The following is a 72,089-nucleotide window of genomic DNA, read 5'->3' as shown; positions in this document are numbered from 1 at the left end:
CTCTAGATGGGTGATCACACTATCGTAGACTAGGATATGGAGTGACAATCAACCATGTGCACTGTGAGCTCCTCTGACGGTGTCCATTTCAGCTGTGAGCCCTGGCATATCCCCTCCAGGGGCAGACATCTGTGAATTCCACTGACTTGTCATTCATTCACCTTTCTCTCCAGTAATATCTGTCTGGTTTTGCTTTGGGGGAAGCTACACCTCCCCCAAGGGCGGGCATGTCAATCAAAGTTCCATCTTCCCTGAGTCACAGGGTTAGCATGAGAACCAGGAGGATCAGCTGTGATCTCCAGAAAATTGAAGGCTTGAGTGGAATGATGCAAGGAGTAGAAATGGTTGGAGCTGATTCATCCAAACTGTGATACCTTGAAGAGTGTCATCATTATTTCCTGCTTTGGGACATAGTCTCTGCTTCTTGTCTTTCCTGAGTCCTATCTTTAGGCTTTGTGAGCTATCCAGTAATCTTCTAAGAAGGTCCTGCCTTGGTTACAGAGTCCAGAGTTGGCATCTGTTCCTTATAGCTGAGGGCTTCCTTGGTGGCTCAGTGGTAAAGAATCTGCCTGCCAATGCAGGAGAGGCAGGTTCAGTCCCTGGGTCAGGAAGATCCCCTGGAGAAGGAAATGACAACCTACTCCAGTATTCTTCCCTGGGAAACCCCAAAGACAGAGGAGCCTGGTGGGCTACAGTCCACGGGGTCACAAAGAGTCAGACATGACTTAATGACTGAGCATGCAGGCATACTTACAACTGAGAAAACCCTAAATGACTCCTCTTATGTAGAGTCAGGGCTCCAAAATAGATACATGGAATTAATCAACATGGATCATGAAGCTCTCCCCTTGCCAGCTTCAGAAAATGGTTGTGTTTGAATTGGGTCAGGACTTGGATGATTTATGTTGACCTGAGGCACCATTCAAAGAGGAGGGAACCTCTGAGCTCATGGGGTTTTATATGTCACAACCCTGTGTCCCCTAGCCTAAGAGGGTCTCACGTTTTACTTGCTTGTCAGATTCATAAATCTGAGATGGGGAAGGTTAAAAAAAAAAAAAAACCCTCAGTACATTCCCTGGAGGCCCAAGCCAAATATTTCCCTGCCATGGATTGTTTATCTTAGATGCTCTTTGGTCTGGATCTTTGTAAAAGTTACCCTCTGCTAATGGCGGCACGCTTATTTCTGGACCATCAAAGTCATCCTAAACAGTGAGGTCACTAGGCAACTTGTTAAAAAATTAAACACTCAAGGATTAGCCTACTACCTTCACCTTTCACCTTTCCTAAGATGGTGAGCATCTCTGGGTCTTCCTGCCTCTTTCTAGCCACCATCATCACCACCATTCCATCTGAAGCCCCACAAGCTTTTGAGAGATTTAAATAAAGTTCAGTTCATGAATGGGCTGTGTTTCAAAAATTTACGGTAACTCAGGGGATGGAAATGAATAGGCATTTTACCATAGAAGAAATATTACATCTGTGCAGAGTGGTACCGTTAGAAAGATCTCATTTCTGTTACCACCCTCCTAACCCCCTTCATATGCATATACACACATACCCACATATATATGTGTATGTGTGTGTGTGTGTGTGTGTGTGTGTGTGCACCTGCATGCTAAGTCACTTCAGTCATGTCTGACTCTTTGTGACTCTATGGATTGTAGCCCGCTAGGCTCCTCTGTCCATGGGATTCTCCAGGCAAGAATACTAGAGTGGATTGCCATGCCCTTCTCCAGGGGATCTTCCCAACCCAGGGATCGAACCTGTGTCAATTATGTCTCTTGCATTTTGCAGGCAGGTTCACTAGTGCCACCTGGGAAGCTCCTCATGTATATATACACACATATATATCCACGTCTGTATAAAAAGTAGAATATACATCAAATTGCTAATGTAGATATCTGTGAATAACAAGATAATGGGCAATTTCTCTTTCCATCTGTTAATTACATTAAAGAGTTTTTTTCCCCTTTCAATGAGCATGATTAGTTTTCTAAGCAGCAAACACACCTGTGAAAAGAGAAGATACATTTCTAAGAGTATTGCATGCTCCAGTTCAGTTTAATCTCTCAGTGTGTCCAACTCTTTGTGACCCCATAGACTGCAGCACGCCAGGCTTTCCTGTCCATCACCAATTCCCAGAGCTTGCTCAAACTCATGTCCATTGAGTCGGTGATGCCTTCCAACCAGCTCATCCTCTGTGATCCCCCTTCCCTCCTGCCTTCAATCTTTCCCAGCATCAGGGTATTTTTAAATGAGTCAGATCTTCCCATCAGGTGGCCAAAGTATTGGAGTTTCAGTTTCAGCATCAGTCCTTCCAATGAATATTCAGGACTGATTTCCTTTAGGATGGACTGGTTGGATCTCCTTGCAGTCCAAGGGACTCTCAAGCGTCTTCTCCAACACCACAGTTCAAAAGCATCGCAATTCTTCGGCGCTCAGCTTTCTTTATTGTCCGACTTTCACATCCATACATGACTACTGGAAAAACCATAGCTTTCACTAGATGGACCTTTGTTGGGAAAGTAATGTCTCTGCTTTTTAGTATGCTGTCTAGGTTGGTCATAGTTTTTCTTTTGAGGAGCAATCACCTTTTAATGCTTTGCATGCTCTAGGTCAGCACTATTCTAATAATTTAATTGCAGTGGTTTTAGAATATTAATATTTACAAATCAGCATGCACTTAAGGCTACTTCTGAAAGTAAGCTTATTTTTAAACTGGTTTCTCAGTATAACACTAGACTGAAGGTATGAATGCATGGACTGTGTATTTGTGTACCATATCCTTAGTTATTTTGCACATAATAAAAGGAAGAAGGCAGGAGGGAAGGGAGGAAGGGACCATCTAGTACATTGGAGAGAGTTTTAAAAGGTGCAGTTAACATTTTAAGCTTTCAGCTTATGCTCTGTCTTGACCTAGGTGTGTGGCTTTGGGCAAGTCATTTCCCCCTTGAGCCTTGGTTTTTCCATCTGTAAAATAAGAAGACAGGACCAAATTGTACTAGATCATGGGCTGGTAAACTCTGGCCCATGGGTCCAACCTGGCCCACTAATTGTTTTTGTCAATAAAGTTTTATTGGAACAACCCACACTCATTTCTTTAAATATCATTTACAGCTGCTTTCATGCCACCCTTAGCAGAGTTGAGTGGTTGCTACAGAGACCTTATGATTTGCAGAGTCTTAAATATTTACTATCTGGGCCTTTACAGAAAATGTTTGCTGACCCCTGGTCTAGAGGACTCTCAATTAAATCTGTATGGGAATCTGTACTGTTTAGGATTTGGTTTTCCACTCTTGTGACCTTGGGGGTAGGGTATGTATGTTCCTCCCTGGTTGCTTCCCATCTCAATGCAGTGATGGGGAGGGAGGGTGGGCAAGGGTGGCCTTTGAATTTCTGTGAGCAACTCTAAGGCAGGGTTCACCCCCTTTGTCTCCTGATCTGCTACTGGAGGGTGAGCAGAATCAACTGACTTAGGAGGAGGGAATCGAGGAGTGGGCATGGAAGTATCTGTCTTGTGCATGATGCTCGTCAAATTAGAAAACTGTCTGAGTAATTGATCATACCATCAGCACCTTTAAACGTTCTGTAAAATAGATACTCAGATCCTTCCTGTCCCAGCTTATGGACATTTCTAAATAAGAATCTTCACTGATTCTTGGAAACATTTTTCCTTCCCGTACAAAACAATCATAGTTATTTCCCCAAAGATGTTTGGGCAACGGAGCCCATCCCACATGTGTGGGTACTTTTCCTTCTGTTGTAGTTCCCCTGCTCTGGTTGGCCTCGTGAATTATAGATTATATTCTTCTCTTTGCCTTTTAATTTGCCCCATGGATGCTGAAGCCATTTCAACTGACCCTGCACTTTCCCCACTTAGGGCTGTGTAAGCAAGACAGCCCTAATTTTCTGGGTAAATGACCGCTGGCTGCACCAACTGTGTCTAATCAAATTCCAGGGCTTCTTCCCCACCAAAGATAACACTGATTCACAGGTATCCCAACCTAATTCCTCGGGGAAGACAGGCCTCTGGTCCTGAAGGCCTGGAGATGCTGAAGCTGTGTAACCCATGCTAGTCATGACTCAGTGTGGATGTTTGGTTTTGGCTGTTCTCAGGGGAATTTGACTCTGATTTCCTTTGATTGTCCCCTTTTGACTCTGATTTCAGGAATAAACTGAACAGAAAACAAAGATCAAACATTTCTGAGTCTCCTTCCTTCCAAGCCCTTTTCAGATCCATGTCTTTCTCCTGAGTTGTGCCTCTGCAGTCCACATGGTCATTTAATATTTCTCCTGGGCTATTAAAAGAAATTACAGTGAGTCAAAGATGAGGGGGAGGATGATGTAGTCATATTTCGCCTGTGGGTCCATATCTTTTAATGTCTTTCTTCCAAGGATGGGATTAAATGATGGGTACACAGTGTTTCATAGAGCAATGAGTCTCAACCTATAATGGTCATGCAGATCTGTTTAAAAAAAGCAGGTTCTGACTCTGTACATCTGAGTGGGACCAGGGATGCTACACTTTTAATAAACTCCCACATAATGCTGGTACTGCTGGTCTGAGGACTTTGAATACCAAGGTTGGGTTAGGGTGGAATAAAGGGCATCCATCTAGGTAAATATTGTCCTCCCCACTTTTGCAAGTATACTAGACCCTAAGAAATGGAAAAGTGAGAGCAAAAGTGTTAGTTGCTCAGTTGTTTCCAATTCTTGGCAAATCCATGGACTGTAGCCTGCCGTGTTCCTCTGTCCATGAGATTTTCCAGACACAAATACTGGAGTGGGTAGTCATTCCCTTCTCCAGGGGGTCTTCCCAACCCAGAGATCAAACCTGAGTCTCCTGCGTTGCAGGCCAATTCTTTACCACTGAGCCACCAGGGAAACTCAAGAAATAGGGTAGGATCTCAAACCCAAGTCTGCTGGACCAGCCTGCTACAGTGCTCTAGGAACTTCTGGTATATCTTCATTGGCTTGGGTGGGGAAAGTGAGGATGGCATAGGTCTAAACAGGTGAGTGGCTCTTCTGTTCAAGCAACAGATAGGTACTGAGCACTGACTTCTTCTTTCAAACCCAGTGATAATTTTAAATTTTGGCTGGAGAGGTTTCACATGTCCTTATTTCTGTCTCAGGGTGTTTGACGTTATACTCACCACCCCTGACCCTTTTTTGTTTTTTAAGTAATGAGACTTTTTTTTTTTTTTTTAATATTTATTTATTTGACTGCACTGGGTCTTAGGTGTGGCACGTGCGATCATTCTTTAGTTGCGGGCTCTGGAGTAGCAGATCGGGATCTCGTTCTCTGACCAGGGATTTGACTTAGGCCCCTGCATCAGGAGCGTGAAGGCTTAGCCACTGGGCCCTCCAGGAAGGCCCTGTGTCCCCTTTTTGAAATGTTCCGTCTTTGGGTCTTCCTGTTGACTGGCCCCTACGATTCTTTCAGGCCGATTGTGAGCCACGCTATTTTGCTTCCTTCAGAGCCGTTATCACTCTTGGACATGGTCTCATTCACTTGTTTATTTTCTATATCTGTCCACTAGACCATCAGCTCCTTCACAGCAGGCTCCGCTATGCTTCATTTACTGCTGCGTCTCCAGGGCCTAGCACACTACTAGATATGCAGTTCTGTGGCATGTTGTGTTGTTTAGTCATTAAGTCATGTCTGACTCTTTGTGACCCCATGGACGGTAGCCCGCCAGACTCCTCTGTCCATGGGATCTCTCAGGCAAGAATACTGGAGTGGTTTGCCATTTCTTACTCCAGGGGATCTTCCCTACCCAGGGATGGAACCCGTGTCTCTTGCATTGCGGGCGCACCTTCTTTACCATTGAGCCACCAGGGAAGCCCTGGGTATGCAGTTGGTGCTCAATAAATGTTTGTTGGATGAATGAATGACCCAGAGGAAAGTAAATAGGGACAATGTTTATGCCGCTTTTAGTAACCCCCTCTGATCATACCTAGCAGGATTATGGGACATCTGCTAATATACTAATGGTGAATTACTCTTTTTATGAGAAATATTTATTTGCTGCATTTGATCTTAGTTGTGTCAAGTGGGGTGAGATCTTTGGCTGAGACTCATGGCCTCTCTAGTTGTGGCATGGGCTTCAGCGGTTGCAGCACAAGGGCTCTGGAGCTCATGGGCTTAGTGGTTCTAGTGGGTGGGCTTTAGTTGCCCATGGCATGTGGGACCTTAGTTCTTGGACCAGGGATTGAACCCAGGTCCCCTGCATTGGTAGGCAGATTCTTAACCAGTGGACCACCAGGGAGGTCCCTGAATTACTCTTAAAGGGCCAATAAAGTCTGCTCCCATGAAGACTTTTTTGGTACATTGGTATTAGTGGAGTCTCAACTAATATGCATAATTGAAAGCCACAAAACCAGAGTCACATGGTGTGTTAGCCTGCTTGGACTGCTGTAACAAGATACTGTGGTCATGGTGGCTTAAAAACAGAAATTTATTTTCAAATAGTTTGGGAGGCTTGAGCCCAAGATCAAAGCCCAGAGCAGCAGTGTGTGTTCCTAGTGAGACTCCTCTCCTTGGTTTGCAGGTGGCATCTGCCTCCTATGTCTTCCCGTGGCCTTTTCTCTGTGTGTGTGCCCAGAGAGAGAGCACTGCAGTCTCTTCCTTTTCTTGTAAAGACACCAGCTCTCCTGGGTGAAGGTCCCACTCTTATGATCTCATTTAGTCTTAATTCCTTCCTTAAAAGCTTGTGGCTCAGACAGTAAAGAATTTGCCTACAATGAAGGAAACTTGGGTTCGATCCCTGGGTTGGGTAGATCTACCACAAAAGGGAATGGATACCCATTCCAGTATTCTTGCCTGGAGAAATTCATGGACAGAGGAGCCTGGTGGGCTATAGTCCATGGGGTCACAAAGAGTTGGACACAACTGAGTGACTAATACTTTCACTTTCCAATTCCCTTAATTGGGGGTTCAGGCTTTGAGTAGGAAATGGGGTCCAAGGAGAAAAAATTCAGTTGATAACACTTGACTTGAAGAGATTCTGACTTAGGCTAATGTATGGTAAAAGGAGTTATTCTGGTAATATAAGGAGAATTCAGGAGGGCTTCTTGGTGGAAGAGGCCCTAGGGTCCTCAGAAGCTAGTCTGTGATTTTATATTCTAGCTTCTACCCTGAAGGTCACTTGGTCGTTTTTATTTTTAAAGCATTAACAATGACTTCATCTTATTTTAATATTTTAGAGATTATTTAACTTGATTTCAATATACAGTCATTAGAAGAAAAGAGAAACAGAAACAGCAGAGAAGAGTGGCAGCACATACATCCCCAAATTGGGCTTAAGCGGCATGTTGGGAAGTTCCAAGTAACAGCTAGCGTGTGCAGTGAGCATCCACTTTTTCCCATCTCACTTCTTTTATTAAAACTACTTTGCGACTTCCCTGGCAGTCCAATGGGTAAGACTCTGCACTTCCACTGAAGGTGGCATGGGTTGGGGAAATAGAATCCCACATGGCAAGGGGCAGAGTATAAAAAAAACAGTAACAAAGAAACCCCACCACTTAATCCAGGTTTGATTGACGTACATGAAGCTGTACATTTTTGTTGTACAACTTGATGAGTCTGGAGATAACTAGGTACCTATGAAGCCATCCCCATAATCAATGCTATAATCATATCCATCATCTTCAGAAGTTTCAAACACTCAACATAGGATCTATCCTCTTAGCAAAATTTGGATTATACAATTCAGTGTCGTTAACTATAATCACTGAAGCTTTGTATCATTTGACGATCACCTCCCTGTTTCCCCTCCCCTCAGCCTTGGTAAGTGTCATTCTGTTTTTCTGAGTCTGACTACTTCAGATTCTACATATAAGTGAGATCAGGCAGTATTCGTCCTTCTGTGTCTGGCTTATTTCACCTACCATCATGTCCTCTGGGTTCATCCACATTGTTGAAAATGGCAGAATGGATTTCTTTCTTTTCAAAGGCTGGATAATATTCTATTGTCTGTATATGCTGGGGTTTCCCTAGTAGCTCAGTGGTAAAGACTCTACCTGCTAATGCAGGAGACGTGGGTTCAATCCCTGAGTTGGGAAGATCCTCTGGAGAGGGAAATGGCAACCCACTCCAGTATTCTTGCCTGGGAAATCCCACAGACAGAAGAGCCTGGCATGCTATGGTCCACGGGGTCACAAGAGTCAGACATAACTTAGTGACTAAACAGCAACACGTATATGCCATATTTTCTGTATCCAGTTATCTGCCGATGGACATTTAAGTTCTTCTGGGTCTTGGCTGTTGTGACTAATGCTGCGACGAACACAGGAATGCAAGTATTTATTTGAGATCCTGACTTCAATTCCTTTGGATATATACCCAGAATTTGGTAGTTCTATTTTTAATTATATTAACAAAATTCTGTACTGTCTTCTGTAGTGGCTACATCAGTTTACATTCCCACCAACTGTGCAAAAGGATTCCTTTTTCTCCACATCCTTACTTGCATTTGTTACCTCTTGTCTTTTTGTTGATAATCACCCTATCAGCCATGAAGTGAGATCTTATTGTGGTCTTTTAAAAAAAAGTTTTAAAGAAATACATCCCCCCCCCCCACCACCCCGCACAGGGTTTCCCAGTTGGTGCTAGTGGTAAAGAATATGCCTGCAATGCAGGAGTCACAGGTGACTTGGGTTCGATCTTTGGTTCAGGAAGATCCCTTGGAGAAGGGAATGGCAACCCACTCCAGTATTCTTGCCTGGAAAATCCCATGGACAGAGGAGTCTGGTGGGTTACAGTTCATGGGGTCGCAAAGAATTGGACACAACTTAGCGAGAAAAAATTAAATTAAAAATTAAAACACATATATGCCTTTTTAGAAAACAATTAAGGTATTTTGGCTGCATCTGGCTGAGTAGTTGTGGCACCCGGGCTTAGATGCCCCGAGGCATGTAGGATCTTCCTGGCCTCAGGATCACCAGGGAGGTCTGAGCAGCGATTTTCACTGGCTTAAAATGACCATGTGATCTAGTGCTACCGTAGAGATTTGAGTTGGATACTCCAGAGCTAAAGGCACTACTTTGATTCTCTCATTTGGGAAACTGACCAATATTCATTGAGTGTACTATGTGCCAGGCACTTGCTAGGCTCTGGGGTTACAGCATTGACAAGAAAGATATGGTTCCTGCTCTCATAAGGTTGCATTCTATTGGAGCATAGACAGATGATACACCGGTAAATGAAACAAATAAATGATACGATAATTTTTGGTAATGACAAGTTTCCTGAAGAAGGTAAAACAGAATCATGTTGAATGAACAGAGTAGGCGTATAGCATCTATTGAATGAATGAGTGCATGAACGCGTGATCGAATGAAACAAACTGTACAGAAGGCTTCTTCATTGCTGCTTTGACTTAAGTAACCAGTCAGAATCCTGCAGAAGCATCAGACATACTCGTCTGGTTCCAACAGTCTTGTGCTACTTTTTAAATGTTTAGCTTTTTATTGAATATAAAAATATCAGAAAAGTGAACATCTTAAGTGTACATCTTGAGAAAAAGTCACAAACTGAACACACCTAGATCAAGAAATGAAACATGGTCAGCACCCCAAAAGCCTCCCTTGTGTTCCCTTTTCACTGGTATGAACATCTTCCTGATTTCTAACTTTCGCTGAAGGGTAAACCACCAGGGCTCCAAATATTATAGAGTAAAATGTATGTCAAACTAGCGTGACTTCCTATGTGCAGAGCATACTTATCACAAGTACTGGTTCCCAAACCCGGACATTTCGCCAGAATAATAGGAGTTGATTCTGTCCCCAGAAGCTTGGTAGTGTGGTCCTGTGCCCTCCCCTCACATCAGTTTCATGAGTTCAGCTCTTTTTGGTCTTGAGTAGATAGTCTTCCAGTGGTAAAGAATTCGCCTGCTGATGCAGGGGACACGGGTTCGATCCCTGGATTGGGAAGATCCCGTGGGGAAGGAAATGACAACCCTGGAGAATCCCACGGACAGAGGAGCCTGGCAGGCTACAGTCCATGGGGTCGCAGAGCGTCAGACACGACTTGAGCACATAACACAGACAGGCTTTGACAGATAAGGAATACCAAAGATAGTCTTGGACGCTAAAAGCCTCGGCTCTCATTGTAAACCTTCCTACACGCAGGGTGTGCAAACACTGGGGCTAATGGGGATTATTTTGCATTTAGTTGATTCCCCTAAACACCTTTTACTCTTGTTGCTTTTATTTTTAAATTGCGACTCAACCTTTTTCTGCCAAGTTTGAGCAGATATGCAGAAAGACATTTAAATCAAATTCCCCACCTGTCCAGAATCTAGGAAAAATCCCAGAGAACGTTGTGTCAAAGGCCACATAACTAGTTCATTTCTGGGAAGGGTTGGAAATACATGGAGAAATGCGTTTCCTAGAATTGACCTTTACTGTCCCAGGAGGGCTTGGGCCTGAAGGTTTTAGCCTGAAGCCCTAGGGTTAATCTTCCTAAATGACAACAGGTGGGAAATCCCTGTGGCAAGACCTCTGGGTCTATAAATCTGCAATGACCAATGCTCTGAATTCTTAATCAAGCCTGTTTCCTTTATTAATCTCTGAGAGCGGCAGTGATTTATAAGATGGGCTTCCATTTGGTCCAGAAAATGAAATTCATTTCACAAACCCATAAGCGTGGTCCAAATCAATTGGCCACGAGACTTTCCTATTTCATGCTCTGCGTCACACTGCTCTTTTAACCTGATTGTTCTGTTACCAAGTATTCACTTAAAAGCCTCTGCTGGGTCTCTGTGTCCGACGCAAGTAAGATCAGCCCCAGCGCAATGATCGTAATTGTGACTAAGAGTGGACTGTCAGATGACTGCAATTGGAAAGGAACAGGGGATGAGCTGAGAAAGAGGGGGAGGTGATGGAGACTTAAATCATGTAGCTCTGAGGTTCCTGAACTGATGGAGAATGGGGTGATCATGAGGAACCCATTCAAATTTGGGTTTCTGGGTCTCATCCATGCCCTGCCAAACTAGAACCTCTGGGAATAGGAAAAAGACATCTTGAGAATTCTACCCCTAATTGTACCTGTCAGTCATTTCAGTCATGTCTGACTCTTTGTGACCCCATGGACTATAGCCTGACAGGCTCTTCTGTCCCTGGGATTCTCCAGGCAAGAACATTGGAGTGGGTTGCCATGCCCTCCTCCAGGGGATTTTCCCAACCCAGGGATCGAATGCATCTCCTTCATTGCGGGCAGCTTCTTTACCCACTGAGCTACTTGGGAAGCCCTGAGAATCCTATATGTGAATCTAAAGATTCCAGGGATACAGGGAATTTCTCCTTCAGTCTAGCAAGACTAGCTTGTTTATTCATTCAACAAATGTTTGTTGAATACCTACTGTGTGTCAGGTACCATGGTAGGTGCCTTGGGTATATCAGCGAACAAATAGATAAGAATCTCTAGCTTCATCGATTATGGAGAATATAATAATAGTGTTTACTAGCACTCCTTGAATACTCAGTGAAAGTGAATGTGAAGTTGCTCAGTTGTGTCCGACTCTTTGCAACCCCATGGACTGTGGCCTACCAAGTTCCTCCGTCCATGGGATTTTCCAGGCAAGAGCACTGGAGTGGGTTGCCGTTGCCTTCTCCAGGAGATCTTCCCAACCCAGGGACTGAACCCAGGTCTCCCACATCGTAGTCAGACACTTTACCGTCTGAGCCTCCAGGGAAGAATACTTAGTAGAATATCTTATTTAATCCTCAGTGTAGGGCTTCCCTGGTGGCTCAGTGGTAAAGAATGTGCCTGCTGGTGCAGGAGACACAGGTTTGACCCCTGTCCTGGGAGGCTCCCACATGCCACGAACAACTAAGTCCATGTGCCTGTGCTCTAGAGCCTTGGAACTGCAACTACTGAAACCCACGCAGCCTAGAGCTTGTGCTCTGCAACCAGAGAAGGTCCCGCAGTGAGAAGCTTGTGCACCACTAGGAAGGGTATTCCCTACTAGCTGCAACTAGGGAAAAGCCCACTCAGCAACAAAGACCCAAGCACAACGAAAAATAAATACATAAAGAAAACTAATAAATTAAAAAAAAATTCTCAGTGTAGCTGTAAGAAGTGCTACCCCTCCCTTTTAGAGATGGGGAAACTGGGACTAGAAAGATCGACTTACCTTATCAGCCATCGAAGTCATAGCTGAGAAGTTGTGGAGTGGAGATCTGGACCCAGGTCTTCCAAACCAGCCTGCTGTTTGTGCTTCAGAAGGTAAGGTGAGGATGGAATTGACTAAACACTGGTTCTCCTGTTCAAGCAACAGGCAGTTACAGAGCATCTGCTGTGAGTAGACTCCTTTTCCAGAGATGGAGACCACGGGTGAATGAGACAGGACATCTGGGAAAGTGTCCTCAAAACACAAGAGGACAGGTGGTAAGAGCCGCAGTGGGATTCTGGACTGGTTACCCAGGCACACGGGGCGGGAGCTCCTGCCAGGCTGAGGAGCTCTGCGGAGGATTCGTGGAGGAGGAGGACGTGTGAGACCAGAATGGCCTGGACAATGGGGAAGCGTATGTACCGAAGATCTTGCATGCTCAGCCTGGTGGGAGACGGAGCTGGAGGGGAAGGCAGAGGCCAAGTCACGGGGAGCCTTGCCAGTATTCTAAGGAGTCCTGAATAATTTGATATGTAGGTATGTGCTCAGTCGCTCAGTCGTGTCTGACTCTTTGCAACCCTTTGGACTGTAGCCCGCCAGGCTCTTCTGTCCACGGGATTTCCTAGGCAAGAATACTGAAGCGGGTTGCCATTTCCTCCTCCAGGGGATCTTCCCGACCCAGGGATCCAACTCATGTCTCCTGCGTCTCCTGCATCGGCAGGCTGATTCTTTACCACTTGCGCCATCTGGGCAGCCGAATAGTTTGATGATTCCATGTTTAAATTTCAAAAAGGGACTTTCTGCCACAACGGATTTGGGAAATGAATTTCTTAAAAATTTTTTTAAAAGATATGCATTCCCCCACCCCCCCAAAAGTGGACCATTTTTAATGTCTTTCTAGAATTTGTGACAATATTGTTTCTGTTTTATCATTTGGTTTATTCGGCTGTGAGGCATGTGGGTTCTTAGCTCCCAGACCAGGAGTCGAACCCACACCCCCTGCCTTAGAAGGTGAACGCTTAACCACTGGACCACCAGGGAAGTCCCCAGGAAGTGGGTGTAGGTGCAGGGAGGAGCACCCTTAGCCAGGTCAGAGGTAAGGAGAGGAGACATTCTCAAAGGATAGCTCAACAACTTCACACGGGTGTGTGTCCATGCACTGGACATGTTGGGAAAACTCCTTTCTGAAGAAGCGGTGTTACGGTACCACTCTGCTGGGGCCCTGGGTGTCTGAGAAGGATTAGTTACACTTTGCAATGGCTTCCAGGAGTCAAGAGTCAGGGTGAGGCAGGCGCTCGGTTAGATGATGTCAATGCTGATAGCCTGGAGCCTTGTCAGTGGTTGTTAATGATATCCAGATAATTTGGACCCACATACCACATATTACCCAGTGATATGACCCACTTGGTTTGGGCAAAAGGCCATGCGTGAGGAACGCACGATATCCATGGGGGCGGGTAGCTGGATTCAGGGAATTTCTGCCGATATCAGGAGGGAATGAAGAACAGAGAGGTGCGAGCAGAACAAGGGTGAGTCCTGCTAATGGGTGCCACCTGGTGACCTCTCCGTGATAATGGTGTCAGGCACATGATAGAGACGTGTGGTGGCAGGAAACACCCTGTGTTGACAGAGCAATTTTCTCAGCATGGGTTCAAAGTGCAAATTGCCTGTGTTAATTTGGAAATCCTCAGAGCAGCTCAGAAAGGTGAGAGTATCTCTGTGTTAAGCCAGGATGCTGTCACTGGACGGCTGGGTGCCACATCACATCACGTCACGGTCGTCACGGCCATCATCACCACCTCGGCACCTTCACCATTAGCATCGGCATCTTTGCCATCAACACCAGCATCTTGATCGCTGTCTTTGTCCCCACCTTTCCACTTCTTGGAATCTTCTATGGGCTAAGCTGTGGTAGTCATTTCATGTGTTTATGTCCTTAGAATGGTCACAGGGTCCTATGGGATCTGACTCCTTGTTCCTTTCCTGTCCAGCTTCTTGCTTGCTCTTCTCCACTGGGTTCCTTGGCGTGTCTGACTATACCAGACACATTCCTCACTCAGGACCTTGGCACTGGCTGCTTTCTCCCATCTGGAACACTGTTCTCCCCACCTCCTCACCCCCTCACCCACCTTCTTCAAGTCTTTGCTCAGGTATCACCTTCTCAGTGAGACTCACCCTGACCATCTTATTTAACGCTGAAACTTTTCAATTTGACTTTTGTCACTTGCCACAAAATGATTTCTGCATAATAAAAAAGGGCTTGGGTTTTAAGTTGGAGAAATAAACAAGGGGGATTGCTTGTGTATCAACACAGTCCTAATAGGAACGTCCGTTGAAAGGGAGAGGGTCGTTTCAGACCCTCCTAATAGAAATGAATGATATTTAAGTCACGTTATAGCTACTTATGTGAGCCTGTGCTCTTATTCCTTTAAATAGAAGTTTGAGCAGAAAGGTTCATGTTTTTCTGAATTTGGGATCCCTCTCAGTCAAAGAGTCAGGGTCTTTTTTTCCTCTTTTTTTAGTACCTCCCTCCCCCCCCCCCCCATTGAAACCTGCTGTGATTCAACTGTGCAGAGAATTAAATGCCTTAATATAAATATTAAATATAGCATCCCTCAGCCCTCCTTTCTAGATTTCCATCTATCTAACATTCCTATCGTCTGGACATATCCTTGTATGTCCTGCTCTTGGAACCTTAAATAACAGTGGGCAGATTAAATCATAGTGTAGTGAAAGTCAATCAGTCATGTCTGACTCTTTGAGACCCCATGGACTATAGAGTCCATGGAATTCTCCAGGTCAGAGTACTGGAGTGGGCAGCCTTTCTCTTCTCTAGGGGATCTTCCCAACCCAGGGATCGAAGCCAGGTCTCCCACATTGCAGGCGGATTCTTTACCAGCTTAACCACAAGGGAAGCCCAGGAATACTGGAGTGGGTAGCCTATTCCTTCTCCAGCTGATCTTCCCAACCCAGGAATTGAACTGGGGTCTCCTGCATTGCAGGTGGATTCTTTACCAACTGAGCCATTAGGGAAACTATTAGGGACTAAATCATACTAAAGTGTAAATGGCTAACAACTCCATATTTTAAGTGGATTATTTGGATGGGGCAATGCTTTAATTCAAAGATGGGAAAGGTAGGAAATGTTAGAGGTGATTGAAGGTGATCCCTTTTGGAAGGAGTGGAGAGATTCCCAGCGTGGTTGTGTACCTATTCCTCCTGTATGTGAGTTTAGTTCCCCCTCTGTTGAAGGATGGTGGGGGCATTTTCTAAACCTTGTGTGCTGTAAAAAGTCAGAGGGGTAAAGGAGCAAGGACAGTCCAGGCTGGGCCTCTGCACCTCTCTCTGCACTCCCATCCTATGGAGCTGGGCGTTGACATGCTGCTGACCAGCAGCCGAGAATAGCCTGGCATTGGTCCCAGAGGCTGTCCTACCCCATCAAGGACTTAGAGGACAGAACAATCCATGCACTGTAGCAGGAGGGTTTCCACCTAGCACCTGATAAGCTGGAGCTGAGTTTAAAGAAAGCCCGTCAGATGGGACATGTTTTCAGGAATAAGACGCCCCTATCGGTCCCAAGTGGGGGCTGATGGAGACATTGGTGGACTTAATGCACTGCTGGCCCAGACCCAGGCGCTGGCGGCCCGTTCCTCTCAAATTCCTCTGTAATCAGCTAAATTAGCCCATTGATAGAACAGCTCATCAAGGGGCAGCTTGGACGAGGGATTGATGGACGGTCACCTTTTCAAGGAGCTCCGGACTGGGGGATAAATGGCCCATTTACTCATGAGGTTGCAATTGAATGTTCTACCTAGGTCAATAATTTTTCCTCTCTTGCCCTCACTCTTCCTGGTCTTGGAAACCAGGTCTTGCCTGGAAGACCAGGTCTTCCTGGTCCTGCCATATCTGGCCTGACTCCTTGTCAAGCTGGGGTGCATGGTTTGTGCTTAACCCACTCACTGCTGACAGAGCGCAGCCTTCCGTTTAGAGGGGAGGTCTTTCCTGTATATAGGGCTTCCCAGGAGGCTCAGCAGTAAAGAATCCGCCTGCCAATGCAGCAGACGAAGGTTCCATCCCTGGGTTGGGAAGATCCCCTGAGGGAGGGTATGGCAACCCATCCCAGTGTTCTTGCCTGGGGAATCCCAGAGGCAAGAGGGGACAGAAGAGCCTGGCGGGAGACAGTCCATGTAGTCGCAAAGGGTCATACACGACTTAGTGACTAAAACAGCAACTTCCCTTTATATCCACTGCACCTGCCCGACTGTAACATGAGAGCTTCTTCCCATATCGATGCCACAGGAGAGAACATGCTGCAGACACTTGGGTCCTTGTGAAGTGCGTCACATGATGGGACACACCTGTAATGATTTTATTTAGACTAGCAAAGTCCTGTTTAATAATGACTTGGACACCAAAGCTGGGTCTTTGGAAGATTCCAACATTGACCTCTCAGAACCAAAGAGATGTAACAGCAATTCCAGGAGCTATGACTCAGGAATGCCAGTGTTTGATGTCCATGTAAACCAGACTTCCAAAGCTGACTTCGCAAACGACTCTGGAAGCAGTGGTGTCGTAGAGGGCACGTCGAGACACCTAGAGGATGAACGAGGGGAAAACACAACTGCCCTGACTGTCACCGTGTTATCTGTGCCAGTCCTTGAGGTCGGAGTAACATTTCCAGGGATGGCACGTTGCACAGCTTTAAAGTGGCTGCGATTCGAAATGACTTGGGCTGAAGTGAATGTGACTTAGCTGGATGCCGTGTGAGATGGTACACAAAGGGGCTTCCCTTTATTTTTTTTTAAGAGAATGGTTACTTTAAAAAAAAAATAGATTTATTTATTTTTCACTGTGCTGGGTCTTTGCTGCTGCACAGGCTTTTCTCTCGTTGCGGCAAGTGGAGATCACTCTCTAGTCGTGGTGCTCAAGATTCTTAGGGCTTTGGCTTCTCTTGTGGCAGAGCACAGGCTCTAGGGCACGCGGGCTTCAGTACTTGTGGCTCCCGGACTCTAGGGCACAGGCTCAGTAGCTGTAGCGCCTGGGCTTCGCTGCTCTGCCGCATGTGGGATCTTTCCGGACCAGGGATCGAACCTGTGTCTCCTGCATTGGCAGGCGGATTCTTTACCACTGGGCCACCAGGGAAGCCCTAAAAGGGACTTTCTTAAGACAAAGATGCAGGCAAAGAGTTTGAATGAAATTGTTTCATGGTATGAGAGAGTGGGAGAAAGGAGATTGTCTACATCAACATTATTTGACATTACGTGTTATTAAAAAATAAATGTCAAACTCAGTAATTACATATACTAAGTATGAATGTTTGACTCCATCTAATCCTTAAAAGTTGTAAAGGCAAGATATATATATATGTTTATGTGTGTGTGTGTGTGTGTGTGTGTGTATATACATATATGTATATGTGTATATATATGTGTGTGTGGGCTTCCCTGGTGGCCCAGTGGTAAAGAATCTGCCTGCCAATGCAGGAGACCGGGGTTCGATCCCTGGGTCGGGAAGATCTCCTGGAGAAGGGCTAGGTAACCTACTCCAGTATTCTTGCCTAGAGAATTCCATGGACAGAGGAGCCTGGTGGGCTACAGTCCGAAGGGTCACACAGAGTTGGGCATGACTGAAGCGACTAAGCAGCATGTGTGTGTGTGTGTGTGTGTGTGTGTGTGTGTGTGTGTGTGTGTATGCATGCTCAATCTCTCAGTTGTGTCCAGCTCTTTGCGACCCCATGGATTGTGCCCTGCCAGGTTCCTCTGTTGATGGGATTTTACAGGCAAGAATACTACTTCTTGAGTTGCCATGTCCTACCTCAGGGGATCTTCCTGACCCAGGGATTGAACCCACATCTCTTACATCTCCTGCATTTGTAGGTGGATTCTTTCCCACTGAGCCACCTGGGAAGCCCATATATACACACACACACACATATACATACATACATATATATATACATACATAGACACACACATATATATACACACATATACATACATGTATATATATAAGCCCATATATATATACACAATTAAGTTAAAGGTATAATTAAATTTTAATTGTTAAAAATTTAATAATTAAATTTTAATATAATTAAAAGTTAGTTTTAGATTTTCCCATTGGGAGAAGCATAGGCTCATCTTATAGGTGGGGTTATGTTACATTTGGAGTTCTCTTATATTCAGATATATGTCTAAGGATCTTGGGTAATTTTGAAGGCACAGGGATGATATATGAGGAGAGACATGGATCATTTCAGTCATGCCTTCTTGGGTAATCAAACGTACTTGGCACGGCAAAGATTTTGACAAGTCTTGCTGTAAGGAAACATGCTCAACAAAACCAACAGAACTTTGTAAAATCACTAGAACTTCCAACTCTTTTCTTACAAAACACTTATTACCATGACACAGAACAAAACAGAATGGTATCCCAGAATCAATGAATTTGAGCCGGTATAAAATTTCAAGACAGTTTGTGAATGTGAAATATTTTATACTCATCTTTGGTATTACTTATATACTAAAGGGTGTCTAGGTCTTAACTGACCATGTAAGAGTCCATCCATTTTCCCTCTGACACAGTACACAGGTTACGGACCATGGAAGGCTTAGATTTTGTGGCCGGGTAGGCATCAGATCAAATTCTGGCTTTGATGCTCTCAGCTGTGTGTCCTTGAGCAAGTGTCTTCACCTCTCTGAGGCCTTACTGTGTCATTTGTAAAACAGGGGATCAATCAGTACTTAGTACTTACCATAAAGGATTCCTATGAGAGATGACATGAGATGGTACAGAAGTATCTAGCATCATGCCTGACACTTTTAAAGATTTGAGAAATTGTTGCTGCTATTTGATTTCTTCTCAAAGCCCCTGCACTTTTGTAGGTTTGCTCACTTGGCCCAGCTTTATCTGTTTAGAGGGCTTGAACTGAACTGAAATAAGGGGACTGTAGCATTCAAGTTAGGGCAGATTTTACTGCCAAGGTATATGTCTTGGGAGTTTGCAAACGACCTTGCTGATTCCCACCTGAGCAATTCAGGAAGACTCATTCTTATTTCCTACCTCACAGAGAAGACTTGTCCCAGGACTGTGGCCATAACATGAGCAGCTCACCAGGAATGAGCCTATTAGAAACTTCAGGAGTCCTGTGATTTCTTTCAGGAGAGCAATCAGCTTTATTCATTAATAAACAAAACTCTGCTTTATTGTATTTTAGTGAGGAAAGTCAAATATATACATGATAGAAATTCAAATATGATAGAATTACAATGTTCTGTGATATAAATTACTGTGATGTAAATAGTAAGAGCCTTGCTCTCATTGATACTGTTTTCCAGAGGTGAACACTATGGAAAATTTGCTAGGCTTCCTTATGGACCTTTTAAATATCTTCACCATAATCTTAGAAGCACTTTTTGAGTTCTCAGTGTGCTAAGCCAATGTAAATCCCTTCCATCCATCTCTCATTTCACCCTCACACCACATCATGGAGTGGGTGGGTAGTACAGTTTCTCTTTATTTTATAGGTAAAGGATCTAGTGCTTAGAGAGGTTAAGAAAACCAAGGGTCACACAGCTAGGAAGTAATAGAACTGGGATGGAAACTCCAGTTGGTTTGACCAGGGTCCATATCCTTAGCGATTATTACACATGCACAACACACCCATCACAATTTCCTATCACCAGATAGCATCATATTATCCCTAGTGGTTTGCAACTTGTCTTTTTTCCTTAGCTGTATATCACAAACACCCTTTCTTGACAGGACCTATAGCCTGAGCTCATTCTTTTTAACAGCTGCATACATTCCATTATGGGGATGAGCATAATTTATTTAACCAGTTTCCTTCTGATGAGCATTTATCCATTTGCGACTATTCCCTGTCCTTCCTTGGGCCCAGAAGAGCTGAGCTTCCTCCAGCTCTCTGGCTTTCAGAGGAGAATCAGCATCACAACTCCATCAGTCTAAGCTGTATGGTCTTTAAAAATACATAACCCCCCAAAATAAGGCTCCATTAAACAAACTTATAAAATATGAATAGCTTGCTTACCCTACCCTCCGTCCAAGAGCATAACGGTCACCGCCCCACCCCGGAACTTATGGAGCTTCTTCGGTCTTCCTCCTGAGGTTTACAAGAGGGGTGTACCCTCTCAGGTATGGGGTCTTGAACCCAACTGAATTGTGCGCCTTAAATGGGAAGGACTTAGGTAATTTGCTGGGCCATGAAGCACAGCTAAATGTGCTTGACTGGTGTGTGTGTGTGTGTGTTCATGTACGCTTGTATCAAATCATGCTGTACTAAACAAAACTGTGTTCAGATAAACTCTCAGGAAAGCCGTGAGTTGGCCAGTGATGGGGAAGCTGGGGTGCTGTGTGATTAAGGTCACAGATATGAAACCAGACCACCTGGTTTGGAGGCTGACTCTGCCATGTGCCAACTTCATCATCTTGGGCAGTCACTTAATCTTTGTGCCTCAGTTTCCTCATCTGGAAAATGGAAATAAAAAAATGTTCCTACCTGGTGGGGGTGATTGTGAGGATTAAATGAATTCAAATAAATAAAACAGCAAGTGCCTGACACACAGTATCACCTCTGGGTTAGCTTTTATAGCTATTGGATATGTGTACACTGGTATAAATGTTTCATCATTGTTGTTTAATCACTAAGTCGTGTCCGACTCTTTTGTGACCCCGTGAACTGTAGCCTGCCATTCTCCTTTCTGTCTGGGAAATGGGATTTCCCAGGCAAGAATCCTGGAGTGGGTTTTCATTTCCTTCTCCTGGGGATCTTCCCGACCCAGGGATTGAATCCACATGTCCTGCATTGCAGGCGGATTCTCTACTGCTGAGCTGCCAGGGAAGCTACAGTTAATACATGGCCACTGAAAAGGCAGCACTGATTAGCAGGAGCAAGGAATCTTTGCTCCCTCAAATCCCCTGTAGCACCACGATCTAGAATCACTGTGAACTCTTTGGTCTGTACCATTCCATTTTCCTCTTGGAGTGTACACTCTCTCTTGCACACACACAGATGTACATTTGATTACATAAAACTGATATTTTATGTCCTCTTTTGTAATGTAATTTTTCACCTAACAAATTATCAGCACATCCACTCTATTAGTTTGTTGAGGCTGCCATGACGAAATACCACCCACTGGGTGGCTTAAACAACAGAAATTAATTTTCTTATGATTCAGTTCAGTTCAGTCACTCAGTCATGTTCAACTCTTTGCAACCCCACAGACTGCAGCACACCAGGCCTCCCTGTCCTTCACCAACTCCTGGAGTTTACTCAAACTCATGTCCATTGAATTGGTGATGCCATCCAACCATCTCATTTCTTATGGTGCTGGAGGCCAAAAATCCAAGATCAAGATGACAACAGGGTTGGTTTCTCATGAGGTCTGTCTCCTTGGTTTGTAGATGGCAGTCTTCTCCCGGTGTGAGGACATAGTCTTCCTTCTGTGTATACCTGTGTCCTAATTTCTTCTTAAGATGATTCAGTCATATGAGATTAGGACTCATCCGGGTGATCTCATTTTACCTTAACCACCTGAGCAAAGATTCTGTCTTCAAATGCTGTTGCGTTCTGGGGTGACCCACTGGGGCTTTAGAAAACCCCATATGAATTTTTGGAGTACACAATCCAGCTCACAGTACCCATTATTGGAACATGAGCTATTTGCTGAACCAGAAATCACAGATACACTTTTTCTTGTGTGATGACTCTCATCAGGTAGTTGTGGTGGCCTGGAAAGTTCAGTGTTGTGAAGGATTCTGAGGTGATTCCCCTTCTGGGCACAGTAGGGAAGGTTGATGATGTCTGTTGTTGGTGAAGGCATGGAGGGTAGTGCTACGCATGTGATGGGTTGTCCTGATGGCGGAATCCAACTTGAGCTGGCCTGCTTTGTGATTTGGCTTTAGTCTATATCCTTACAGAGAGTCAAGTTGTGCAGTGGCCACACCTGGAATGTGGCTTTGCCCATGCTGGTTCCTCCCCTCCTGACTGCGAGGGTGATGATGACAGTGGAGGAGTGGATGGACATGGTTGAGTCCACGTGGCTGACTCCACTGGCCATGTGACTCTCAACTTTGAAGAATCACCTGCAACTGGCATGGCTAGATTTTCTTCCCTCTGGAATGACTAGGTGCTCTAGATTATCTGGCCATGTTGACTGGTGTTTTTTTTTTGCTTTTGCCACTGCTAAGTAACAGAGCAAGTATATAGAGACCATGTGTGCCCTTCCTTGACTCACAATTTCTTTCTGAGGGACCTCATCAATTTATTGGTATGTATGTAAAGAAGGCTGAGTGCCAAAGAATTGATGCTTTTGATCTGTGGTGTTGGAGAAGACCCTTGAGAGTCACTTGGACTGCAAGGAGATCAAATCAGTCAGTCCTAAAGGAAGTCAACTCTGAATATTCATTGGAAGGACTGTTGCTGAAGCTGAAGCTCCAGTACTTTGGCCACCTGATGCGAAGAGCCAGCTCATTGGAAAAGACCCTGATGCTGGGAAAGATTGAAGGCAAAAGGAGAAGGGGTCAGCAGAGGATGAGATGGTTAGATAGCATCACTGACTCAATGGACGTGGTAAAGAACAGGTAAGCCTGGTGTGCTGCAGTCCATGGGGTTGCAAAGAGTTGGACATGACTTAGCAACTGAAAAGCAACAACAAAATATAAATTTTTTTATATTCTTCCAGTGATTTGGAGATCAGTAAGAAAAAAACCTTACAGAAATAGGCTTTCTATATCATTTATTGATTCTATCTTTTGATTCAGCAAATATTTATTGAGAGCTTTAGCATACAAAAGCATTATAGCCCATTTAAGAAATGCAGGAAGTGAAGCAGAGGAAAGGTTAGAAACTCTCTTGTATTTGATGGTTAGTCCATTTTTCTTTTTTCTCTTTGACAACTTTATATTTCTGTTTGCCTGTAAGTTACATTGCCCATAAATTTAAAAGATTTAAACTTTGTAACCAAATCTTTTATAAACATTTGATAGAGGAAATATTTTAAAATTCAAATTTTTTTTAAACTTTTTTCTATAAATTGTATATAGAACTAAAGTTTTATTGATTAAATGTGTTTTATGATTCTGAACAATCATTTACTTTGATAATAAAATAGTTCCCTTATAGATATTATATTAATTTTTAAACAAAATTTACTTAAGTCCATTTTTTACTCTCATTCCATCATTCTTCCTTTTGCCTCTTATGCAGAAATGTGCATCTTAAACACACCAGGAACATCTTGGCGCTGAGAAGAGAATGAAATGATAAGTCAGCATCGAGTGGGGGAGGGAAAGCTTTTAGAGGTCAAATTTAGCTCCTGCATTACTCAGGTGATAAAGTGGAGTTTGGGAGAAATTAAAGAACTGTCAAGGTCATCTAGGTCGCTGGTGGCAGGACAGGATCCTAGAGCCAGGCATTCTTCTTGGCTTGATCTCATTTTTGTGTGCACGTGTGCTAAGTCGCTTCAGTCGTGTCTGACTCTTTTCGACCCCAGGGACTATAGCCCGCCAGGCTCCTCTGTCCATGGGATTCTCCAGACAAGAATATTGGAGTGGGTTGCTATTTCCTTCTCCAGGGGATCTTCCTGACCCAGGCATCGAACTTGCATCTCTTAGGTCTCCTGCATTGGCAGATGAGTTCTTTACTGTTGATCTCATCCTTGGGCACCACAAATTTGACTCTTTTGGTATCTTGGAAACTCCAAATGTGCAGGAATCAGGGCTTGCTTTGTAAGCATTTGTAAAGAAGAGTTATGTTTGAAACCTTTCCGTCTAAAGGAAATTGCCAAACACTCATCTGGAATGTTTCCAAGGAGTCTTTCAGTAATTTACATTACTCTTACCTGGATGGGAGGCCACCTGGCTCAGCTCATCTCTGTTTTCATTGATTGTAGCTGTTTACAGTAAGAACCACCTCAGAAACAAAGCTTTGCTAATTTGATAGTGGGAAAGATGGCATCACAGTCATTTGCATGTTTTCTTTTTTGATTTACAATGTGGTTGGGCATTTTCTGGTATGTTCATTGCCTATATGTAGTCATTCTGTTCTGAGCTGCCTATTCATGCCTTTTGCTTATTTTTCTATCATAAAGTTTTAAAATTCATTTTTAAGTATGCTTTATATAGGAATATTAATAACTATTTTAATAAATAAAACATGAACCTTGCACTTGCTGCAAATATTTCAGCAAATATTTTTGCACATGACTAAGAGGCTTTGCTCAGAGAAGGCAATGGCACCCCACTCCAGTACTCTTGCCTGGAAAATCCCATGGACGGAGGAGCCTGGTAGCCTGCAGTCCATGGGGTCGCTAAGAGTAGGACATGACTGAGCAACTTCACTTTCACTTTTCACTGTCATGCATTGGAGAAGGAAATGGCAACCCACTCCAGTGTTCTTGCCTGGAGAATCCCAGGGACGGCGGAGCCTGGTGGGCTGCCGTCTATGGGGTTGCACAGAATCGGACACGACTGACGTGACTTAGCAGCAACAGCAGCAGCAGCAAGAGGCTTTGCTGTTTTTAATCTTTGCCATTACTGTGGTTATTCCACCAACTCTCTTCCTCCTAATTATATGTATCTTGCTTATTTATTTTTCTTGATTAAGCCCCTCAGAGCTTTGTATCTTTGCTCTGGATTAAAAAAATTCTAAAGTCACATATTTCCCCTTTTCTCTTTGTTAATAATTATTTGTATTTTTTTTACCTATTGTTCTTTGGTCTTTTCTAACTTCCTGAGTTGATGGCCAGCTCATTTATTTGTATCCTTTAAAATACAATAACAGTAGCATTTAATACTATGACTTGCACTTCTGATTACAGCCTTGGGCATTTCCCGTGTGATTTTTAAAATACACAGTATTCTCATTATTGTTATTTCCTTTGCTGTAATTGTCGGGTTTGATTTCCTCTTTGTCTCAAGCTGTTTGGGATGGGATGTGCCTTTAAATTTTTAAGTGTCCAGAGTTTTAAAAAATAAAGTAATATCTAGTTTTATTACTTTGCGGTCAGACAATTCAACTTTGCGCCGCTGCTCACTGCTTGACGTCTGAGTTCAGAAGCTCACGTGTCTGAGACAGGCCTGAGAATGCCCCTGCTCTCTGGGAAGCTTAAGGTTAGATGATGCTCTGATTTGAGATGGAGTTGAAAGTCTCCAGAGAGTTCCTACCTGCAGCCCTGTTGTGGATAATAGTTGGTGTTATTTAGTCACTAAGTTATATATGACTCTTTTGCAATCCCATGGACTGTAGCCTGCCAGGCTCCTCTGTCCATGGCATTTTCCAGGCAAGAATACTGGAGTGGGCTTCCATTTCCTTCTCCAGGGGATCTTCTTGGCCCAGGGACTGAACCCGTGTCTCCTGTATTGGCAAGTGGATTCTTTACCACTGCGTCACCAGGGAAGCTGTGTGGATAATAGTGATGGTGGTTAAAAAGTCAAGGCATCCCTGGTGGCTCAGTGGCAAAGAATCTGCCTGCCAATGCAGGAGACCCAGGTTCGGATCCCTGGTCTGGGAAGATTCCACGTGCTGCGCACATCAAGCCCGTGCACCACAGCTATTGAGCCTGTGCTCCAGAGTCCAGGAGCTGCGACTGTCCAGCTCGCGCACTCTGGGGCCCATGCCTGTGCTCTGCAATAAGAGAAGCCACCACAATGGGAAGCCCACACACCACAGCTAGAGAGTAGCCCCCTGCTTGCCACAACTAGAGAAAAGCCCAAACAGCCGTGAAGACACCCCATAGCCAACAGTGAATAAATACATAAAATAAATAAAATTATTTTAAAAAGTCAAGGGTTTGAGAGGCAGCTTCAGGACCCTGCTTCTTTATCACTGCCCTACCACTGTATGTTTTAAGGTTGAAAGGTGCCTGGAAATATCAGAGGCTAGAATTTCCTCCTTTTCAGTAGATGATGGCATGAATGATATGTGTGTGTGTGTTAGTCGTTCTGTGTTGTCCGACCCTTGCGACCCTGTGGACTCTAGCCCACCAGGCTCCTCTGTCCATGGGATTCTGCAGGCAAGAGTACTGGGGTGGGTTGCCACTCCTTCCCTGGGGGATCTTCCTGACCCAGGGGTTGAACCCAGGTCTCCCACATTGCAGGTGGATTCTTTACTGCCTGAGCCACCAGGGAACTTCAATGAGTGATATAGAACATAATAATGTTTCTTTTCTGTAGGGACCTCGGGTTAGAAGCTGCTCATGCTGCTTCATCCAGAGAGAGTCCCAGGACTGAGTATGTTTCTTAGGAACTTTACCATACTTTGTGCGGGGATCCCCCTAGCCCCTCAGTTTTGTCCTACTCTTTGTGACCCCATGGACTGCAGCACTCCAGGCTTCCCTGTCCTCCACTCTCTCCCAGAGTTCGCTCAAACTCATGTCCATTGGGTCAATGATGCCATCCAACCATCTCATCCTCTGTTGCCCCCTTCTCCTCCCGCCTTCACTCTTTCCCAGCATCAGGGTCTTTTCCAATGAGTTGACTCTTTCACATCAGGTGTCCAAAGTATTGGAACTGTTAGTCTAGTTGATTGCTCACTATCCATAAAACTGAACTCTAAGAGGGGCCTAGCTAGTTGGCTGAAACTACCGTCTTGAGTCACTGGAAAGGCGTGTTGTTGAACCATTGGGTTTTCATTTGAAGAAAAAAAAAGTGTTGCCCATTATAGCATCCACTTAAAAAATAGAGCCAGGGAGAGATTTTTTATTTCCATATGGGTTATGTTAAGGAATGTGTGTGTGTATATGTGTGTGAATGTGTACACATACGCAAGAAAGAGGAATGGCCCTATTATGGGAAGCCTCATTAAAGAGGCCTGGAAAAGGTTAGTCCATTTGCAGACTATACATCTTAATCTCCCACTAACCTGGAAGGAGAGAGACTCTACAGCCAGAGGGACCCTGGCTTCATTCCAAGCCCCGGATCAAATAGACCTTGCCTTTCCCCGCCGGCTCCCCCTCATTAGCACCATATATTAACCTGGAGGAACTGTGCTCCCAAGAGGCTCCAGGAAATGGGAGGACATGGAAGCCGGAGCAGAGTGGGGCAGACCCAGGTCTCCCCTGTGGCTGCTGCCTGTTTGCAGGCAGGTGCATCTGGGGATCAGGCCCCTGGAAATTGGAGAGAGGAAGCCAGCAGTGTGCTACGGCTGAAAACAGCGCTGCTAGGTTGGGCGGCCTTTCACCTGTTGCTGGCTGGTTCCCATCTGTGTTAACAGCTTCCAACTGGCCTCATTATTTGAGAAACTGGAGGCCTTTGGATGAGGGCCCTTAAGCTGGTTCTGCGCACGCCCCCGAATCTTCTCAAGGTCCCTTTCTGGGTTCCATGTCACAACACAGAGGAGTGGGTATAGGCAGGCAGGGGCTGGTGTCTGGGTTTCTGGCTTGAATCTACCCAGAGTGTAACCTGTGACCAGTTACTTATCTTTCCAACCCTCGGTTGCCCTATTTGAATGTGTCTGTGTGTGGGTTGGGTTGGATGGGAGGTGAAAAGTGAAAGTGTCAGTCGCTCAGCCTTGTTTGATTCTTTGCGCCCCTATGGACTGTAGCCCGCCAGGCTCTTCTGTCCGTGGGACTCTCCCGGCAGGAATACTGGAGTGGGTTGCCATTTTTGGAAACAACAACTCACCTTACTTCTAAAGTAGAAGGATTAAAGGGAGAAGGAAGATGGGAAATTTTAATTTAATTTTTGACCACATATCAGGCTTTAGGCTGGTGCTTTCATGCAGATATTGAGAACATCATTCATCTCCTTTCCTACTCTTGTTCTACACAGTGCAGTTTCCCCTCTCCCTATCCCTCTTCTCTGTCTTCCCACAGCATCTAGTCTGTCCATTACCCAGCCCCTTGCTCCCCAAAGTGAGCCAAGACCATTGGCATCCTCTGGAAACCTCTGGAGCCAAGACCACTGGAAACCTATTAGAACTGCAGCATCTCTGGCCCCGCCCCCTATCTCTTGAATGAGGCTCAGCAGTTGAACAAGATCCCCAGGTGAATCCTGTGCATTGTGGGGTCGTCAGTGCTGCCCAACAAGCTCTTCTCCACTGGTGTGCATGTGTAGGTACCATTCAGGAGGCTTTCTCCATGACTAGCTCCTGTTCTGGACATTGGCATGAACAATGGAGGCGCTCAATGTGCCCACCCTAAAGGTTTATTCACAAAGGGGACTGTGTTCTGGATGCACAGTGTTCTCTGTCAGTGCTCTTCTGTCTTCTGATTATATCAACAAGGGAGTCTCTATTTGGGGCTTTGTAAGGCTTAATGCCTGGCGGGCTACAGTCCATAGGTTTGCAAAAAGTCAGACACGACTGAAGCGATTTAGCACACACACAGCATGCCTTATAAAGTGGGATCCCCAGCTTCCAGGATTTACTACCTGATGATCTGAGGGAAAGCTGGTAAAATAATAAGAGAAATAAAGTGCACAATAAATGTAGAGCGCTTGAAACATCCCATACCCCTCCCCACCCAGTATGTGGAAAGATTGTCTTCCATGAAACTGGTCCCTGGTAACAAAAAGGTTGGGGACCACTCTATAAAGGGATCCTGAGTCCATAGGCAAGAGCAGAGATAGCTTCTCAGTCAGGGCTATAGATGTTCCTTGCAACTGAAGACCTGGGAGAAGTGGGCAGGCGTCACTGGGAGTATCTAAGGCTAAGAGTCTATGATGTCCAAATGCTTTCCTAAATGTCCAATCTTACCAGTTAGAAGTAATCTCCTTGATAGGACAAAGCTTGTATTCAAAGATTTATTTTGTATGTTCCTTCTGAGGGATGCACAATGTGTGCTCCAAAGTTTATTGCCTTGACCTGGATTTTAGCATATGCAAGCAGGGAAGTGTCATTGAGATATTTTATGATAAGATACACATTGCAAACATGCTCCTATCCTTCTTGCTCATGCCCAGGACAGACATGACTAATCAACTATCACACTCTTCCACTCTGAGCTCAGATCTGGATACACAGCACTACAGATCATCAACAACTGATCAGAATTCGTTTGGTCTGCATCAGCACAGTTGGCCTCAGTCCAGATCTCCTGAGTGCCAGAGGATCTGTCTGGCAGAAGTGTTTCTGAGCAACCCAGCTGAATGCCTCTACAAGCTAAGTATTGGAAATGGTGATGGATGTAATGGGGATGATCATTAGGATCTTTTGAGAGAGAAAACCTCCTTGAGTGTGGAATTGGAGACAGGAATGAGCCCCCAAAATTGGTTCTTTTAGCACAAATGGAATGCTGTAATCTGTCACTTTTTGTTGTTCCAGCATCCATCATCCTTGTTTTATTTGGGAAAACCCCACTCTTAGTTCTAGTGGTTCAAGTAGGATGGACACCATCTCCCTAGTCTGGGGGGTTAGCAGAGCATTTCATCCCTCTGGCCTCAGTGATTGGTTCAAGAGCAGAAACATGATCAATCAGAGCACTCCATCCCTTTGGCCTCAGTGATTGGCTCAAAAGCAGAAACTAACCGACCAGAGCACTCCATCTCTCTGACCTCAGTAGCTGGTTCAGAAGACAGCAAATGACCCAGGTGTGTTAGACTGGACCACAAAGTTTAGTCCAGGTTTGAAGATGGGCAACAGTAAGTCCTTTGGACTTGGTGGCTTTTACTTTTTATGTTTTACTAATAAAGCAGTTGATAAGCAATATGAAGGATATAAAGGCTAGAGGCCTGTAGGCAGTGAATGTGAGTCATTATTTCATTGAGGCCTCTGTGACCTTTGGTTGTCTCAGTACAGTGGGATGTCTGCTATGTCAAAGGTGGGAAGAATAGAGAGTCATTGTCTTTTTGAAGTATCTTGTTTGAATTGTGTCTTTTATATTCCATCATGTCAGCACCTAGGCTCAATATTGATTATATATGAGGCAGTTTCTCTGACTCAGAAACCACATGGTCAAGCTCTGAGGTTCTATGGGGCAATATCCTCTTACCTGCATCTTTGCTGTAGACCCAGGAGATTTTCATTCGGGACTTGTCAGCAGGCAGGCCTGGTCATAGCTTATCATGCCAGGTTACCCAGATTCCATTCCAGGACTTATTGGACTGTTGGCAAAGAAGTTCTAACTGTCTGCTGAAGTTGGATCTGGGAGGAAGTAAGATTAGAGATCCTATATAAAAGAACGATCTCAAGCTCTAATTATTTCACTTTAGCCTCTGGATCTAACCATGCCTGAATTGAGTCTTCCCCCTTTTTGCTTAAGCTTGTTGAGTTGGGTCTCTGTTAATCCCACAAAAACAATCCTAACTAAGGCAGATGGAAGGTGGGGGTCTGTGAAGTGTCTTGTTTGAATTGTGTTGCTATTTGGTATTCATCACTGGAAAAGGTAATGACATGTGAAGCAGAAAACCTACACCTTTAATCATCTCCCCACAATCACTCACCTTCTTGGGGTAGCAGTTTCCGCTTCTGTGATACAAGAGGGTTTTGCTGGATGGTCGGTAATATGACAGAGACACTCTGAAGGCAGAGGAGAAATTCCTTAAGAGCAGCCAGGAACAACCAGATAAGCTACACAATACTAATGGTTGCTATTGTGCATTCAGTACTAATTCTGTACCAGATGGTACAATCATTAGCTCACTGAATCCTACCAACAGCCCTATGAAGTAGGTACTGCTACACCCCCATTTTACAGATAGTGAGACTGAGGTACTGAGTGGGAGAAAGTAATTTGCCTACGGCGACCCTGCTAACAAATGGAAGAAAGGGAAAGAGAGAGCAAAAGAGAGTGAGTGAAAGAGAGATGGTGGAATGCTTTGTCTTCCAAGCCATTTTCCACGTGCATGGCTTGTTTAGTTGCTCAGTCATATCTGACTCTTTGTGACTCCATGGGCTGTAGCCTGCTGAGCTCCTCTGTCCATGGGATTTCCCAGGCAAGAATACTGGCGTGAGTTGCCATTTCCGTCTCCAGGGGATCTTCCTGACCCAGGGATCGAATCCTTGTCTGCTGCATTGGCAGGCAGATTCTTTACCACTGAGCCACCAGGGAAGCCCCACATGCATGAGACTGGCAGGTTACTGATCCACCTGTGGTTGGTCAGGCTGCAGTGTTCATCATAAAGAAAACATCCTCTAGGGTGTGTACACATGCTCACACCCATTCCTCTGGTATAGATTCTAAGTTAACTTACCAATCTCACTAGCTACTGCTTATTTAATCAGGAATGCTTTGTCTACTTTTAAGTTTTATTTTAAAAGATGCTGCATCTGACAAGACACACAGATGGGTACTAAGACAAGTGGGCCAAAGTTTGAGGAGGATATTTGCCTAATCTCAACGACATTATCTCCTCAAAGATATTATTAATCACAAAGGAATAAATAGTAGCTTTACAGCAGAGAAAGCTGGCAGACACCCATATTAACCAAGTGAACCAGGTTCATAAGTTAGACAGTAAGTTAGACATCACAGCATCTTAAACCACTTGACACAATGTCCTGAGAAGGACGCACTATTGTCTCTGTAGCCTTCTTACCTCTAATGCAGAACCTCCATGCGATCATGGGAGAAATCAACAAATCCAAATCAAGGGACTTTCTACCCAGTAAGTAGCCAGACTGCTTCAAAAGTGTGATGAAAAGTGAAGAAAGACAGTGGAATTAGTACATATTGGATAGGATTGAAAAGATATGACAACTAAATGTAATGTGCAATTCCCAGATTGGATTCTGGAACAGAGAAAAGACATTGGTGAAAAACTGATAAAAATCTAAATAAAGTTTGTGCATTAGTTGATAGTATTGCAACAGTATTATTTCCTGGCTTGGCTCATCATACTTTGGTTATATAAGATGTTAACATTTAAAGTTGGGTGAAGGGCATATGAAAACTCTCTGCCAATTTTACAACTTTTCTGTAAAGGCTGCAGTTATTTAAAGATAAAAAGTTAAAAATAATCCTGATGCTGTATCTTTATTTGTAAGCCAAGGATGTAGAAAACCTGGCATTTTCACATCCTGCTGGTGGTTTGACAAATTGAGAAATAGACTTAGAGGACTGAGAAATGTGAATCAAGAGTGTTAAACACATGAGTCCTTTTGACCAAGAAATCACATTTCCAGGAAATGACTATAAAAGAACAAACAAACAGGAATAGCATGCAAGATGTATGAATGAAGATATCCATTGCTATGTTGTTTGTAATATTGAAAAATTGGAAACTATCTTTTTAATATTCTTAATTTTATTTTTTTGAGACAATAAAATGATTTTTATATTGAGAGAAAAAAATACAGGAAAAAAAGGAAACCTTGTCTGCAGTGTTACCATTATTCGAAATGAACATTCTTCAGTTAATTTTCAGTATTAATTACATTTTTGGACAGATTACCAATTAAAAATGGGAAACAATCTTAATGTTTTACATTTAAGTGAAAAAACATAAATTATAAGATGATATTATGTGGTATAATCTTTTTATCTAAGAAAAAGTCTTTAAAGTCTGGAAGGACACATTAAACTGGTAACTACAGATACCTGTGGGAAGTGAGATCAAAGAAACGTTTTTCTTTTCCCTATATTGGAATTTGAACATCCATCAGATATATTATGGGGGAAAATGAAGATATACCCTTTTTCTTCTTTTGAACAACAGGCATGAGACTGCCAGGAATAGGTGAAGTCAGCCCTCCCCTCTGCTCCCCCTGGCAGTGGGGGTTTCCGTCTGTGTCTCCTCACTTATCAAGTCCCTGATTTGCTTCCATCAGCTGGAGCTGCGAGCCCAGCCCATGCAAAGGACTATGCGTGCAAGAGAAGCTGCAGAATTGCAGGTGCTTTCTGCTGACTGTGAGCTCAGAGCAAAGGTGAAGGCCTGAGTCTCTCTGGGTGATCTCCCAGCAGGAAGTGTTCTGGTCTGCTGGGGTTGGGCTCCTGAATGGAGGGGACCACTGCTCCCTGGGGAGCCCCTGACAGAGCCCCCTACAGGGCCTCAGGACCCAGAATGGGGAAAGAGGTGGGACTTTTAGAGGGTCAGGGAGGAAATGGGAGAATTCATCAGTCTAAATTCCAGAGATGGAGCCACCTTACCTTCACTCATCACTGGGAGATGGTGAATAGGAACTCTGGGGGAAAGATGATCGGACCGAAGGGTAATTAGGTAGCAAGGGTTAGCACCTAGTTACAGCTAGAGCAACAGAGAAAGTACCGAGAAATAGCTGTGGGGTGAGCCCTTCTTTGGGGTATCAGGCAAGTCATATAATTAAACAAATTTTTTTTGTTACTGAAGTGTAGTTGATTTACAATGTTTTATTAGTTTAAGATGTGTGTGTATATATATTCTTTTTCTGATTCTTTTCCATTATAGGTTATTAAAAGATACTGAGTACGGGGCAGGGTGGGGGGAGAATGGATACATGTATATGTATGACTGAGTCCCTTTGCTGCCCACCGGAAACTATTACAATATTGTTAACTGGCTATACTCAAATATAAAATGAAAAGTTTTAGAAAAAGATACTGAGTATAGTTCCCTGTGTTAAACAGTAGGTCATTTTTGGTTATCTATTTTATATATATAGTGGTATGTATCTTCTAATTTTTTCCTCCCCACCTTTCCCCTTTGGTAACCATAAGCTTGTTTCCTATGCCTGAGAGTTTCTTTCTGTTTTGTAAATAAGTTCATTTGTGGCATTTTTTTTTTCATTTGTAGCATTTTTAAGATTCCACGCATATGTATTATCATATGCTATTTGTCTTTCTCAGTCTGACCTACTTCACCTAATTATGACACTCTCCAGGTGCATCTGTGCTGCTGTAAATGATATTGCTTCATTCTTTTCTCTGAGTAATAAAATATGAATCTTCTTCATGCATTCATCTGTTGATGCACATTTAGGTTGCTTCCAGATCTTGGCTGTTGTGAATGGTGCTGCTGTGAACACTGGGGAGCAAACAAATGTCCCCTAACCATCAGTCTCATGTAGTGTGTTTAAGTAGCAAGAAGAAAACCAGGTTTATCTTCTCAGAGAACCTCCTTATTCCCAAGGGCTCCTCCCCATGAATGGGGAGGAGGGAGCTGGCTGGGAACTTCTCACATTTATGTGCATTCTATGTGTTTCCAAAGCATTTTCAAATTTACCACTTCAAAGTCTTCCTGTGAGTCACGAAGGTCAAGCACAGGTATTGTCCTTATTTTACATGGGTTGGACACTTAACCTCTAAGTGTGAATTGGAACGGTTGAAGATGGAGACAATCAATAAACCTTAAGTATTGGCCATACAAGATTAGCAGTATATGTACCCCACTTTAGTAGCAGAGATCAATAATCCATCACCACACTCCTTACCACTGGTCTCAGATGGTATCTCAGAAGCCTTGTCTCAACAGGGCTCAAGGCAATCACTTCCATTTGATCAGAGTTGGCACATGAGAGGAAACTCACCTGTTATTTTGAGTTGACCATGTAGTACTTGTGGAGTTACAAGTTACTCAACACACCTACTTGCAGCTCTTATTTATTGAGTGCACTGAGTTGCTTATTATCTGCCAGGATCCATGCTCATCTATTTTAATTTTGGTCGAAGAGTTCTAGGTAGAGGTCCCAAGTGCTGTGGCTCCCCTGTTCCGCATCTCCTCCAACCAATTCTGATTTCAGCCTCGGCCGTGGTGGACAGTTCCCTGGGAACTCAGACACACCTCAGTTGACAGTCTGAAGGACCTGTTCCCTGGATTTCTGCATTTCTGTCCCAGGACCTTCTTTGGTGCTTTAAGAGCCGGCTAGGTGGCACCCAAGTTCTGTCTAGAAGTGCAGGGACCTAACCATGGATTGTTGAGCAAATACTCTGTGCAAAATCAAGACTCTGTTGCCTATATCACAGACCTTGATAATGCACTTTTAAAAATATCCTTGTTCCTTCCTCATTAGTTCATGCCTACTTTTTGATATCATGTCCTGGATAACTTACCTGCACACAAGTACATGATGTAGGGTCTGCTTTTGGGAGGATGGCAGCTGGAACTAAGACATCAACCAGCACAACGATGGCTCTCCATTTCCCCTATTTGAAAACTAACTCTGTGAATTCAGCTAACCTCCCCAAGGTCACTCCACTTGTCTTTCTGCTTCTAGAGTTCATGCTTTTACCCACAAGGCAGTACTAGCAACAGGGCTTCAGACCGCAGCTGGGCGCCAAGCAACGGTGTTCTGGTACATTCAGTGCTACGTTTTGGTAGGTGAAAGAAGCTGATTGGATTTGACAGAGAGGAAATGAGCCAGTTTTCTCTCCTAAAAATAGCCTTATTTTTAGTCATCCCTTTCAGGAACAACCACGCTTACCCAAGGAAACACCACCAATGTTTCAGAGTTTCTAGGTAATTAAAACACTTCACTAAATCAAATCTCATGAGAAAAGTATGGCAAAGATAAGCATTTCGAAGCCCACAAAATGGAAATAATTAGCAGGCATTTCTCTGTCTTTTATTGTAGCTGTTTCAATCCAGGTTGATGCTGAGGTGCAGACAAGGGTAGCGGATGTGGCAAATTGATGCTCCTTAAGGCATCATGGGAAACTCCTGACTAGTTGAGGCTGTAAAATGTGCCTTTTGTTGGCTATTTAGTTCCCAATGCAGATCTGCTTGGTCAAGGGACAGTGTGGATGGATCTTTCTGATGTCAACAGATGTCTAGTTGCAACTCTTCTGAATAGGAATCTCTAATGCTTGGAGCTTAGTTTAAATTCAGCTTAGAGTCCTTAGTTTAAATACAGTCTCAGGGACTACTAATGCTTACTGATTCCCACCGAGTACCAATGCCTGCCCTAAGAATTTTGCAAATACAGTCTTTTTTTTATCCCTCATCATATCCCAATGAAGCAGGCTCATTTTATTTAAAAATATTTTTACTTACTTATTTGGGTGTATAAGGTCTTAGTTGTGGCGTGAGAGATCTTTGATCTTCCTTGTGGCACACGGGATCTTTATTTGTGGTGTGTGGGATCTAGTTCCCTGACCAGGGATTGAACCCAGGTCCCCTGCATTGGAACATGGAGTCTTAGCCACTGGACCACCAGGGAAGTCCCAGCAAGTTCATTTTAAATCCCATTTTACAAGCGAGAAAAACTGAACCTTAAAGAGTTTAAACCCCCTGCCAAATGCCACTGAGTTCTTAAATGGCAAAGCTAGGATTTGAACCCATGTTCTTTAAACTGAAATTTGGTTCTCTGTGACCTAAAATATGAAGTTTTGGCGGTAGAAAACCTCAGTTGTTTTTAGCTTGATCAAATGTAAAAGCAAATTAAGTTTTCTTCCTTCGTCTATTCAAATATATTTATTGATAACCTACCTGTGGATTCTCCACCTGTGTAAGGTGCTGAGGTCAGGACAGTGAAGCAAACAAACCTGTCCTTTTCTCTCTCTTTAATTTGCTTTTTAATTGGAGGGAAAGTGATTTACAATGCTGTGTTGTTTTCTCCTGTGCATGCTAAGTCGCTTCAGTCATGTCTCACTCTTTGTGACCCCATGGACTGTAGCCCACCAGGCCCCTCTGTTCATGGGACTCTCCAGGCAAGAATACTGGAGTGGGTTGCCATGCCCTCCTCCAGGGGATCTTCCCAACCCAGGGACTGAACCTGTGTCTCTTACTCTCCTGCACTGGCAGGTGGATTCTTTACCACTAGCGCCATCTGGGAAGCAAAACAGCCATAATTATACATATATAGGTCTGTCCTTCTTTTGTGGCATTTAGTGTTTAGTGGGGTGTCAGTGATAGCTTGGTGATAATCCTGGCTCAAGTCATCTGTGGCTAGGATAAGAGCATGGGATAGCCCACTGAATGCCTTCGAACGCATTCTCCATAGGAGGAAGGATTTTCTATTACTAGAGAAGGAAGAGAGAGATGTGAGGCTAACAAAGCAACACTACCATTTAAAGATGCTTAACACTCCTGAATGGGAGGGAAGTTTGGGGGAGAATGGATACATATATATGTATGGCTGTGTCCCTTTGCTGTCCACTTGGAGCTATCACTACATTGTTAATTGGTTATGTGTGCGTGAGTGCTAAGTAGTTTCATTCAGTTGAGTCCGACTCTTTGCGACCCCATGGACTGTAGCCCACCAGGCTCCTGTGTCTATGGGACTCTCCAGGCAAGAATACTGGAGTGAGTTGCTATGACTTTCTCCAGGGGAACTTTCTGACCCAGGAATTGAACCGGCATCTTCTGTGTCTCCTACATTGTAGGCAGAGTCTTTACCGCTGAGCCACCAGGGAAGCCCTAATCAGCTATACTCCAATATAAAATAAAAAGTTTAAAAAAGTTTACAGAAGAAAAGATTCATACCAGAGAACATAATCTCATTTTTGACACTAAGGTCCAGAAATCTGATGACTGATGTTAGTATCTATTCATTTTTTGAATTGTATATGATATAAAATTATTCTGCTGATATAGAAAGTGCAACAAACTTAAGGGAAGATTTTATATGATAAAATTTAATAGTGATAATAATTGATAAAATAATTGATAAAAATAACAGAAAGATAGCTAAGGGCTTTACATTTTGATATATATATGGAGTTGGAGTTTTTAATGAATGCATTCTACCAAGAGTAAAATATAAGTTATACTCTAGCAAAATGTAATAGTTGTAAAAATTTTTAAGTTGTGACAAAGCACTGTAGTTTTCCTTTTTTATTTATGTATAAAACCAATAATGTATGTAAAGCTAAATTTTAAAAAAAGATGCTTAACACTGGTGTGGAAAAGGGGTCAAGAAAACTTCCTGAAGAGGTGATATGTATACTGAGGGATAAGTAAGAGTGAGATGACCAGGGAGTGGGCAAGAGGACACTGGTGGTGTTAGAATAGTGCTCCAAGGGAGAGGGGTAGAAAAGTCTGAAAACCTGGGAGTCAGGGCACACTGGAAATATTTCAGTATAGCCACAGCAGGAATCGGAAGGATTGGGGATGGTGAGCATTGTGAAAGAGATGAAACTGAAGAGGCTGGACAATGAAATACTTTGTAGACCATACTGAGGGATTTGAACTGGATTCTGTGGGCAATGGGGAGCCACTGATGGTTTTAGGCAGGGAGTATGCCACGACTGGATCTATGGCTCAGAAGGAGGGTTTGGGGAAAGTTTCTTGTTCACCCCTGCGTCCTCAGTAACTAGAACAGTAGCTGGCATATAGTAGGTGCTCAATAATTTCTGGCTGAGTAGAGAGTCTAGGTACAGATTGCTATGGGTCATCAGACCCTCTCTTTCTTCCCTAGGATGAAAAGTAACACTGAGTATAGATTTAAAAGTTCTTTTCGCTTGGGGGTTCAAAGCAGTGTAAGTGACAATATTATACGTCACTTTCCTCATCTTGTCTGCTTTCAAAAGCCTCTGTCCGGCTTTATTCCATATCCACTAGACATCCTGATGTTCATATCTTCACCTTTGTATTCACAAGTGGGCTGTCCTAATTGCTTTCCAGGCACTGACTTCTGGAAGTGGAGGGAGCCTACTACTTGCTGCCAGCCACTGCCCTGGGGATATTTCCTCTTAGGATCAAACTACCTGTAAGCTCTTGTGCTGCTGAAAAGAAACATCCTCTTGTATCAGGATGTGCCTGGTTAATTTCAGACCTTCAGGCCCAGGCAACCCTTGACATATCAGAGCAGAAAGAGAAGGGGGATAACTCCATTGAAAGTGCTGGCATCCAAACCAATGTGTCATTGATGGGGGAGACTGTTGGAAGTAGTTTTCTTGTTGTTTTTTTAAAGGGATGGATTTTAAAGTTACATGATCTTGGTTCAAAACTCTAGGCTCTGCCACTTAATTATGTGGTAATTTAATTGTTCTGTGGCTAAGTTTTCTCCTCTGCAGAATGGATATAACTTTTCTATTTTGCAGGTTTTAGTGAGGAATAAATGAGGTAACATAGAAAAAAAAGCTGTTTGGTAGCTGTTTGGTTAAGAGAAGACATGATTTTCTGGGGAAACTGAAGCCCAGATGATATGAATGCATGAGCATGGGTCAGAGATTGAGGCAAGACTGGACGGGAAGGAAATGGCAATTTGGGGTTTCTTTTCTGTCTATATTTCTTCCTTGCCTCTTCTTCTCCTCAATGCCCTTTACCAGGTCTTTTTGCCCAATTCTAGGTAGCAGACATACTGTGTTCGTGTATGTGGTGGGATATGACCACAACTATGCAATGCTGGTCAAAAATTCTCTTAGGATTCTCTTGATTGCAAGTGGCTAAATCACATCTCAGGCCCTCACTGGCTCAGTAACTGGGAAGGACAAGTGTGGAGCTGGTTTCAGCAGCCCATCTATGGGTGAGGGCTCGTTTCTCCTTGACTCTCATTTCAGCTTCTCTATTGGCCACATTCTTCTCTCTGACAGGGGGCTTCCCTTTCATGGCCTCTGTGGGGGCAAGGTCACAGGAAACTTGAAGCTTCTATCACATCAGCATAGCTGCTGCTGCTAAGTCGCATCAGTCGTGTCCGACTCCGTGCGACCCCATGGACGGCAGCCCAGCAGGCTCCGCCGTCCCTGGGATTCTCCAGGCAAGAACACTGGAGTGGGTTGCCATTTCCTTCTCCAAGGCATGACAGTGAAGAGTGAAAGTGAAGTCTCTCAGTCATGTCTGACTCAGCGACCCCATGGACTGCAGCCCACCAGGCTCCTCTGTTCATGGGATTTTCCAGGCAAGAGTACTGGAACGGGCTCCCATTGCCTTCTCCGCATCAGCATAGCGGCTCTAGAGAAAAGAGCAAGCCTTTCCTTCGGAACTTAGGAGCAGGGGAGGGCTGTTATTGGCTGTTTTGGGTCACATGTTCAGTACTTGAACCAATCACCAATCATTGTGACCGGGTGATGGTTAATATTGCACTATAATAGCGCAGGATGGGTCATGTGACCTAGGTCCCACGTGACTGCTGCCATTGGCAGGGTTGTGAGCTTCATGGTTCCATTAGAACTAAAAGGATGACAGAGGTAATAGCCCCTAAAACTCCATAATCTGTGTATATATGAAAGACAATTTTACCCCTCGCCCCAGAAAGAAAGGAAAAAGAGAGGCTGGCAAACAATAATAATGTTACTACCATACTTACATATTCCTTTCCCTGTTTTCCCCCTTGCCTCACAAGCTAACTAGGGAATCTGTGTCTGTGTTAAGTAAACATCTGTCCTGCTGGGGCCTGTTAGATTTGTGGATAAAGGAAGGGGTGGATGGGCTTTGGGTTTAAACGTGTCTGAGATCGGATTCCTGCTTTTCCCTTACTTGGCTGTGTTACTTTGGGCAAGGTACATAACTTCTCTGAATTTCAGTTTCCTCGTGTGTAAGATCATAGATCAACCTTATGTGACAGTTGCAAAGATGAAAAACAAAGTGCTTCAGTAAGTGGTAGCTAGTATAAGAATAATTACTATTATTATAGTAATTATGATTGTTAATATTTTCAGAGCTGAGGTGGATGGATAGGAAGGGATTCCAGGAAGAGAACCTAAGAGAGACTCACAGTGTTAGGGCTGGATTAGAGATGATATAACCCAAGGATTTCTTTTTATAGGCGGGGAAACTGAGGCCCAGCCGACAGCCTGGCCTGGGTTAGGTTACGTGATGGTGAACTAAGGGGATGGCAGAGATTGAGGTCTTTGCAGGAGACTGAGCCTGGAGTCAGTTAGCCTCGCCAAGAGCTTTCAGAAATTACGAGGCCACAAAAATGCTTTTTGGCTGGAAGCATCCAAATGGGCCCCACCCATCTTGATACAGTCAGGCCTCCTTCTCCCTACTGGACCCTGTGTTGCCAGCTTGGTAAGTCTGAATCCATTTTTTTTTTTTTAAACACTTGTTTGTTTAAAACATTGTTTAAATCATTTGTTCTGAAATGTTTAGATTCACTGTCTTTTAGGATGAGAATTAGAGCTTTGAAAAGCTTGGTTATGGCATGACCTTTTCCCAATACTCACATAAGATGTTTCGCTTCCGTCCTGCCTCCTTCCTTCCACCCCCCCATTCCTTCTTGCCTCCTTCCCTCTCCTTCCTTCCTCCTTCCCGCCCTCCTTCCCCCTCCTCCCTCTGTTCCTCTTTCGTCCCTGCTCTTGTCTAATGTTTAAACCTTCAGTGTGTTGTGCGAGGCACTATGCCAAGGGTGGGGTCAAAGGATCACTCATCGTACATTTACAGTATTTCTCAAGTTCATCTCTATGCCTGACATGGTGCCAGGACTCTGGGCACTGGGGACACAGCAGGAAACAAAACACACGTTGTTTCTGCTCCTATGGGGCTTGCAGTGCTGTGCTTCCCATTCTGGAAACTGTTTAATCTGGGTTCAGTGTCCAGTGAGAAAGGCTGGCATGGGGCGAGGTGGAGAGGTGATTGGAGCCAGAACACGGTGAGGGGTTTGGAGTTCATTGTGAGGGCAGGGGGCAGTCACTGAAGGGTTCTTAGCAGGTGAGGGTCACACCAGGACTCATGTTTGGGAGGGAACACTGCCCCCTGCTCACCTCTGTAGCATCATCTAGCTCACGCCTTCAGGCCTTCCCTGGGCTTTGGTCCCTCTGACCGTCTCTCATTTTCAGTGATGAAAATGCTTCCATCCTTCCAGGCTTCTACAGAAGCCATTCCTTCTGCCTAGAAACCCTTTCCCCTCTATGTCTAGTTAACTCCTCATCCTTCAGTGTTCACCTCAAATGTTTCTTCCTCTGGGACACTTTGCTTCCCCTCCTCACCTTTCCCCACCAGGCTAAGTTGAGTCCCTGCTTTCTGCTCTCAGAGCATGCAGTATTACTCTTTGTTGCAGTGACCACAATTAAAAAGAAATAATGAATTATGTGATTGTTACATTTAATTTTTTTTTCTGTGACCAAAAAAGCAACACTTTTTTTCCCACTCACCTCTCCACCTCGACCCATGCCCTTTCTATAATCTCCCTGTAGACAGGGTTGAGTCTGTCTTGTTCACTTTTAGGTCGTCAGCATGTGGGGCAGTTTGGCATATAGGATGCAGAATAAGTAAATATTGGTTAAAGAATGAATGACAGAGGGAATGAGTGAATGAATGACTGGGAAAATGAGTGATTGAAGGAATAAATAAGAAAATGAATGAATAATGAATAAATGAGTGAGTGAATGAATGAATGAATGGATAGATGAATGAATGTGGGGATGAGTGAATGGATGAATGGATGAGTGAATGAATGAATGAAATATCACCCACAGTGTTTGGTATGGGATTATACTGGGAGGCCTAAATCTGGCTGTAACCTCTCCCATGACCTAGTCACTTAATGGTTTTTTCAGCAGCTCAGGACCTTATGAATCATTTACGGGGTCTTGCTCCCATGTCCTAAGTGGAAAATCATTTTCATCTGCGTGTCCACTCTGATCGACTGCTCATGGCTGCCTAGAGTTCTGTGAGAAGCCTTGGGAGGCAGTTTTGGGCTTAGTGGAGGATGCCAGTATCTGTTAGTAATGTCTGCCATGGGTACCTTAAGGGAAATAGCATCACCTATTTCTGTGTATTAGCTTTGGATTCCTGGGGCAGCTGTACCTTGAGGTAGAACTGCTTTAAATCTTACAACTAATTTTACTCTCCTTATTGGGAAGACTCAGTGCTCTTTGGGGATGTGTGTTGACCCAAAATATCAATTCTGTTACTACTTGGCATGAAATATATGTACTTCTTCCCTCTCATGCTCCTGTTTTCTTTCAAATCTGATTCCTTACTGGCTTGATTTCAAGCTCCTTGAGGGGCTCCTACTTAGCCCCATCTGGAAGATTAAATAGACAAATTCAGTAGGTTATTTTGTCTCTTGGGCAGTAACCAGAAAGTAAGTCAACTCTCTGTGGGAGAATTTCTCAGAATGCAGTGTGAGACCAGCTGCAGTAGGATCACTGGGAGCTACTGTTTAAAAAGCAGCTTGCTAGACCTCACCTTCTTCCCCTACCTCTCAGATAAGCATCAGGAGGTGTCATCATCCATAAAAGGCAGTGAACGAGGTCTGGTGAGGACAGAGTGATTTCTCTGGCATTGTAAAATGAGCTCAGGGTGGAGGGGAAGCCAAAACCATGCTGATTCTCAGCCACGACCTGACTTGCTGTTCCCAGCTTCCTTCAGCCAAATCCTGCTGCACTTATTTTTAGCATGAGGCAGTGGGCCAGCTCCAGGGAGATGGATTTCTAGTTTTGGCTAGGCTGCTTATTAGCATATAATTTTTTTTTGGGGGGGGTGTCTTGGGTTCCTCAGCTGTTAACTGAATGACTTAATATCACCATCATTCCCTTCATGATCAGAATCATCACCATCAGCATCACAGCTGTCACCAACATCGTCATTTCCATCACCGTTTTTACCATACTACCATCATCATCACCACCACCATCATCATCACCACTATCATCATCACCATCATCATCACCACCGTCATCATCACCACCATTATCACCACCATCATCATCACCATCATCACCACCACCACCATCATCATCATCACCACCGTCATCATCACCACCATTATCACCACCATCATCATCACCATCATCACCACCACCACCATCATCATCATTACCACCATCATCATCACCACCACCATCATCACCACCACCATCATCATCACCACCACCACCATCATCATCACCACCATCATCATCACCATTGTCACCCACCATCATTATCACTGTCTTCATCATCTCCAACACTGCCATCATCCTTACTGTAGAAAGTGCATACTGAGCATCCCCAATATTCCTAGCACTGTGTCCCTCACTGTATAAAGCATTTTCTTATCTAACCCTCACAACCCTATGGAATATGTATCTATGTCTGTGTAATTAATCCCATTGTTACAGTTTTACATGTGAGGCCACTGAGGCCCACTTTCCTAGTGAGTGGTTGAGTATGAATTAAACCCAGACTACTCTTGTTCTTAATAACTTGATGAAGCCTCTCTAAACAATCTCTTAAGGTCTAGTCCAGATTGAAAATCCCTAGTGTCAAAAGAATAGATCCATGTATATGTATAACTGAATCACTTTGCTGTAAACTTGAATCTAACATTGTAAATCAACTATGTTCCATATAAAAAATTTTTAAAAATAGATAATCAACAAGGACCTGTTGTATAGCATGGGGAACTCTATTTAATACCTTCTAATAACCTACCTGGAAAAGAATCTGAAAACAATACATATATGTTTATGTATGTATAACTGAATTACTTCACTGTACACCGGAAACTAATGCATCATTGTAAATCATCTATATTCCAATATAAAATAAAAATTTTAAAAATGCAACAAGCAAACAAAAATTTCGAGTCTCTTTTCAAGTTTTGCCATCTGTGGGTACAGACAGAACATCTGATAAGTTTTTGAAAACATATTTCTTGATAGAGCCTGGAGTGTGTCATGATAAGGTGATTTTGTGGAGCTGCTGTTACAGGATCTCTCTGACTTTGTCCAGGGAAAACTGAGGTCCGGAGGGACATGCCTTGTTCATGGACAAACATCAAATGAGGGCCAGTTTTTGAAGTCATTTAGTTTTCCCTTAAGCAGGAAGAAAGTTGGCAACAAGATCACTGGTTAATTTTCTCCATGGTCTTAGAAGAGAGGAATAGGAAAGCAGCGTTTGGAATCTGTGACCCTAGGTTCAAAATCTTGCTGTTTCTTTTTACTGTTATATGATCCTGGTTCTTAAATGGCTGACCTCTCTGGGCTTCAGTTTCCTTACCTGTAAATTGGGGGTCATAGTATCATAGCACCTCCCTTGTAGGATTAAATAAGATAACATTTGCAAAGCACTTAGCACATACCTAGGACATAGTGAATACCTTCTGCATTATGATTACAATGACTATATTATTACATGAGATAGTTTATAAATACATATTATAGAGAATATGTTTACTATATCTTGTATTAACTCTCATAGCTTTGTTTTTTTCCTCTGTATATCATCTCTCCCCACTATATTATTTCGTTGAGATCTCTCTCCACTATATTATTTCACTGAGATCTCTCTCCACTATATTAATTCCTTGAGACAAAAAGGCTTAATACAAAGTAAACTAAACCCAGAATTCCTGTTTTAAATCAGCCTACAAGATTTTCAAAACAACAAGCTTTTGCTAGAATTATGTAGCAAGGGGCCTCAAGATTTCCCCTGACTTACATCTGTGTGCAGCTGAGAAATTGACTTCTCCTCCACACCCCCCCCCCCACCCAGTCAAATTATTAATTAGTTACCTTATTGACTAATTTCTAAGCACTCAGTCAAATTGGGTAACCAATCCAATTTGGACAGGAGAACAGCGAAAAGCTTTAGTTCATCCATTTTTCAATTGGGTGCTTGTCATTGTCTGGGCAAAGAGACTTGGAATCAAGGCCTCAAAACCTCACTCGAGGTTGGAAAACCCAGGAATGGTGATTACTGAGCAGTTTTATCTTATCTTCATTTCTTCCTCGGCTTGATTTCCTGTAATAAAAGGTGGAGGGGCCCTTTCTAGTTTCAAAGGGGGACAAAAGAGTTTGAAAGGCTATTACTTCTATTAAAATTAAATAACAGCTATTGAGTGTTTACTCCGTGCTGGGTACTTTTCCTTGTTAGTAGTCGTGATTAGGCACTTTTAATGCTTTCTCTCGTATATTCTTTGCCATCCTGACTGACGGGATGTCAGGAATAGAATGAAAGTCGCTGTCGTGATGTTAAAAAAAACACAACTCAGTATTTTTATACAGCTACTTGCTTTTAAGGACCCCCCCCCCCGCCCCAATCTTTCGTAAACATCTTCTGTGACATCTTCCAGATGGTCGACGGTAGCTCTATCTGTTGTTTTACAAAGGTAGAGATATGAAGTTGCAGAAAGTCTGCACTGTTTTCTGAAGAGCAGCAATCACTTCCACAACCCTTTGCCTTGGCAGAGATCCTAAAACAGCCCATGAGAGGGAAACAAAGACAAAACAGCTACCGGTTTGTCGACCTAAGATGCAGGTACTTTCTCTTTCTTTTCTGGAATACACTGAGGAAGCGTTCAGTTCTGGGAATAAGAGCCAACGCGTTCCCCCATGTTTCCCTATCTAAGTGAGACCCAAGTAGGGTGGCCTGAACTCCCAGCTCTCTCTCTGAAAATCCTTTTGGGGAAACTAAAACAAATAGCATAGAAAACTGGCTTTCCATTTTGCTGGAGTGGGTAGGTCTCGTACCACCCTTCCATCCCAAACAGGCTTTGGATTTCGGTTTTATTGGCTAGTGAAAAGAATCATTTGATAGTGGAGAGCCAGGCAGTGACAAAGGAATTCAGGTAAATTAGTTTCAGTTCTTCCGTAGATTGTCCTTCTCCTTTGGGATTAAAGCTTTAGAAATTAAAGCCTTCTTACCACTTATTCCCCCACCCCCTCCCTGTTCTCTAAGCTTTTTAAAAAGGATTTCTCTTCCCTTGCTAAATCTCTTCGAGAAAGAGTTTCTTTTCTTTCTTACAGAAGGGTTGGGGGAATTAAACCCACCAAAATATCCTAACATCAGTGCGTGCAGAAAATTCAATGAAATCTAAATTAGGTGCATTTAAAAAAAGTTGTTTTTTTGCTGGGACCCTTAAAATATGCAGACATACACCAAGAGAGGGCTTCAAAGCCCATTTTAATAACTAACTACTTACCTGCTCAAAGCATTTACTCACAGGTCCCCCTTTCACCCCAGTCCCAAATACTTAAAATGTAGTTAAAGTTTAAGCTTTTAGCCTCTGAAAGTACCAGCAGGCACTTGTACAGGAGCGGTGTCCATAAAATCGACAAGCCCGGTTTTCCATTACTCCGTTGTAATTAACAATCCAGTAGTAAATTAATGATCTGGAATTCACAAATGGTGTGGAACTTGAGGGTTTAAATATTTAGCAAGGGCTCCTGACAGCGTGTTAGGTTCTATAATTTGATTTTGTAACTGAAACCTACACAAAGGCATGAGTCCCTGACGGTTAACGTTTTTCTAGGCACAGCCCCAAAGAAGGCCATGGACAACATCTGGGGTCCCCCTACGCCCCAATTCGCCAACCTTTTCATTTGATTTATCTTTCCCTTTCTATTTGCTCTATGTCCTTGGTTTCTCTCAGCTTGGAAATCCCGCTTCTCTCATTCTTTTCCTCTCTTCTTAAATACTCTTCTCATTGAAAAAAGATTCCAGTTTCCCCAGAAAGCCTATCAGTCACTGGGATTAAAATGCAATATAATGTATACATTTCAGGTGATGTGAAACAAGGACCAGCAAAGACATAAAATATACATGGAGAAATATAAGAAGCAAAAAAAAAAAAAAGGGATGGGGGAGCAGTTCTTCTAAGACTGGCTGAAGTTTAAATAACAATTTACTGTTTAGACATGAGAGGCTGAAAGTCAGGAAATGTTCCCCTAGACATTCTGGACTCTTAAATCTGTTGTCAGTAAAGGGGCACAATGGTGTGAATTTTTAGCTGAACATCAGTTGGACTTCGAATTTCCTGGGTTTTTGTTGGCTTGTATCACAGTGAAACATTATATTCTGCCTGCCGCCCCCCCCCCCCCCCCCGCCCCGCCAAATATATATCTAATTTCCTTTACAAAGGGCAAAGAAAAAAAAGCTTTTCCCACCAAGTTATAAGAAAACACGTTATCTTTCCCAATAAGGCATTATCTATTATTGGAGTTTTTTTTTTTTTGAGAGCTAAAAAGCATGCGCAAAAATAATGTTCCAAACCCGTTTATTGTGTTTTGTCAGATAAAAAAAAGCTGAGTTTGATTTATTATTTCATGTAGATATTATGTAGACGCTCATGTTTGACATTTCCTGAGAAATATTTCCGTCTCTGAGGTCTTTAAAAAAATGCACATTTTAAAAGAATTTAGGTTTTTTTTTTTTCCCCCTGTGTGTGTATGTGTGGTGGCAGATGGTGGTGGGGGGGAGTGCTTTTAAAAGGTTCTTTATGTTTAATATGTTTATTAACTTAAAAGAATTTACTGGGAAATTATGAACTTTATAAAAGACAGACATTTCTTGAGAGTCAATTGCTTCCAACAATTCCTTTCTTTAAAGCCATTTTTCTATTCTTTCCTCCTATAATTACAGAATGTTTTAAATGTGAGTAATTATACCTTGACGTAGCTCGTGATTTAGAATGGACCTTTGAGAATGACAGCAAAGTGGTTTCTGCGTTTCGTAGTTCAATAAAATCAAAAGCAGTTAAAAAATAAGTACACAACTGGATTTGTTATTCTTTCTAAAAATCAGTCGTACGTATAGACCTTTTTGCAGGGTGGGTGGGTGAAATTTCAGATTGGAATGAAGTTACAACCAACCTCAGGAAAATCGGCCCTTTAATGAAAGAAATGGAAAAGACTTAATCACAAAGACCCCTCCAATGTGACACTTCAGATCACATCAGAACTCTCCCCAGTAATGCCAAAGGAGGGCCTTTCATCTGAAAAATAAAATGCTTAATGATTTCAGTGGGTTCGTACCTCCCCAAATTTGAGATCAGCATAGAGCCTGGATTTCCTTTATATCTGGGAACTATGTATGGAAATGATTCTTCTCTTGGGTTTTCCATCTCCAGCACCCCCCCCACTCCCCCCACCCTTCTTGCAACAGGAAGGTAATTTGTTTTCTCTGGGAGAGTTGGAGGGTGGAGAACAGCCATGTAGTTATAGAAAATACTAAATGGCATTTCCTAGTTATCTGAGAATATTAACGTTCAAGTGGGTCAGGTCTGCCCAGAGGCAGAAGGCAGAACTGAAGATCATTTTTTTCTCTGCTGTGTTTTGGTGATTAAATGTATTTGTCTGAAAAAGGAGAGAGAGAGGGAGAGAGAAGGGAATAAAAAGAAAAACTAAAAAAGACTTAAATGTACCGAGAGTACCTAATGAACTAGTTAACATTCTTACTATCAGGAAAGTCTAACCCATTCATAAATAAACAATTTAAAACCGCCTTTCACCCACACGCACACACACTCTCTTTGAGCTCCTTTTAGCAATTTGGAGTACAGGAGATTAAAGTCTTTTGGAAATTTCCAAGGTCAGACCTCAACTAAAATAGGATTAAGGGGGTAAGGGGGAAGGAAAAAAAAAAATGAAGAGAAGGAAGGGTTTTATTCCCTCCTTCCCCTTTCCCCTAACTATCCGAAATAAATCGGAAGTCATTTCTTGAAATCCTCCTCTCCCCTGGCCAGTGGCAGCTCTTCAGAAGCTTCTGAGATTGTTTCAAAATTTTCCAGTCCTTCCTCCCCCTTCCTCCCCTCCCCATGGTAAGAAAAACAAGTCAAGAGTAGGGAGCTAGAGGGGGGACATTAGGGGTCCCTTCCCGGCCATACTCCAGGGGGCACTGTGACATAAACAACTTTTGCGGAAAGAGCCTGCTGAAAGAAGAAATTCTCCAACTTTGCGACTGTTTTCTCTTCAGATGTTCCAAGCCAGTATTCCAACAAAGGAAATGAACAAGGGAAACTCACTATATTGCCCCCTCTTTTTTTATTTGCTGCATTCCATATGTAAGGTTTAATATCCCCACCAAGGACATAGGGCTTTGAAAAGGGAAGCGCAGGAAGATAAAACAGCTTAGTATCTTTCTTTCTCTCTCACCCCTCCCTCCCTCTATCCATCCTTCCCTCCTTTTTTCCCCCCCTCCCTCCCTCAATTCTTACATCTTTCTGATCCTTTCTCCAGAAATGTTTTCTTTTCTTTTTTCCCCCCAGTATCCCTTCCTCCGCTTGCCCTCTCTTTCCCTAATGCGTCTCTACAAGAGAACAACAGAAAACATCTTTCCGTCTACCTTGGTTGCATTTCTTCCGATGCTTCCATTTCATCCATCCTTAAGTCTTCCCAGACGCTGCTTGCCTGCTCAATCACCAGATTTGAGTAAGCAGCGCTGTCTCTCAGTACATGTTGGTAGATCTTAACAGTAATTATGTAGCAACTTCAAAGCAAAACTATTTGTGTGCTTTTCTCTTTTTTTCTCTATCTTTCTGGGCACACACATGCGCGCGCACACACACTCTCAATCCTAACCCCACTAAACCCAAACAAAAAATCCTTTTCAAACAGGGCAGAAAATTGGGTTGAAGTTAGCAGCTGGTATTTCAAATGTATGATGATTGCAAAAACCTCCCCAAATTTCTGGGGGAATAATGAAAGGACCCTGTAAAGAAACAACACTTCTTTAAAAAGGAGAAGAAAGAAATAGAACTTCTTATTGGACTCGTTTCAGTTAAAACTATTTGATCATGCCTCAAAATTTCAGTATTTTAGACCAGGGACTGTGAATAACAGTGATAAAAAACAAACAAACAAAAACAAACTTAGGCTGAGACAAACATTTAATTAGAATTTGCCAGAAGTGAATCTGGTGCTGACATACCCTAGTTCCTAAAGTGAATGATTTGGTCATAGCAAACCTGTGCTTTTGGAAAGGCAATTTTACAGCAAAGAGTAAACATTTTTAATAAGAGTTTTACTTAAAATATTTAAAAACTCCACCCAGTTCTGCCTTTGTGTCTGCCTTTAAATAATCAGAGCTGGGTTGCCAGGTTTTAAGGTTGGGGGGAAACCCCTTCATTCAATAAAATAATGGACAGCAAAGCCGAATGTTTCATTGACGAAATGTTTTCCAGGGATTCTGACTTTATTATAAATGAGAGTTTTATCTCAGGAACTAAAAATACTAGAAGGGAAGGAAATCAACGAAAGGGCTGAAAATACTAGGAACTATTAACCAAATCCTCCCCTTGCAGTAAGGGCTGTAGCTTGTTGATGCCTCTGGAAGCCTGAGCAGAGAACAAACAAAAGGAATGCTTAGGATCCCAAAGACTTGTTCGGTGTAGAAAACTTACAAGCCCTCAACCAGAGGACAAGCCTTCTTCAGAGTGGGCATTTCCAAGCGTGGCGGACCTGTGTGTGTGTGTGTGTGTGTGCAATTTGCACTATTTTCCATATATTTGTCTACACTTATGTAGATGATCATTTAGGAAAACTTCCAGAGAGAGCAACTGGAAAGAGAATGCCTGACTTTTGTATGTTATTGCCACGCTTCCTGGTGAATATTACAGATAAGAACATGTCAGAAGTTCTTTAAAGGAAAGGCATCCCTTCCTTTCTCTTTGGTCAATTTTGTCAATTCACTGTCTTAAGTTGAAAGCAGAAAGACTGGAAGCAGAGTAAACTCTAAAGAAGCACACTGACACGCATTTTCTGTTTTCTCTCTTGGAACAGGCACCTGATTTAAAAGTGTTTTCTCTGGATTTTTAGGAGACTACACAAATACAGTAGCCTGAAAGGAAGAAATAAACTCATCAGATTTTAAATAAAAATGCTTATCCACACGTGAGACAAATGAGCCTCATCACAAAAATATACGTTCATTAGCTGTAGCCTTGCTCCTTTGGAAACGGGATCATTCATTTCAGCTTTATTTTTCTTCTTGTCCTTTATTTTCTTGCCTTTGTTGTGTTAAAGTCTCATAAACTTGCTGTGGATCATAAATCCCTTTGCAAACCGTGATATGCTGATTTAGAGGGTCCTGATTACGAGTGTGTAAAACTGAGTTTTCTAAGAGTTTATTATTATTATTCCCCAATATAACACTGTAACAACAACAACAATAAAAAAAAGGAATTATAAGCCGAGTCGATCTCTCCCAGATTTCTGATTTTTCCTTTGCATACCTAAAAAAGTAGTGAAAGAGAAGACATTTATTTCTAAATGACTATTCTCAATCATAGGATATTAGTACAGTAAAAATCATTTGTTCCCATACCAGACCTTCAGATTCTTTCAGTAGCTTTGAAACGGTGGAACATTTCCTAGTGTGGGCTGAGAGGCTGTCGTATAAAAATGGCCAGCAGATGGCACTGCACCCCTGGTTACTACTGCTGGACCTGATTTTAGTGCTATTTTTGGTCTTTGGGACAAGAGTGTGGACAGGCACTTTGGGGCTGATTCTGGGTAGTCAACAATGGCATCAAAAGATGAAGAGAAGGAGAAAAGTGACCAAGCCAAGGAGTTCTACTTGCACATTGTGGGGATGTCTTGTTTGGAGAAGCTTGCTGGAGCTGAAAAAGACCCATTTGTCTTGGTGTAGGTGGATTTTGGTCTGGCACTACTGAATAGAGAACAAGACCCTGACTTTGTAGGATTATCCAAATCCCTTTAGGTATTCAGGAAAAAATGGATTCTTTGGTTAGCGGTGTAGTTACAACACCTTCACATACCCTGGGGTAATGAAAGGCATTTTTGTTTTTTTTCAAACCCTTTAACCAAAATTTTCGTTGACCATAAATTACAATGATAGGAATGCCCATGGTAGAGGAAGAGAAGGGAGCTGACTACGCGTGGTGTTTGGGTGTGTGTGTATGTACATTTGTGTTTGTGTGTGTGACATTGTTAAGAATGGGGAAGGCGATTGACAGATGAATATAATGATTAGATGATGGGAAAGGATGGTTGGATGAAGGAAAAAATAAGATATATCATGGATGTGGAATCAAATGATCTGAATTAAAATGGGGAATGCTCAAAACCAACAAAGAATTTTTCTTGACCACTTCTCGGTGTGAGAGGCAAGGCAGGGAATTACAGTTTAGATGCCAAGATGCTGTAATTTCTGGTACAACTGATAGTTGCGGAATCATTGCTACAGAGCATTGGAAGTTGGACCATCCTCCAACTCTGAGGGGTATTTGGCCACCACACTCTGGAGAGAAAGGAGAAGAAAAGGAAGTTTTCATTTTCATGGAGGCTTCAAGGTTTTCATAACATAGCTTCCAAATGCAGTAAAAACCTCAAGAAACTGGAACTCAGCCAATCAGAGCCGAAGAGGCAAGTAACCAGGAAACAAGTGGCTATTAGGAATGTATTAACAGCAGAAATAACAAAACTTCTTCATGATACATCCTGGAGTCAGGGCAGACCAGCTCTTTGTCTCGTGTGGACTTTCCGAGACTCTTGTTGTTTAGTCACTGAGTCGTGTCCGACTCTGACCCGGCGGCCTGGAGCCCGCCAGGCTCCTCTGTCCATGGGATTTCCCAGGCAAGAATACTAGAGTGGGGTGCTATTTCGTCCTCCAGGGGATCTTCCCAGACCAGGGATCTAATGTGTACCTCCAGCATTGACAGGCAGATTCTTTACCACCGAGCCACCAGGGAAGCCCTCCAAGGTTCTACATGTAGTATAGTTTCTTCGATGTACTTTGTTAGGATTACAGAATTGCAGTTGGAAAAAAACAGTGGCCTAAGGCATGTTATCATCCAATAAAGGAGTGCACCCCGATGCAGCAATGATAACTGCTGGTGGTAGGAGCTTTGTGGAAGCCAGGAGCCATGCTTCGTGCTTGCTTGCTTCTGTCACATTACATCTTCACAAACATTTGTGAGAGAGCACTGTTCTCATCCCACTTTACAGGCAAGTCTCAGAAGGGATAGGTCACTTGCCGAAGATCACACAGCCTCAAAGGCGCAAAGATGGGGTGCAAACGCCCGGGAGAGAGAGAGCATCAAGTTAGGATGAAAGTGAAAGTGCAGTCCCTCAGTCTTGTCTGACTCTCTGCGACCACATGGACTGTAGCCCATCAGGCTCCTCCATCCATGGGATCTTCCAGGCAGGAGTACTGGAGTGGGTTGCTGTTTCCTTCTCCAGGCAATCTTCCCAACCCAGGGATTGAACCCAGGTCTCCCACATTGCAGGCAGACACTTTACCGTCTGAGCCACTAGGTGGATGGCCACGTGTTATCCTCAAGCATACATTTTGCAGTAAGAAAAGTTTCTTCTGTTCAAGAGGAAACCCCACTGCACCTGGAGTCCTCTCGTCCTTTCCTTAGAGGAATGACCCGGGGAAGAGAAAGATTGGAGGTGCTGAGAAACAGAAGTGTGAACTGACTGTCCCAGAGAGATTCCGTGTCGGTGGAGGCTGAGAGAGCCCAGTCATTCTTGTTTAGCATTGAGCTCTGCACTGCCATTCTTCTAGAGCAGAAGAATTCTAGAGTCCACTCACCTCCTAAAGTACTGTGAGGGACAGAGCAAGCCAACGGTAAAATGGGGTTTTCCCCGAGACTCCAAAATTTGGAGGCAAAAGACTCTTCCCGGTTTTTCAGATCTTTTTTTTGACATCCATTTCCCACTGTAGTTTTATGTATTTTTTACTTTTTTAAATATTTTTTAAAGACCTTTTTTGAGGTTGACCATGTTTTTAAAAGTCTTTATTGAATTTGTTACGATATTGCTTCTGTTTTATGTTTTGGATTTTTGGCCCTAAAGCACATGGAATCTTAGCTCCCCGATCCAGGATTGAACCCACACCCCGTGCGTTGGAAGGTGAAGGCTTAATCACTGGACCATCAGGGAAGTCACTACTGTAGCTTTATTATTGAGCCCTGGCTTTTTGGCTGTTGCTGGACAGGAAATTATCCAGAACTTCAAAGCCAAGCAGAGACAGCATTCCTGTTCAAGTGTCTCTGTCTTCCCATCCTTACCTTTTCTTCTTAACCAACCTTCTCTGTGACCTTGAAGGCGCATTTCAAGTGGCTTGTCAGATTCTCAATGAACAAGCCAGATTCTCCGGGTCAGGCTGTGGGGCAAAGTTAGCTTGCGCAGAGAACCATAAGCAGACCTGTTTGGCTGGAATTATCTTATAGGTCCAAGTTGGTTTCCTCTTAGAGTCCGTGGTAGGAGAGATTTAGTGTTTGTGCCCCTTGGGGTTGGGGAGAGGATTGGAGTATGACTGCCATCATGATCGTGCACAGCGCTCTGTAACTCCACCATTTTAATGAGGAAAATTCAACATCTTTCTACATGGATGCTATGCATCTTCCCCTGCCCTGCCCCCATTTATGTATTTATACATAGCTGTTCATTGAGGGTTTAATATATGCCAGATTCTGAGACTTGCACTTAAGGAATTCAGGTCTGGTGAGAGTGATAGGGGAATAAATAGGCATTTATAATACAACCATCAGTCCTGGAGGGGGTGAGATGTGATACTGTTGGGGAGCATGCTTGATTCAATTCTTCCAGTGGCAGGTAGAAGGAATAATCAGGGAAGACTTCCTGGAGGAAGTGACATCAAATTTGAGGACTGATGCTGAATAGCATGAATAAAGGGGGGATAGAGATGATGTTTTGGGGAGCAGGAAGAGTGTATGCCAAAGGCTGATGCAGAAGTGGGGAAGCAGGATTCTGGAAACTGCAAATAACTTATCTGGCTGGAGTCCGGGGGATGGTCATGGTTGAGGTTCGAGAGTAGGCAGAACTGAGGTCTGTGTGTGAGTCATGCTGAGGCATCTGCTCACTATCCAGGTGGCAGTGGGGAGTTATGGACAAGTTTAGGGCAAGGGGTTGATTCATTGAACTCCAGCAATAGCTCAGTGGGTTTGGAGAATCATGTTTTCTTAAGGAGCATCATCTTTCCCAAATAGGGTTGCCATCTCCACGCCATGGCCCCTGGCCCCACAGGCTCTAGAATGCAGGGACTCCAGAGCGAAGAAGATATAGTGTTCCTATTCGAGCTGAGTTATAATGGTCAAACCAAGGCTGATACAAGAGCCAGAACGCACATCCAAGTAGCTGCAAAAATTAGGAAGAAATAAATCCAGTGAACATGTTAGTATTGACTCTTTGCAACCCCACAGACTATAGCCTGCCAGACTCCCTGTCCATGGGATTCTCCAGGCAAGAATACTAGAGGGGGTTGCCATTCCCCTTTCTGGGAATCTTCCTGACCCAGGGATCTAACCTAGGTCTCCTGCATTGCAGGCAGATTTTTTTGACCATCTGAGCCACCAGGGAATACAGATTGTTCTTGATACTATTTGGGGGAGGAGAAGGTAATCTCAAAGAGAAATGAATTTGGGCCAGTCACAGTGAGCAGCCTGTGCTGGCCAATGAAACATTTCTAAAGACACAGATTAAACCAAGGCGTAGATTTTTCCCCGCTCCCCCCAAAAAGGACCTTACCCCAGAAACATCTTTTCTACAAAGGCAAAACATCTTGCATGTTCTGGCCGATTTCTCGTCCGCCTGGCTGTCCTTCTCCGATGGAAGTAATTGGGGGAGAAAGGTCTGCGAGCAGAAGCTTTGATGTCTGGGAGAAGGGGGCACCTTTTCAGCAAATGTCCGCCGCAGACACAGTGATTGAAAAAGGCACATCCGTTTTGGAAAATGCCTGCTAATTAAATGAATGTTTTCAACTGGAAAGCATGTCTGAGCTGTTAAGATACATCCCCGATGAAGTTGGGAGGAATGCTTTAGATGTTGGCCTCAAGTGGGTGTTTTATATACCTGGGTCTCCTCAAGTCTCAGAGAGCACATTTCATTCATTCATTCATTCATTCGCTCATTTAACAAACGCTTGATGGGTTCCTCTGTGCCAGGTACTATGGTGGGTGTTGGATCTTCAATAATGAACCAGACTCCTATGGGAGCTTGTATGTTTTTTTTTTTTTTTTAATTTTAAAATTGAAGTATAATTGCTTTACTAAACGTTGTAAGTTTCTGCTCGACAATAAAGTGAATACATGTACACACATATATCCCCTCCCTCTTGCACCTACCCCCTCTTCCCACCACCCCACCCTGAGCTGAGCTCCCAGTGATACACAGGAGCTCCCCACTAGCTATCTGTTCTACACATAGTGGTGTTTGTATATCAGTCCTACTCTCCCAGTTCGTCCTGCCCTCCCCTCCCCTTCTTGCATCCATGGGTGCTTGTATTCTAACGTGTAAGACGGATCTTTATTGAGAACCTTTTGTGTCACATGTTCTTACCTCTAAAAATGAATAAAGAAAGGGTTAAACTGGGTCTTTAGAGGCCGACTGATATGAGCCCTGCTCCAGTCTCCTCTGTTTATTAGCTCTGTGACCTTGAACAACTGCTTATTAGCCTTTGCCAGCCTCAGCCTCCCCATCTGTATAATGGTCATCACAGTAGTACCCACCATATAGGGTGAGAGTGAATATTAGGTGAGCTAATGCATGAAAAGTGCTTCGTTTAGTGTTTGAGCCACAGAAAGAGCTTGACGCGGGTGAGTTTTGCTTACGATCAAGGCCAAGGACATCAAGGAATTAGTAAAAAGTAAATTCATACTCATTGCGAAAGAAAAAAAAAAAAAAAAGAAACAGAAGCCCCTGGAGTTAAAAATGGAGGTGGTCCTCTTACCTTAGTGACCAAGGCCACTTATGCATTCATGAACATTGAAAGTCACGGATGACCCCGCCTGTCTTTAGCATGAATGAAGAATCTATTGGCTTCCTATTGGGCAAGGGCTACCTTAGACCACTGTTAAAACAAACAAACACCACAGCATCAATTCTCCACTTGCATCTTAATTGTCTGGGAAGAGATGCTTGATAAAATGAACATTCCCTCCCTTTGAATGTGGTTACTAGAATATTGAAAATTACAAATGGGTCTTGTGTTATTTTTCTTTTGGGTGGTGCTGACGGGGACCCTCACACGGTCCAGGTCCCTATGACTGGAACAGGACACTTCAGCATAAAACGATGGGAAAAGCCAGCAGCAAATGTCTGTCCCTCCTCTGTTTGGAGAGAAGCCTCAGTGCGCCGTCTGCCACCTTGCTGCACCTTTGCTGGCCAGAGGCTTCTCATCTGCAGCTCACGACTTGCCTGGTGCCGCCCTGATAGCACCTTAAGTGGCAATGGATGCAAAGCGCATTGAAGTCACCCTCATGACATCCAGCAGGCGCCTCGGGCTGTTACTGTCCAGGGCTGGGCGGCCTTTTCTTGGCTTGGCACAGCCCCTCAACCAGGTGATTCTTTACGGCTCTGAGCCCATGAGAACTTCTTTAGGAAGTTCTGAAATAGAGATATTTCAGGTGAGTTTGGAGAGATGAGTGTGTTTACTGGAACAAATATCTTGCTGTTTGTCAGCCTTTGATTATATCTGCCTGCACTTTCCTCTCTGAATGGAGTTGGGGAAAAACAAGTTCATTTAAAGCTTGAAAATACCCATCTTCTCATCCATTTTGCACCAGCCTTGCTTTGCCCTAAACAATAACACTTATGTTTGCCTCCTTCCCCTGGTTGGTTTTCCAGAACAATCTCACTTCCCTTTGGCCTTTGTTCTGCTCTGCTTCGGTAAATCCATTTACCTTGCTAATAATAATAATGATCTATAATGTTGGGGAAGTGCTTTCCTAGAGCCTTAACTCATCTGACATGTATGAAATCTTTATGAGGTGGGCTGGGGAAATGAGCTTCATGTCCGGTCAGCATTGAATGAGTGTTGATGCTACATGCATTGAATACTTCTCTCAGCTTCAGCAAGTAGGCATGGTCCCCACTTTACAGATGAAGAAACTGAGGCTCAGGGCAGTAACATAACTCACCCAAGCCCTTGCAGCTACCTGGCAGTGGAGTACAGATTTGGATCTAGTTCTCTTGACTCCAAAGTCTGTGCTTTTAACAATTCTCTCACCTTCCTTATGTGCTCTTACAAGGAGGACAGATGAGAACGTGAGTCACAAAGAGGTGAAGGGGCTGCAGCTGTTTGTCATCTTTCAGGTGCTCGTGGATCCAGCCAGGACTGGGTTTCACACAACAGGGGATTTAATGTAATTGAAAATTTAGCAATAAGAAAAGCTTCAGGCAAGTCTTGATCCAGGAGCTCAATGTTTCAAAGAACCTGATTTTGCCGTGTTAGTTCTCTCAGCTACTCAGTGAACATGTTAGCATTAATTACTGATCCACAGCCATTAAAAAGAATTCATTTGAATCAGTTCTAATGAGATGGATGAAACTGGAGCCCATTATACAGAGTGAAGTAAACCAGAAAGATAAAGACCAATACAGCATACTAATGCATATTTATGGAATTTTAAAAGATGGTAACAATAACCCTATATGCAAAACAGAAAAAGAGACACAGATGTACAGAACAGACTTTTAGACTCTGTGGGAGAAGGTGAGGGTGGGATGTTCAGAGAGAACAGCATTGAAACAAGTATACTATCAAGGATGAAACAGATCACCAGCCCAGGTTGGATGCATGAGACAAGTGCTCAGGGCTGGTGCACTGGGAAGACCCAGAGGGATGGGATGGAGAGGGAGGTGGGACGGGGGATCGGGATGGGGAATACATGTAAATCCATGGCTGATTCATGTCAATGTATGACAAAAACCACTACAATAAAAAAAAAAAAGCAATAAAAGGAAGAAACTAATACTTAAAAAAAAAATTACTGATCCAGCTATTCTATTTTAATGGATCCTGCTATTTTCTGGATAGGGATCAACTCTGGCCCCAATCATGGAGGTTTCAGCTCCCAGGAGCATTGGGAGAGAGTGATGGTTTAAAGTAGAAAATTCCAATGCATCTTGGTATCTGCTCTCTCTCTCACATGCTTATTTTTAACATAGCATTACAAATACAGTTGAATGGCCCCTCCCTCCTTCTCTACTGTATCAAGAGAGATACGAATAGAGCTGCTCTGGAGTCACTGTGCTTGGGAGCCCGGAGTCTTCTTCACCTGGCCTCTACTCTCTACTCTTTTGCTTTGGGAGCCCCTCTCCCTAATGTGGTGGTCTTTGAGGAATTCCATGTCACTCTCAATGAAACAAAATTTTAAATCTACTCTTTTTCATCAGTAACATTTTTTTTCATTGGTCTATAGTATACATACAGAAGAAATGCATATGTCATAAAAGCTGAGTTCAGTGAATTTTCACAAAGTAAACATGTCCTTGGAAACCATACCCAGATCAAGAACCAGGAGATGTCAGCCTATTTCCCAGTCTCAGTCACCCTGACAAAATGCTGCATCTTGATTTTGACACCATAGATTAGGTTTTTTTTTATAGATTAGTTTTTTCTGTGTCTTCCTGTATACAGAGTCACCTAGAGTCTTTCGCTTATCATTATGTTGGTGAGATTTCCCCACTCATTTTAATGGACACATGATACTCTGTTTGATGAATATTGCATAATTCACTTCACTGATCTTATATTGTTCTAAATGATTAGGTTGCTTGTAACTTATGCTTATTGATTTTCTTTTCAGTTTTGCTTTGTTTATTGGGAATGGGTGCATTTGCCCAGAGCAAGGATAGAGTATTTGTTAGACTTTACTGCTTAGAAGCAATAGAACCAACCCTGGCTTACTCAGGTTGCTGCTGCTGCTGCTGCTAAGTCGCTTCAGTCGTGTCCGACTCTGTGCGACCCCATAGACGGCAGCCCACCAGGCTCCGCTGTCCCTGGGATTCTCCAGGCAAGAACACTGGAGTGGGTTGCCATTTCCTTCTCTAATGCATGAAAATGAAAAGTGAAAGTGAAGTTGCTCAGTCATGTCCGACTCTTCACGACCCCATGGATTGCAGCCCACCAGGCTCCTCTGCCCATGGGATTTTCCAGGCAAGAGTACTGGAATGGGTTGCCATTGCCTTCTCCTTGCTCAGGTTAAGAGAATTCAAAAGAGAGGCTCACAGGATTGGAGGGGGGCCAGAGGGAACAGACTAGGAGAAGCCATGGGCAGAGGAGTATTATCTAGAAATACACAGGGACAGTTCATGGAAGGGAAACCAAGGTGGGTAGAGGCTGGGCAGCAAAATCTGATGTTATTATTATTTTTTTTAATATTTATCTACTTATTTACCTATCTATTTATTTATTTGGCTGTGCTGGGTCTTATTGCAGCACATGGATCTCTGATTTTCATTGTGGCACAGAGAATCTATTAGTTGCCTCATGCAGCATCTTTAGTTGTGAATGCTTAGTTGTGGCATACGGGGTCTAGTTCCCTGACCAGGGATCAAACCTGAGTCCCTGCATTGGGAATGTGGAGTCTTAGCCACTGGACCACCAGGAAAAGGCAGTGTCCTTTTACGTGGACCTATCAGCCCTGTAGGAATTTGGGCTTGAAGGAGATGTTTTGGGGAAAGTAAGTTCTTCTTGGTAACCAGGAAACACCAGTATGGACTGGCCTACCTATTTCTAAGACTGACTCTGGGTTGTCTCTTTGTGGCTTGTTCTAGGACTGAGATACTGAGTAGTGCAGGAATTCTCAAACGTTTCTTTTCAAGGAAGTCCATGCATATCAGAGAAGTGTGGATAAGAATCTCTGGTCCTGGGGATGCAGTTCTATGTGTCTTCAAAACCTTCTTGTTTTAGTCACTAAGTCATGTCTGACTCTTTTGTGACCCCATGGACTGTATCCTCTGGCCTTGGGATTCTCCAGGCAAGAATATTGGAGTGGGTAGCCCTTCCCTTCTCCATGCGATCTTCCTGACCAAGGGATCAAACCCAAGTCTCTTGCACTGGCAGGCAGATTCTTTACTGCTGAGCCACTTGGGAAGCCCTCCAAACCTTGGAATTTATTTCAAAAATTCATGTGAAGTTTGCATTTTATTCCCTATGTATCCATGTTTATTTGGCATAAAAGCAATTATATTTTCTAAACCCTCAAACAAGTAGATACTCTGGGCCCATGTTGCTCAAGTATAGTCTGTGGACTAGCAGATCAACATCACCTGGAGCTAGTTATTAATGCAGAGTTCCAGCATTTTAACATGATTCCCTGACTCTGCAATTTCATACAATTCCCAGTTGACTCATGTGGCTAGTAAAGCCCAAGTAGCACTGCTCTATCTTTCATTCATCCATTCATCAGAAATGCATTGAGCATTTTCTGTTTACCAGGTACTGGCTTTACTGCAGTGAACAAAACAGACGAAGTTCCTAACCTCATGGATGTCCGACCAAATAATGAAGATAGGCATTGAATAAATACTTACAGAGGAAGAAAGGGTGCATAGATCCCTGTGGACATATATGTCTAGGAGGATGGGGGAGGTCAGGGCAAGCTCCCTGGAGCAAATGAAGTTTCACTGGAGACTAGGAGGATGGGTATAATGTAGTTAGGCTGAGGGAGGGCTGCAAGGAGTCAGAAAATGAAAGCTAGTGCCCTGGGCAGAGGGTATATGTGTCAGGAAGGAAAGTGTAGCTTATCAATGCAGAACTGCTTCATTCATTCATTCACTCATTGATTCATTCAGCAGACTTAGATACAATATCCGTTACATTTATAGCCAGCACTTTGCTTAATGCTGGGGAGGTGCTGTTGATGGTAATGGAGATGATGACAATAATGAACACTTAAATAGCCAGATATTATTCCAGGCTCTTTATATATATTAACTCACCAAACCATCATTGTTAACAGCCCTATGAGACAGATTCTAGGATATTCTCCATTTTACAGATCAGGAAACCGAGGCAGGAAAAGGTTAGTTAATTTTACCCACGATGAAAAAAAAATATTTTTTTACCCACGATGATGCAGCAGAGAACAAATTCAAGCTGGGGAAGCCCAGCTTGGAACTTTCCAGTCTTCATCATTACATTCTAAGTAAGACAAGGGTCAGAATCTGCCTGCAATGCATTGCCATTTCCTCCTCCAGGGCATCTTCCCAACACAGGGATTGAACCCACATCTCCTGCATTACAGGCAGATTCTTTATTGCTGAGCCACCGGGGCAGCCCATAGACACACATACACTCACATGTATACAGACAACACACACATACATATATCCTAAGGACATTCACTCACACACATACTATTCACATACTCACCCAAACATGTACAAACACATGTGCTGCTTTCCTTCAGACACTAATTCAAAGCGCTTCTCTGTAGCTCAGATAGTAAAGAATCTGCCTGCAATGCAGGAGGCCTGGGTTTGATCCCTGGGTCGGAAAGATCCCCTAGATAAGGGAATGGCTACCTACTCCAGTAATTTTGCCTGGAGATTCCCATGGAGAGAGGAGCCTGGCAGGCTACAGTCCATGGGGTTGCAAAGAGTCAGACAGGATGGAAGGACTAACACTAGTCAACTAGTTCATACACACATGTACACACACACTCTCCTGCCCTGCGCATGCACACACACACACACCCCCCAGCAGCATATTCTTTATTGCACACACACTTTGAAGCCTTGGTGCCTGCCATCTACCAAAGAGCCTTGCAGTCATGTCAGAGAGGAAAAGTTCAAATGAAAATCAGATCCAGTAATTATAGGATTTGCTACACACACTTTTTTGTTCTGTTTTTTTTCCAGTTTGGAAAACGAAAGAGGCCCAGGAGATGAGAGGCTTTCCTGGGGGTTGGGGAGTCAATAAGCAAAACCACATTTAAGGGAGTGAGAAAAACTCCCTAAAGTATTAAAAACCGCTGGATGGAGGAGAAGAGGATTGGTGACACAACTTGCTTGTCAACCATTAGATCTGACTTTTGTGTCTTGATGCAGTGACATTTTGTGGGTTTTTCAAGGACAAAGCCAAGGCTTTTCCCTTTGAGGCCCCATTTTTAGAATAGGACACTAAATATCATCCAGATTGACTCACTTTGGGAAACATGTATGGAATGTCCAGTGTATGTTGGGCATTGGATAAGCCACTTGGGGGTACACAGATAACTGAAGGGTATCCAGAATGGTAGGGGAAAGAGGTAAGTATTACCTGGGGTAAATTCAGTGCAAAGGACAGAAAAGAAACGGAAACATCTTAAGGGTAGCTGGCTGTAGGCATTGCTGGATCCAGGGGCTCAGACCAACTTTTATCACATAATCACACTAATGGTGTGACGTGGTCAGCTGTGGTCGCTTGGACTGTAAGGTGGAGAAAAGACTGGGGCAAGAGTGGTAGCTGGAAAGTCAGTTTGGGGAAGGGAACATTGCGATAGTCCAGGTCAAAGAGCATGGTGGCTTATGACTGAGCAGATATGAAGCTGGGAAGAAGTGAATGAGAGATGAGGTTTAAGTTGCAAAGGTTTAGTGATGGAGGGTATAGGGCATAAGGAAGAGGGAGGTATTGAAAAGAATTCCTAAACCTAGAAATTGTCATGCTGAGTGAAGTAAGTCAAACAGAGAGGCAGAAGCTTTGTATGGCATCCCTTATATAAAGAATCTTAAAAAGACGTGATACAAATGAACTTATTTATAAAACAGACTTGCAGACTCAGAGAACGAACATGTGGTTGCTGGGGGTGGGGGAAGGATGAGGGGAAGGGATAGTTAGGGAATTTGGGTTGGACATGTATGTACTGCTGTATTTAAAATGGATAACCAACAAGGACCTACTGCACAGCACAGGGAACTCTGCTCAATGTTAGGTGGCAGCCTGGATGGGAGGGGAGTTTGGGGGAGAGTGGATGCATGTATATGTGTGGCTGAGTCCCTTTGCTGTCCCCCTGAAGCTATCACAACACTATTAATCAGCTATATTCCAGTACAAAATAAGAAGTGTAGCTTTAACCAAGAAGAGGGGCTTCCCCAGTGGCTCTGCTGGTAAAGAATCCACCTGCAGTGCGGGAGACCTGGGTTCAATCCCTGGGTTGGGAAGATCCCCTGGAGAAAGAAATAGCTACCCACTCCAGTATTCTGGCCTGGAGAATTCCATGTACTTCTCCAGGGTCCATGGGATTGCAAAGAGTCAGACATGATTAAGTGACTTTCACTTTACTTAACCAAGAAGATGGGTATAAACACTTTGACTTAAGAATGATGGTCTTTCCCCCTGCCTCCAGCATTATTTAGCTGTAATTGACAAAACTGTGAGTGTAAATATATAATGTGATGATATGACATATGTATATATTGTGAAGGGATTCCCACCATTGAATTAATTAACACATCTTTCACCTCATACGTTTGTCTTCTGTGTGTGTGTGTGTGTGTGTGTGTGTGTATGTGTGTGTGTGAGCACTTCAATTCTACTATCTTAGCAAAATCTAGAGCTAGGTGACCTACTTGGGTTCAAGTCTCAGCCCAACATTTTACCAGCTAGTTAGCCTTGGGCAAGTCACTCCACTTCCTATTCCTCATTTCAATGTCTTTAAAGTGGGATAAAGCTGTTGATCTCATAGAGCTGTCCTAAAGGTTTAATGAGACAATATGTGCAGAGTGTTTAAACTCACTCCTGTGTACAGGAAGCAGTCAATAAAGATGAGGTACATCATTATTGGGCTTCCCCGGTGGCTCAGTGATAAGGAATTTGCCTGCAATGCAGGAGACATGGGTTCGATCCCTGAGTTGGGAAGAGCCCTTGGAGAAGGAAATGGCTACTCACTCCAGTACTAACCTTGTTTTGGAGGGTTTGCTCTTTTCTGAAGATTGGGGTTAGGAATGGCCATGACCAAATGATTTACTTTGGCCAAAAATTTAAGTAGAAGTGATATGTTACTTTTGAGTGGATGTTTTAAGAGCGGGTATGCAATTGACCACATCTAGAAGGCAATGGCAACCCACTCCAGTCCTCTTGCTTGGAAAATGCCATGGATGGAGGAGCCTGGTAGGCTGCAGTCCATGGGGTCGCTAAGAGTCGGACATGAGTGAGCGACTTCACTTTCACTTTTCACTTCCATGCATTGGGGAAGGAAATGCAACCCACTCCAGTGTTCTTGCCTGGAGAATCCCAGGGACTGGGGAGCCTGGTGGGCTGCCGTCTACGGGGTTACACAGAGTTGGACACAACTGAAGCGACTTAGCAGCAGTAGCAATAGCAGCATCTTCTCTCTGCCATGGTGACCAGCAAGGTTCTGGATGTTGGATGCTCTGTCAGCCTGGTATCAGAGTGAGGATATAGGGCAGAGCCCCCAGGTGACCTACAAGAGCAATGTAGCATGAATGAGAAATGGATCTTCACTGTTACAAGACCCTGAAAGTGGGGATTGTTGTTACTGCAACAAAAACCATCCTATCCTGACTGATACAGTTTAGTGATAAGGCACTAGAAACTGGACCATAGAAATCTTTGTTCTTTATTATTATTTTTTTTTTATTTTAATTTTATTTTATTAGTTGGAGGCCAATTACTTCACAACATTTCAGTGGGTTTTGTCATACATTGACACGAATCAGCCATTGAGTTACACGTATTCCCCATCCCGATCCCCCCTCCCACCTCCCTCTCCACCCGACTCCTCTGGGTCCTCCCAGTGCACCAGGCCCGAGCACTCGTCTCATGCATCCCACCTGGGCTAGTGATCTGATTCACCATAGATAATATACATGCTGTTCTTTTGAAACATCCCACCCTCACCTTCTCCCACAGAGTTCAAAAGTCTGTTCTGTACTTCTGTGTTTCTTTTTCTGTTTTGCATATAGGGTTATCGTTACCATCTTTCTAAATTCCGTATATATGTGTTAGTATGCTGTAATGTTCTTTATCTTTCTGGCTTACTTCACTCTGTATAATGGGCTCCAGTTTCGTCCATCTCATTAGAACTGATTCAAATGAATTCTTTTTAACAGCTGAGCAATATTCCATGGTGTATATGTACCACAGCTTCCTTATCCATTCATCTGTGGATGGGCATCTAGGCTGCTTCCATGTCCTGGCTATTATAAACAGTGCTGCGATGAACATTGGGGTGCACGTGTCTCTTTCAGATCTGGTTTCTTCGGTGTGTATGCCCAGAAGTGGTATTGCTGGGTCATATGGCAGTTCTATTTCCAGTTTTTTAAGAAATCTCCACACTGTTTTCCATAGTGGCTGTACTAGTTTGCATTCCCACCAACAGTGTAAGAGGGTTCCCTTTTCTCCACACCCTCTCCAGCATTTATTGCTTGTAGACTTTTGGATAGCAGCCATCCTGACTGGCGTGTAATGGTATCTCATTGTGGTTTTGATTTGCATTTCTCTAATAATGAGTGATGTTGAGCATCTTTTCGTGTGTTTGTTAGCCATCTGTATGTCTTCGTAAAAGAATGAAACTAGAACACTTTCTAACACCATACACAAAAATAAACTCAAAATGGATTAAAGATCTAAATGTAAGACCAGAAACTATAAAACTCCTAGAGGAGAACATAGGCAAAACACTCTCTGACATAAATCTCAGCAGGATCCTCTATGACCCACCTCCCAGAATATTGGAAATAAAAGCAAAACTAAACAAATGGAACCTAATGAAACTTAAAAGCTTTTGCACTACAAAGGAAACTATAAGTAAGGTGAAAAGACAGCCCTCAGATTGGGAGAAAATAATAGCAAATGAAGAAACAGACAAAGGATTAATCTCAAAAATATACAAGCAACTCCTGAAGCTCAATTCCAGAAAAATAAATGACCCAATCAAAAAATGGGCCAAAGAACTAAACAGACATTTCTCCAAAGAAGACATCTTTGTTCTTTAAATAAATATTTCAAAGGTTCACACCTCCTTGACGTGTGTGCATGTTCAGTTGCTTCAGTTGTGTCTGACTCTTTTTGACGCTATGGACTGTAACCCTCTAGGCGCCTCTGTCCATAGGATTCTTCAGGCAAGAATACTGGAGTGGATTGCCATGCCCTCTTCCAGGGGATCTTTCTTCCATGGCATTGTGCAGTAATCCCATTGTACAGATCCAAATATAGAGAGGGGAAAAAAACTTCTTTAACTTTCAAAGAGAGAGTCTACTCAACTCTGAAATACCCTGAAATGGATTCTTATTGAAAAAAAAGGTAGGGTTGATGAAAAGTATAAGCTTTTATATGTAATGAAAATGGAAGTGGGTATCACTGCACATGTGAAAAGGAAATCTATGAAAACCACAGAGCATTTTAGCAGGTTAAAGGTAAAAGCAAATGGGCTTATTATGTATCAGTTAAATAAACAAGGGCTTTTGGGACCAGAAATGGGAGGTTTTCTAGTCACTGTTCAACCTTTCAGAGATGTATTTGAAATATGGCATTAGGTGTATGTGGAGTCTTGTTTTTGTTTTTTGTTACCATTCTAAACTGATCACATAAGAGCGAGAACTAGACTTAGAAACCGGGGGTTTTAGACATACCAAAAAACTGAAATAACACCTAGGCTTTCAGGAGGGTTTGTAGATCTTGGGACACTAAGAGTTTAACCTCAGTCATGATCTATGACTTTCTTCTCCCCTGGAGAAGGAAATGGCAACCCACTCCAATACGCTTGCATGGAAAACCCCATGGATGGAAGAGCCTGGTAGGCTCCAGTCCATGGGGTCGCAAAGAGTTGGATATGACTGAGCGACTTCACTTTCACTTTCATGATCTATGAGTTTATTTTTCCCAATTTCAGAAATGCATCTAATGCTTCAGACATATTTACTCTTGGTCCTGGAAATGACACTGCTTGGGGTGAGACACTCCTAATTCTTTTTCTTGACAGTAGGAACTTTGGGGGTGTGGTTAACATAGAAATTAATTTCCAAGTCCCTGTGGCTTGGTTGTTGATGCCTCCTGGGAAGAGTAAGACAGAACTCACAGTCCCCCAGACGTGTCTGTGGTTTGCATGCTGTGATGTCAGTGGGAATATGACCTGATGGGGTCCAAGTGTGCAGAGCCATGGCCTCAATGACAATAGTAGAAAAGGGCACAGCCTTGGCAGTGGATAGACCTCAATTTCTATATCAATTCCTCCTTGGGGAATTTGTATTCCCTCTCTAAGCCTTAGTTTACTCATTTGCAGAATGGGTACACTGGTGCGTCTAAGGGTTGTTATGAGGATCAACTGAGACAAAAATGTAAAGTGAGTCTTATCCTAGCACATAGTATATGCGCAATATGCGCAATGTCTTAGTGATGATGAGATCAATTGTCTCATGGTGACTCGTGATGAGAGCAAGTCAGACCTTGGTCTTTGGTGTTATAATTTTCCTCAGTGAAATACTATATCCAAGAGTGCAATTGGGATGACCCAGCGACCACTGAGATGCCAGGGCTGTGGAAGTGATATTTGGGATTTTATTAGCCAGTTCCTAAGCTGTGATGAAAGCCCAGTGCTGCTCACTTCCAAGTGAGTTTTTACCCAAGAGTGAATTTCTAAATAATTTATTTCTTTTTAGAGCATCATTTTGATACCTAACAACTGTCTGTATGAGAAGAAGATCAGCTCAGAAACTGTTTTGGATGGTTAGGAACGAATTTTCATATAGCTGTCATCTAGTTATTCTGTATACCAGGATCCTATTTTTATTTGGAGTCTTTTTATTTCAGGAGCTCAAAATTTCTCCTTCTTGCCATTAAATCAGGGCTTCTCTGGTGGCTTGGATGGTAAAGAATCTGCCTGCAATGCAGGAGACCTGGGTTTGATCCCTGGGTTGGGAAGGTCCTCTGGAGAAGGGAATTGGCAACCTACTCCAGTACTCTTGTTTGGATAATTCCATGGACAGGGGAGCCTGGTGGGCTACAGTCCATGGGGTTGCAGAGTCAGACACCATTTGAGTGACTAACAGATATTAAATCAAATCCAAACTCCATTATTACAGAAAATAACTCTCTGTGTTGCACCCTTAGATAGCTCTTCAGCATTCTTGCTTGCTCATTCTTCAATATACTTTGTACTCTGCATCTGATAAGGGCAGATATGTGGTACTTGTGCTACCAGTTCTAATCTAATCTAATCTCCATGGCCGACATCACTAAGCGATCTTTGCTTTGCCTTCTTAATCAGTTTCATCATTGTTCTCAAAACAGTACTGCAGGCAACTACTCTCCATTGATGAAGCGTGGTGTGATTTACCACCTCTGATGTAGGCAGTCTGGCTTTTATTTTGAACATTCTAGGGTTTCCCCATACTTATCAGTTCAGTTCAGTCGCTCAGTCTTGTCCAACTCTTTGTGACCTCGGGGACTGCAGTACGCCAGGCTTCCTTGTCCATCAGTAACTCCTGAAACTTTCTCAAACTCACATCCATCAAGTCAGTGATGACATCCAACCATCTCATCCTCTGTTGTCCCCTTCTCCTCCTGCCTTCAATCTTTCCCAGCATCAGGGTCTTTTCCAATGAGTCAATTCTTCTATCAGGTGGCCAAAGTATTGGAGTTTCAGCCTCAGCATCAGTCCTTCCAATGAATGTTCAGGACTGATTTCATTTAGGATTGACTGGTTTGATCTCCTTGCAGTCCAAAGGACTCTCAAGAGTCTTCTCCAACACCACAGTTCAAAAGCATCAATTCTTCGGTGCTCAGCTTTCTTTATAGTCCAACTCTCACATCCATACATGACTACTGGAAAAACCATAGTTTTGACTAGAGGCGACTAGTCTCTGCTCCCACTTTAAAAAGTTCCTTTTCGATGTGGAGCATTTTTAAAGTCTTTTTGATTTGTTACAATATTGCTTCTGTTTTTTGTTTTGGTTTTTCGGCCACAAGGCATGTGGGATCTTAGCTCCCCAACTAGAGATAGAACCGATGCCCTCTGCATTAGAAGAGAAATATAAACCACTGGACCATCAGGGAACTCTCTCCTCCCACTTTGGTTTGTGGTATAAATGGGATGCTGTAGGTCTGAATAGTCAAAGCTATGATTTTTCCAGTGGTCATGTACAAATGTGAAAGTTGGACCATAAAGAAGGGTGAGCGCTAAATTGATACTTTTGAACTGTGGTGCTGGAGAAGACTCTTGAGAGTTCCTTGGACTGCAGGGAGATCAAACCAGTCAATCCTAAAGGAAATCAGTCCTGAATATTCATTGGGAAGACTGAATGCTAAAACAGAAGCTCTAATACTTTGTCCACCTGATGAGAAGAGGTGGCTCATTGGAAAAGACCCTGATGCTGGGAAGGCAAAAGGAGAATAGGGAGACAGAGAATGAGACAGTTAGATAGCATCACTGACTTAATGGACATAAACTCAAGTAAACTCCAGAAGATAATGGAAGTCAGGGAGGCTTGGTGTACTGCAGTTCATGGAGTTGCAAAGTCAGATATGACTTAGCAACTGAACAACAACAACAAAAGGTGAAAGCAAAAGTGATATCCAAAATATTTATCAGTCTGGATACCATGGGGATGGACTAGTTGGAGCAGCTATTGGACAGATGCTGGCTGTAACAAGTAGGACAGACACTCTGACTGTCCACCCTTGCTGAAGGCATTCTAGAAAGCATGAAGCACTATGCAGGTGTGCGGATTCCTGTTGTCATTAATCCCTAGGCAAAGTGAAGATGGAAAGAGTTTTCACAAGTAATGGATAGCTCCTAATATCGCAGGAACCTCAAAAAAGGCTGACTCAGTCAGGATTCTCAGCTGAGAGCAACAGAATCCCAGCTCACGGGGATAAGTGAAAGGCAGATTTGACTATCGGTGTGCCTGAACCCAAGGGCTCCAGTAATATTTAAGGACAGTTTTGTTCTCTCTTCATTCCTGCTTTCCTCTGTGTGAGCTCCAATCTCCGGCAGGTTTCCCCTTCATGATAACACAACAAGATGGCAGCTGCAGGTCCAGATTTATTTACTGTTCACCCAGCTTAAGGAGGGCATGGCAACCTACTCCAACATTCTTGCCTGGAGATCCCATGGACAGAGGAGCCTGGTGGGCTTACCTTCCTTAGGACCGCAAAGAGTCGGACATGACTAAAGTCACTTGGCACATATGAGCACACACAGCTTGAAGTATACCAGAAAGGGAGCACCTCTTTTCCCAATAATTCCAGCAAAAGATCTGGAATTGCTTCTCTGATTGTCTATCACATCACTTGTCCATCTCTGAGCTTATTGCTGTCTGCTGGGATGCTTTGCTCTGATTGGCCGTGTCTACTTCACACGTGTCCCGCAGGCACCGGGGGTCTTAACTGTATGGAGGTCCCCATGGGGCAGAGCTCTGTACGTCCCCACCAAAGAGGAAATGGGCACTCACTAGGCTAGAAAAACAGCTGTCAGTTACCGTGGTGTAATGCAAACGAGCTAGAAAAGTAGGAGATGATCCTGTTTTTATCCAATCTTGGTCACGTCCTGTTCACCGTGAATACAGGGCTCTCACAGGAAAACAAAGAGTGTTGTGTCTGAATTTCTTCCTCTGAGAATCTGGCTAGTCTGTGAGGCTCTGCATCCCCTCATTTATACATGAGAATGTGGATCTGTCATCCCACTTCCGTCTCGACCACAGAGGACAGCACGGAGAAGATGCTTCAGGGTAGGGTGTTAGTGGGATGTGTGGTGGTTGATGTCACATGGGTTTGGCATGCTCTCTAAGACTGTGAATTTGCAAAGGTTTGGAGTCATGAAGGAAAGGGAAAAACCACAATGTGATCATCCAGGCATTTCTTTCC

The 72,089-nt window shown here is 43.4% G+C and overlaps 1 long non-coding RNA gene across 3 annotated transcripts; it reads right to left on the bottom strand.

Moving 5' to 3' along the window:
* Positions 1-22,259: 22,259 nt before the first annotated feature.
* On the bottom strand, positions 22,260-50,040 carry LOC136145825 (uncharacterized). Of its 3 annotated transcripts, none has more exons than XR_010658857.1 (5): positions 49,857-50,040; positions 31,611-31,695; positions 30,516-30,591; positions 30,065-30,216; positions 22,260-23,380 (listed from the first exon to the last, which is right to left on the bottom strand). It is a non-coding gene; the product is annotated as an uncharacterized lncRNA (long non-coding RNA). The 3 variants fall into 3 exon arrangements; XR_010658858.1 differs by having other exon boundaries at positions 31,611-31,692; XR_010658856.1 differs by lacking the exon at positions 31,611-31,695.
* Positions 50,041-72,089: the final 22,049 nt, after the last annotated feature.

This window comes from Muntiacus reevesi, chromosome 13, assembly GCF_963930625.1.
Source record: "Muntiacus reevesi chromosome 13, mMunRee1.1, whole genome shotgun sequence".
NCBI lineage: Eukaryota > Metazoa > Chordata > Mammalia > Artiodactyla > Cervidae > Muntiacus > Muntiacus reevesi.
Note: the sequence above shows the minus strand (reverse complement) of the source record. Positions and strands in the feature narration are given on the sequence as shown.